Raw genomic sequence first — 72,089 nt, 5'->3', positions numbered from 1 at the left:
TAGTACCCTCACTTCCTCACTACACTGTATTACCCTCACTTCCTCACTACACTGTATTACCCTCACTTCCTCACTACACTGTAGCAACCTCACTTCCTCACTACACTGTAGTAACCTCACTTCCTCACTACACTGTAGTAACCTCACTTCCTCACTACAATGTAGTACCCTCACTTCCTCACTAGAATGTAGTACCCTCACTTCCTCACTACACTGTATTACCCTCACTTCCTCACTACACTGTATTACCCTCACTTCCTCACTACACTGTAGTAACCTCACTTCCTCACTACACTGTAGTAACCTCACTTCCTCACTACAATGTAGTACCCTCACTTCCTCACTACACTGTATTACCCTCACTTCCTCACTACACTGTAGTAACCTCACTTCCTCACTACACTGTATTACCCTCACTTCCTCACTACACTGTATTACCCTCACTTCCTCACTACACTGTATTACCCTCACTTCCTCACTACACTGTAGTACCCTTGCTTCATCATTACACCCTTACTTCCAAAGTTGAATAACATCACCTTACATGCACCCACCTAGAAATACATCTAACACATTGTAATATGTTTATCTGTGCAGTATTGTGTGTTTACATATTCAGCTAACACATTGTAATAATATGTTTATCTGTGCTGTGTTTACATATTTGTCTAACTCATTGTAATAACATGTTTATTTGTGCTGTGTTGTTTACATATTCATCTAACACGTTGTAATAATGTTTATCTGTTCTGTGTTGTATTTATGTATTCATTCTTCCAGTTATTTTATTGAGCTCTCAAAATATCCATAAATTAAACACAGCAGTAAAATGAGAATGAAAATTGAGTAATGAGAAAATCCTGGTACAGTTAAAGCTCATATGTCTTTTCCCAGACGTGCATGTGACCTCTGAGCATTGTCTCTGGTCTCCTTTGTGTGCAGGTTCAAATCACAGCCCCCCCACACCCCCCACCACCCCCAAAACAGAACTCCAGGGGGGCAAATTGGTAGAGGGAAAGAGAGAGGGTGGGGCCGGCTCCCGGAGCTCACTGGGGGTGGGGTCAGATGGAAGCTCCTCCTCTTCGGCATCAGGCAGTGGCAAGCCGCACATTGACTTCGGCAATGTGGACATTGGTGAAATCAGCCACGAGGTGATGGCCAACATGGAGCCGTTCGACGTCAACGAGTTTGACCAGTACCTGCCACCCAACGGGCACCACCCCGGGGCCGTGGCCCAGCAGGGATCAGGGGCAGCGGCCAGCGCAGGCTCCTCCTCCTACTCATATGGGATCTCGTCGGCGCTGGCGGCGGCCAGCGGGCACTCAGCTGCCTGGCTGTCCAAGCAGCAGCTGGGTGCCGACGGCGGGAAAACACAGATCAAGAGCGAGACACACTTCTCTAGTGACGCTGCGGGTGGAAGCGCCGCGGCTGGCTCTCACGTCACCTACACGCCGCTCAGTCTGCCACACTACAGTTCCGCCTTCCCCTCGCTGGCCTCCAGGGCGGCGCCCTTCGCCGACTATGCCGAACATCAGGCGTCAGGGTCATACTACGCCCATTCCAGCCAGGCCTCCGGGCTTTACTCTGCCTTCTCTTACATGGGCCCCGCCCAACGGCCCCTCTACACAGCCATCACTGACCCCACCTCTGGCCCACAGTCACACAGCCCCACCCACTGGGAACAGCCTGTATATACCACTCTATCTCGGCCATGACATTCCGACAGACCGGGCGAATATGATGATGGTGTTGAACAGGATGCTGTCCTGGAGGCGTTTTGGATGAAGACACGCCAGGGGGAGGGGAGAGGGGAGACACATGGAGGTAATGGAACATAATGCCATTAGATGTTCGCTAGTTGGAGTGGTGTGAGCAGATATGTCTCACACTCACCACAATCTGAATATTATAATTAATGGTGGTGAATAATAATCAGATAAGCCAATAAGCAGATTGGATATTTAACAAATTTGCATAAAGTAAATTCTTATCTCTGCAGACACATATTTCCATCTCGGGCTCGCACATGGGTCTTAATTACAGACTATAGACACTTAACATCCTTCAATGCTTTCATGGAAATCTAAACACATTTACAAAAGCAGCAGAGATGTGACTGAACATGAGGAGATGGCCTTCTGTAGCTTTTTACTGAACAATACTGACCAAAGTTTAGAGACCAAACCTATACAGATGAAGAACCCTGACAGTTAGGAAGAGATCACACACACACACACACACACACACACACACACACACACACACACACACACACACACACACACACACACACACACACACACACACACACACACACACACACACACACACACACACACACACTTAGTCTGGTTCTGTTAGCAAGTTGTCATTTCAGGAGCCCCACTGCATAACAATATAATTTTTCCACTCCAGTCTGGCTGGATAGGAAGTGATAGTATTTTCTCCAGCACTGATATAAAAACGAACACTCCCTTTAACATATACTCGCATATGAACTGAAAGACAATATTACCTGTACATTTAAGAGTGGATCTTTTTTATGAATTAATAATTCTTTCTTATTAACCAAAACAAGGCCATTTTGTTTATATTAAAATTCTTTGTTATTATCTTTACCATTGATGATATAATTATTGTCATTTTTGTTGCCATAGCTACACTGAAGCACAGCACCACTGTCTTACCTTTCAGTAATGAAATTAGTTTGAACTTTCATAAATATGTATATACCAGTGTGGCTGAATGATCTGTACATATCATAACAGTTCTGTAACAATTATGTTGTCCTTTTTTTAATGCATCATTATTGAATTACCACAGAGAGAGAGAGAGAGAGAGAGAGAGAGAGAGAGAGAGAGAGAAAGAGAGAGAGAGAGAAAGAGAGAGAGAGAGAGAATATGGAACAGAACTCTCTAGACTTACTTACAAGTCTGTTTGTTCACTACATGTGCTGCAGTAGACTGAAACTCAGTAGAGGCAGAATCTTGAGATTAATATATTGTCCACATTTGTGCCAGATTTTGCATTTTTGGCACAAATGTAGACATACACATATGAAATTATTAGACTATATCTTTTATAATTAATATAGAATTATAGTTGGCAGAATTTATGATGGAATAATTAAACATTTGATCATGGGACATAATCTATATTTTGCTCCGATAATATGACTCAGAACCCACAGGATCTGGGGAAATCCAGGTGACAGGCTGGTCAATTTGACAATGTTGTATCTCTCTAGTGGTTGGTTTGTTTTCACTTCATCTGCTTTTAACTTTAGTGTTTTGTTGGGTTAAACCATCTTTATTTAGTAGTATTATTAAAAAAACTAAACTAAATTTTAGGAACTACATCCTACAGTAGGTGCCGCTTGTTATATATTTCAAAATTATTTATGTTTTTATGTTTTTATTTACTGTTAATGGTTTTTCCTTTGTATTATTTCTGATGTGAATTTTTGTATCCCATGCTTGGTGTGTGTTCTTTTGTACTTGCTGAGCTCCTGCTTAAATGTGACCCAGAGTGAATAACAGTCTGAGGAAGCAGTTATGACTAACCACCCTCCTCTCACACTCAATAAAGCAGCTCAGAGTGCCTGGCTTCTGGACACCTCCTGCTCTGAGCATGTGTTATGATGCACCACACAAAAACATACGTCACTATAAACCTTATTACTACTGTCATCATCATCATCATCAAAACATTGCTGCAACACATTTTAGAAAAAAACTCTAAAAGCAGAGAGAGCGAGAAAGAGAGAGAGAGAGAACGTTGGGCTGTGGCAGAATGAGCTGCAGGGCGGAAGGTGTACACCTACACTGATCTTCCCACTTAACCAAACCTCAGCACCACCGGAGTGCTGGATCAGGATCTGGAGATGGAACAGGAGCAGGAGCTGGAGATGGAGATGGATCTGGAGCTGGATCTGCCCACTTCCTACACCACCCCAGTCCCGGGCTCTTTATAAACGCATTCCTGCAAGTATGTGTGTGTGTGTGTGTGTGTGTGTGTGTGTGTGTGTGTGTGTGTGTTACAGGCTAAGCCTGATTCCTAATTCCCCTCATTTAATCGGCTGTGTGATACTTTACGTTAAACAAAGAGAGTCATTCAGCTTGAGCAGTGAGAGACACAGCACAGAAAGAGCGAGAGAGACAGGCAGAGAGAGAGACGGGCGTGAAGTGAGCTCTAGCCTGCAGCTTTGCTGAAAAACAAAGTGGCATTTACATTTTACATTTACATTTACGGCATTTAGCAGACGCTCTTATCCAGAATGACTTACAAAAGTGCTTTGTCAATTACTCATAGAATACATTCTAGCCATTACAGTAGGTTATTCTAAGATATAGTGAACTAGAATATTGTAGAAATACAGGGATCAATACTGATGCATAGAAGTACAAAATACATACAAGCTCTATTTTAGACAAGTGCAATAATCAATAAATACTGGAGTTTCATAAATGTAGTGGCACTTATGCTATGTCTGACGCAAGCACACACACACAGCCTGTACTGCATAGACTGTAATAAGATCTAAACATTTGGAGAGTAAAAGAAACGGTATCATCTCGTCACACCATTCAACAGGAGTGTGTTGTCTGTTTAAAGATAGACGTGTGAAAGAAGTGTGATAATCACACACTCTTCCAGCCACATCTGGGCCGTGGCAGGCTAGGAACAGAGAGGGAAAGCACAGGAAAGCCAGACTAAGCAGCTCACGTACGGTAAATACACCATTAACATGATGCAGCGCCTGAATCGGGCTACTCACATCTCACATCAGGAGAGAAACACACCCAGACAAAGGCAGAGACTACAAATCACTCGTTTTACATGCCACTGGATACCTAAACATGTAGAAACCCACTTTATTTAAAGATGTTATTGACAAACAAACACCATTACATTTAGGAACTTGTTGCAGTGTACATGTAGTGTCTTCACTACACATTATGATGACAGTGACAATGTCAGAAGGAGGCAGGGTTTTAGATGCTGTCTATGCTCATCTTGACACTGCAGCTGGATGACTCAACAGGCTTCCTAATATAAGACGCAGTGGGTTAACAACTGACAAAGTGCATATGGTAGAAGTGAAGAACAACAAATTAATTGCCTCGATTTCAACAGACTGATCAGCAAATGCACACACAAGCACCTCCACCCATGACCGATAGACAAGTTCCCCTTTAGTGTTATGAAGAAGGCTGGAATTTCAACATGCATCCAAGAACACACACACCATCCAGAATTTTTATAAAAATGTTTATTGCATACATTAATAAAAACAAACTAAAATTCACTTCATACATTGAAAATTATTCCTCAAACAAAAGTCTAAATACAACTAGCTCCCCCTAGTGGATGGAGCTGCACTTGCACCTGCAGTGCAGTGTAAGGAATGGGGCCCCGCACACTTCTTCTCCATCTTTCTTTAATAGTGTGTGTTAACTTGAGTGTGTGTCGGTCTGTATGTGTGCACACACAAGTTATGAGTGTGTGAGAGAGTTGTGTGTATAAATCCAGACTAATCAGAATGAGACAGATCCATCAGTGACGTGTGTGTGATCAGTCAGTGATGATGAGCTCATCACATCCCCAGTCTTCGTAGCTGCCATCGGGCAGGTACCTGCGGATGATGATGGGGATCTTCCTGCTCCTGCAGTGTAAGCACAAACAGCTCATCACTATCACACTACTACTACTACAGCATGGGTTAGTGTAAATACAAACAGCTCATCACTGCACCACACTACTGCTACAGCATGGGTTAGTGTAAACACAAACAGCTCATCACTATCACACTACTACTACTACTACTACTACTACAACTACAACAGGGGTTAGTGTAAACACAAACAGCTTAGCACTGTATCACACTACTGCTACACCATGGGTTAGTATAAACACAAACAGCTCATCACTATCACATTACTACTACAGCATGGGTTAATGTAAACACAAACACCTCTACTATTAACTGTACTACTAACACCTCTACTAACCCTACTACTAACATTACAACTAACTACTACTACTACTACTATGTGTAGTGACCCTTGCTGGCAGCCAGGAACAGGTGAGGCAGAGTCTCCTACTTGAGTTCCTTCATGGCGATCTGCAGAGGGTCTGTTTCTCCCTCCAGCTCCACCATCACTGGTGCGCACATTCTGCCAGACAGGAAGTGATGTCACTTGGCAGTCATTGCCTTAAGACCGCTACATCCACAAATCAGAAACCTCAGGACAGGGCTGTCCAAACCGTTCAAAGGGGGCCAGTTTGGACCACATCAAAATGCAGAAGGGGCAGACACGTAGCCTATAGATATCAATAAACTACTCAAAATATTGAGTAAAGATATTTTTAAAAGCATATAGTTTATTTAATATTTCTTAACTACAGTACTTTTTTATGCAATAACTGAATATTGACTAAATCACATCATAACTAGCTCTGGTAACGTTCTCCTGCCACTCTACTTTTGATACATTTATTGAACTAGTTGTGGAGCAGTTTTATTCATTCTAGATTACAGTGAGTTATACTGTGTCCACAGTCATCTGTGTGACTTTACTCATGAACAGAATTTGAAAATTTGGCCATGCATTTACAAATGTGAAGATTTTAGCTGAAATAGCTTACTCTGTTCCAGTTCTCATGCGGGAAATAGAGACATAAAGCAATGTAGCAGACCAAAAACATGTTGGCTGATTAAGTTTAAGGTTTTAAATGTTCCTTTGTACACCCAGCTGCACAGCTGCAGAGCTTTGTATACCCAGCTGCAGAGAACACCACTGTGTGTGTTGTAGAGAACACTGTAGTCAATTATATAATCCATAATCTATTCTAACTACCTGAGATGTCCAACATCAAACATTCCCCACCTGCCCAAGCTGAGCCCTCAATCATACTCAAGTAATCAGTGAAGAAGTGAAAGTGGCTTCTTTCCAGTGGTTACAATAGCTGTTGAGCCACTAGCAGTGATGCTATTTAAACTGCACAGCACAGCTGTGTGCACATGAAGTGTGTTTCCATACTGCATACGTAATGTGTGTGAACTCACTCAATTTGCAGGGTGTGGATGTGTGTGCATTATGTGCACAATGTTTGTGTGTTTACTTACGTGATTTGCAGAGTGCAGGTAAGTGTGTGTGCACAAGTGTGTACTTACGCGATTTGCAGAGCACGGGTGCCCAGTACTCGTGCTCTCTCATATTTGGTCATGTAAGGGGTTGTGATTCTCTTCTGGTTGGCCTGCTGCCCCTCCCCTGCAGGAAGGATCTGCACATTCTCCTGATCCTCCTACACACACACACACACACACACACACACACCTGAACCATCTTAATTTTTAAATGGTTTTACTCAATGGTTCTATTGTGGACTGACACACTCTCATACAAGTTCTCCTGACTGACACACACAAACATGCTCGAATGTTCTCTAGTCTGACACATACATACGTTCTCTGACAGGAAAAGCACAAATGTTCTCTGGACTGACAGTAGAAGCAATTTTTTCAAGGGGTAGTTGCTATCAGAAGGAAAAAAAATACATGGAAGACACTGCTGCTGTAAAGTATCACAGAGAACCAAAAAAATATATATAAATAAATAAAGAAAACAAAGCCCACAAATTTTAGGAGCGCCAAAGTGTGAATGGCAGAAAGAGAACCAGACAGATTAAGGCGGTTGGGTTAAACCCAGCTGGCTAAATTCAATCAACTTCGCAGTATTCACGATTCATCGATGTTAACAATGAACATCAATCAGGTAATAGAACTCTTACATCTTCCACGTTTTCCAAGTCGTCCAGCCCCTCGTCCTCCTCCACATCATCGAAATCTCCATCATCAAAACTACAGGACAAGACGCTTTTATAACCGCATGGCCCACTTTCATTTACAAAAGCTAGTTGTTAGTTAGCTAGCGCTGTACAGATACATTATAAGGTGACGGCTACCCTCACACCTTCAGATATGTTAGTTATACCGGAACGCTTCTTCTACACCTTCTCCGGGTTCTGTAGCTGGTTAACATGTAAGCAGTAACATTACCTAGTTAACATGTGGCGTTATGTAAGATAACATTAAGCATGTATGTTGAAAACACTCTGTGGTCATAACCGTCACGTGTGCTTTCGAATTCACCAGAACATTCCTTCTAGCTTTAGCAACATTTATGTGCGTGAAAAAAACACTTACTTATCTTCGTTGTCAGACATGTTTGTTAATATCGTAAACGAAAATGAGGAAGGAATGTAACAAATTGGTTCAAGTTGCCCACCACAGTAAACGTAAACCACGAAATGAAACCCGGAAACCGGAAGTCATGTTTCCTTTCGTAGAGAAATAAGCACGTTGGGGCACCGGGGTCCGTAAATTCAATAAACGGTGAGGAATAAAAATAAAAACAATAATTAAACAAAGTTCACAATTCATGTATATTATACGTCTCATACAACACGTTTGTTTGTTGCTCATCAAATCATTTCGTTTCGTGACTGCTAACCTTTTGCTCCATTCACTACCCATGAGATTAATAAAAAATATGTTGCCAACTGTCCAACCAGAACGTTTTGCTACAACATACAAATTAGTAGTAATGTGCAATTATTACAATATTCATTTTTGGTTGATCAAAAATACCAGTTTGCCTTTTTATTTTAGTGTAATCTTGGTGTAGTTTAAATGGAAACTGAATTACGCAACATTAAAGAGAAACTGGTTTCTCACCAGTTCAGTTACGCACTCTATTCCAGCGCCCTCTGCGGGTACTCCACAGGCACACTCCCATCAGCCTGAACCTGACCAGCAAGAGCTCTTACATTTACGGTATTTAGTTGACGCTTTTATCCAAAGCAACTTACAATTATGACTGAACACAACTTGGGTAATTGAGGGTTAAGGGACCTTGCTCAGGGCAGCTCAGTAGTGGTAGGACTTCAACTAGCCGATTACTAGTCAAGTACCTTAACCACTGAGCTACCACTGCCCTTTTACTCCGGTTACTGCACATACATGGTATGGTTAAAGGTATAAACACAGCGTGACCAGGTGATGAGACGGTGTGAAGGGACATCTGTCATACAAGGCCTGTGTCTCCAGTTTGGGGACATGCCCAGTGCGAGGAGTCTGCTGCTGTTGGTTTGCTAAATTAGGAACTCTGGGTAAACTAACCTGCTCAGCTAAACCCGAAATAGCAGGATTACTGCCTGCTTTGTAACGTTAGCCACAGAGCACTCGCTGTGAGCTGTACTGGGTTCAGCTGTGCCAGGAACAGTTGTGCTGGAATCTGCTGTACTGGGATCAGTTGTGATGGAGGATCGTCAGTACTAGTACTGGGAGACGTATGTGATGAGTCAGGCGATCAGGCGTTTCCATAGAGACCATGTCCTCCGCATGTAAGAGGGGTAGAATCCCCAACACACACTCCCGACACCCCAAACGCCTGCCAGCAGTGATCATAATCATAAACACAGCATACTCTTAAAACGCATACACACACTAAATTATTCTTTACACAATCCTAGGTTTAGTGACAACTCTCTAAAGTCTCAACACTGACCACGGTGTAAACGCCGTAATTGCTGTAGGCCTTTTCTTGCTGAACACTAGAGGACGCAGCAAACTAACGCACGCCGTTAGAGGGCAGGCAAATAAGAGGCTGAAGTCCATTAAATACCGTGAAGTATTAGGTTAAACATATTTTGATGCATTTTATTTGGCAATGCTATACATTATGTAATATTTATTAGTCTGTTTTAAATATTTGGTGTATATAATTTTAAGGAAATATTTCTAGTATTTATAAATGAAGTATTTATAAATGCTAAATTTATATTATGATTTTCTAAAATTAATTAATTCATTAATGAATCCCACACAAACTTCAAACCTGGTATGTTTAAAGTTAAACTTAAATAATGAGCATTTAACAAAAACATTCTTCATGCCAGTGGTACACAAAATGCGTATCGGCGGCACTCTGGCCTCCAAAAAAAAAAAAAATCAAAATGAGGTACGCTTACGGAGATCAAATTTATATAACATGGATATATAGTTAGTTATCATATCATTTATCATGTATAAGCAAATATCATTTAAAAGCAAACAACAAGCCCACAGGAGAATCTGGACATTAGTGTGTGTTAGTATGTTAGAGTGGTGAGGAGTTAACGTCTCATTCAGAGTGTGATCAGGAGAGGAAGTGTGACGCGCCATTGAGGAGCGAAGTTACTGGGCTAAAGCATTGGTAAATGTCAGCAAAGCCCAGGAACCGTTGGAACCCTCTGATGTCCTGGGTCTTGACTGCTTGGGTAAAGTGGTGGGATGGAGGAATTTCTACCCGACACCCTCATGGATGTACTCCTCCCGAACTGCACGCTTCTGGACAGAGATCTTGGATGTTGCTCCTGGGATCTGTTGGAGCCATTCTCCCAGGTTGAGGGTCACAGCCTGTAGTGCTCTGATTACCACGGGAACCAGTTGCCTACACCCTCCACATCTTTTCTAGCTCTTCCTTCAGCTTTACTGTTCCTTGTTCCTGATGTTGTTATCACTCGAGATTGCCACATCTATCATTACAGCCCTTTTCTGCTGTTTGTCCACCACTATGATGTCCAGTTGTTTAGATATTACCATCTTTTCTGTCTGTATCTGGATATCCAACAGGATCTTAGCATGCTTATTCTCCACCACCTTCAGGGGTATATCCCACTTAAACCTTGGAACTTGGAACTCAGCACAGATGTTTCTGTATACTATGTGAGCAACTGGGCTGCTGCCTGGTGTGGTAGATCCCAGCCTCTGTTGATCTTCAGTGCTTGATCCTGTGCTGCCATGATTAGTACCTCTTTGCTGTCTTTCAATTCAGTCTTTTCCAGCCATTTCTAGGATTTCTCCAAATCAGGTACTTCCACTATTTGCAAGCCAATACAAACCATACAGTGGTTTATCCTCCAATGATGGTCCCTGTTCCTCATTGGGTTTCTGCTGTCTGAGATGCTCACTAAGCACTTTGTCACTTGGGGCCATCATTCCGGTGTACACCTGGATCATTGATGTTTCATCCTGTATGTTGGCTCTAATGCTCACTAGTCCCCGACCCGCCTCCTTCTGCTTAGTGTACAGTCTCAGAGTGTTGGATGTGGGATGAAACCCTTCATACATTGTGAGGAGTTTCCTTGTCTTGATGTCAGTGGCTACTATCTCCTCCTTAGGCCAGTTTATTATGCCAGCGGGTAGAGCGCTGATAGCTCGGATCTTGTTTCTCCCATTCAGCTGACTTTTCAGGCTTTGTCTCACTCTTTGTAGGTGTTTGCCTGTATCTGCTTTCCTTGTGGCCTCTTCATGATTCCCATTTGCCTGTGGTAGTTCTGGTAGTGTGATTACATCTGTTCTATTTACCTTCCCTCTCCTTGTAATCATCCGACTACACTTATCCAGTCTGAATGATATTCCTATGTGATTGCTGTATATCCTGGTGAGATGGATTAGTGAGTTGATGTCTTATTCACTTCTGGCATACAGCTTGATGTCATCCATGTAGAGGAGGTGGCTGATGGTTAACAGTATTCATAGCCAGTCTTGGTGATGATCTCACTGGGGGGTTCAGGTCAAATCCTGTATATATGAATATATAGAATATTCCAAAAAGCAAATTCTTTAAAAAACACATTATCATAAAACACTATATGCATTCATGCATCTCAAAAATTTGCAATATTTATAGTTGATTTTTGACCCCTGTCTCTCAGACACCCTGTATGTGATGCGATCTAACCATCGTCTCTCAGACACACAGAGACCCAACACTCTCTCACTACACTCTGTCACTCAGCTACATTCTTCTCCATTAACAGCTGGTGTTATTCTTGGTATTTGCTTTGCTCCACCTCCTCTGCCTATGAGATCTAACAAACACAGAACCAGGAATCCCCTTCAGATTAAACTAAACTGATCTCAGAGTGTTGCTCTCTCTTTGTAGGACTGCAGTAAAATGAAAAAAGGCATTATTTCAGTAGATAATGTCCAGTCTGTCTGGATCTACTAACGGATCCAGTTGATACTCCTTGTGGACATAGTTTCTGTATGGTGTGTATTGATGACTGCTGGGATCAGAACGATCAGAGGGGAATCTACAGCTGCCCTCAGTGCAGAGAGACTTTCACTCCAAGACCTGTTCTACGTAGAAACAACATGCTGGCTGAAGTGGTGGAAAAACTGAAGAAGACAGAACTCCAAGCTGCTTCTACTGCTCACTGTTACACTGGACCTGCAGATGTAGAGTGTGATTTCTGCACTGGGAGAAAACTCAAAGCCATCAAGTCCTGTCTGATGTGTCAGGCCTCCTTCTGTGAAACTCATCTCAAACCTCACTATGAAGTTCTTGGCTTGAAAAAGCATAAGTTGGTCAAAGCCTCCTCAGACCTACAAGAGAAGATCTGCTCTCAACATGATGAAATGATCAAGATCTACTGTCGTACTGACCAAAGCTATATCTGCTTTATGTGTACAATGGAGGAACATAGAGGCCATGATACAGTCTCAGCTGCAACAGAAAGAACCCAGAAACAGGTGAGACCAAATCTTTTGCATTCAGTTCATGCTAACTCTATGTCTGATCTGTAATCAGTTACTTTAATCCATAGTAGGTTTTAAACTTTCAGTTCGGTATCTGAATTCATGGGATTTATGTTGGATTATTAAACCTGCAAGTGTTGTGATTAACGAAGTGCTAAATACATTTTCCATATTTAGTTTTGTAATAAACGAGTCAGACCAGTCAGTGAACATTGCCCAATCAACACCAATCCAACAGGATTTTACAGCATTTCTAGAAGTGCACACATGGCTGTGATGACTGAATTGCAATAATTCACAAGGAGATGAATGGAACGTACTTGTACTTGAGTGGTTTAAAGAAGGAGCAGAGGAAACATCAGCAGAGAATCCAGGAGAAAGAGAAGAAGGTCCAGGACCTGACACAGGCTGTGGACAGTCTTAAGGTGAGCACTGTGCAGACAGCTGCTGGAACAGCTCATTCAGACCTCAACAAGGCCTCTCCTACAGTCAGCCAATGAGGAGAACAGTGTTGGGACACTTTGATATCCTACACAACCACAATGTGCACTATCCAGGGTCACAGTGAGGGGATGAATGATAGTTCAGCTTTAAATAGACCTTCATCTTGTCTGTGTGTCTCCTAACAGCGCTCTGCACAGGCAGCAGTTATGGACAGTGAGAGGATCTTTACTGAGCTGATCCGCTCCATTGAGAAAAAGCGCTGTGAGGTGAGAGAGCTGATCAGAGATCAGGAGAAGACTGAACTGAGTCGAGCTGAAGGGCTCCTGGATCAACTGGAGCAGGAGATTGCTGATCTTAAGAGGAGAGACACTGAGCTGGAGCAACTCTCCCACACAGAGGATCACATCCATTTCCTCCAGGTAACAATGTCTGTCTCAGCTACAGAGGAACCTGCTTCTCAACTAGTTTCTATAATGACTCCTAACAAAAACTCATTAAGACCACAATAAATATAACTGTCTAATAACAAATGTGACTTTGGTTTGATTTGGCGTGAGAGCATTCATTCCTCTTGTGCACCTTTATCCTTCTCCTTATGTTTTCTTCTCTTTGTAGAGTTTCCAGTCTCTCTGTGTCTCTTCTGGATCTGAGGACTCTCCCAGCATCCCTGTCCATCAACATCTCTCATTTGATGGAGTGAAGAAATCTCTCTCTGATCTGAAAGAGTGACTAGAGGAATTCTGGAAGGAAGAATTCAACAAAATACCTCCACATAGTGAGAAGAGTTGTCCTGCTGTGAAACATAATGATGGTAATCTCTATTTACTTGTGATCAACACTTGTCAGTTTTGGGTTTTTCTGATATGGCAACCAATCCTGCTTAAACAACACTATAGTTTAAAGGGCTAACAAATCTAACTCCCAAGAACAATTCTAGAATGTCTTTCGTAAGTATTTTTATATTAGCTTAAGTTCACATTCTACCTTTATATTCACATAGTAAAAAAAGAAGTGATCCTCCCCCCAAAAGGGAGCCGAAGACCAGAGAAGCCAAAGATCAGAGGAGCTTTCCTCAAATGTAAGACACATACATACACACACACACACACACACACACACACACACACACACACACACACTCATAGGAGTTTTAATAGGAACATGCCTGTATTACCTTTGTGACTGACACCATGTAATCTTTAAAGTACAAGTAAATTTTAATTTGTAAATAAAAACCTATAACTCTTTATTGTTTCAGATTTCTGTCATCTGACTCTGGATCCCAACAAAGCACATCGTTGCCTTAGTCTTTCTGAGAATAATAGAGTGGTGATATGGAGTGGGGGCTCCAGCCATACTCTGCTCATCCAGAGAGATTTGATGGTTGGGTTCAGGTGTTGTTTAAGGAGAGTGTGTGTGCACACTGTTACTGGGAGGTTGAGTGGAGCAGTAAGGGAGGTATGTACATATCAGTCTCATATAAAGATATCAGCAGGAAAGGACTGGGTTATGACTGTGGGTTTGGACACAACTCTCAGTCCTGGAGTCTGCGGTGTTCTTCCACTCTCTCTTTCTGGCACAACAACATTAAGACTGAGATACCAGGACCACCGTCCTCCAGAATTGGAGTGTATGTGGATCACAGTGCAGGAACTCTGTCCTTCTACAGAGTCTCTGACACAATGACCCTCCTACACACAGTCCACACCACATTCACTCAGCCCCTCTATGCTGGCATCTGTGTTTATGGATCAACTGTGAGGTTGTGTGATCCCAAATTATGTGTTTGTGGTATATTAAGGATAAAGAAATCATGCACATTGTCACATTTTTATCAGTAAAACTGCTAAAATTGATTAGGACATTAAAGTTGTGGCAACAAGTGTCACAAGTTTTATATAGATCACCGATTACCATACAGTGACTAAAAAGTATTTGTGAGTAGTTATTGGAATCATTAAAGAAAACTACTTTTAATTTGATTTCAATCAAACTTAAACTTTTATGAAAAAATGTATTCAGCTTCATCCTTTCATATCACTTCTCCAAAGACTCTAGAAACCATGGCAGACCTTGTAGTTTCTCAACTACTGAATCTGGGATGAACTGGATTTGTCCACTCAAACTCAGGTTTCAGATTTCATTGAAACAGCTTAGTTCTGCCCTCTTTTGGTGATTTAGAGTAATGCGTCAGATGCAGACCCCGTGTATTTGCTGTGTGGTGGACCATAGGGACCACACTTCTCAGGAAAATATAAGGCAACATTTACATCACACATCAGATCTCGATGAATTAAAGATTCAAATTGAAAAACTTTACTGATATAAATTGTGTTTGTTCAGAACAAAATGCTGAAACTGAAAGTAAAAAATATAAACTGCACTTCCCACAACATCTCCTGGGAGCTGGACCAGAAGCCCAACCACCTGTAGCTTCCACTTTAAGGGAAACTTGTATAAGAACACAGCTAGGTATGAAAAGCCTAGCTTGATTCATTCACTGTCCAAATATTATCGTAGTATTTTTCATACAGTGTAGTTCTCTAGTCTTTCTAGGGACTGACCTGCCACAATAATGTTCTACTAACATGATGTTGCTCTGTGTATCTGCACCTTCATTTCTGCTTTTCTAAATGGGGATGTTACATACAGTCTAGGACATTAATGTGCATTTAATAGTATATTATATAGAAGGCAGGAGAAGGTGGATGGTGTCGTGGGGGATCTCCTCCCAGACCTGGATCAGGGCATCAGTGACCTCCCGGACAGTCCGTGGTGCTACTTGACAGAGTCAAATGCACTGATACTTAAAGTCCAAGAGGTTCTCAGTTGAATTCAGGTCTGGGGAATGTGAGGGCCAGTCACCAGAATCACTGCCTTGGTCATCCAGGAACTGCCTTCACACTCTGGCCACATAAGGCTACGCATTGTCCTACACCAGGAGGAACTGAGGGCCCTCTGCACCACTGCACGCTCTGACAATGGATCTGATGTTTTCATACTGCTGCCTAACTGCAGTCAGGGTGCTGCTGGCTATAAAGTGAAGTTTTTGTGACCATCCAAGGATGTGCCTCCCCAGACCATCACTGACCACTACTAAACTGATCATGCTGAATGATATTTCAGGCAGCATAAAGTTCACCACAGCATCTCCAGATACTTTAATGTCTGTTACATGTGCTCAGTGTGAACCTGCTCTCATCTGTGAAGAGAATAGGGCAGTGGTGCTGGACCTGCTGGTCTTGGTGTTCTTTGGGAGAATGCCAGGCAAGCTGCACGGTGCTGGACCGTGAGCACAGGTCTCACTGGAGGACGTGGGGCCCTCATGCCACCCTCATGTAGTCTGTGTCTGACAGTCTGGTCTGAATCATGCACATCAGTAGCCTGTTGGAGGTCATTTTGTAGGGCTCTAGCAGTTCTCCTCCTGTTCTTCCTCACACACTGTCTGGTGTTCAGGAATGCACATTGCTGCTGTAATACTGTCTGGTGTTCAGGAGTGCACATTGCTGCTGTAATACTGTGGTGTACAGGAGTGCACATTGCATAAAATGAACAAAAGAGGGCAACAATAGTAATAGGTCATTCTACACTGCTAAAAAAAACTGAATCACATCTTTTACTAAAATACATTAAGCATATTAACGCATGTCTCTGTGACATTTGTGTTTTGTAATAACGAGTCTGTAAGAATACAATTGAAGTTAATACAAAATCACTGTTACTGTAGGGTGAAAATCATGTTTCTCACAGGCATGGATTGTGTATGTGACTACTTATTCCAGTTCTTGTGGGGTAGTTGCAGCTCAATAGTTACTGTAGTTGGCTAGTAATCAGAAGGTTGCTAGTTCAAGCCCCACCAGTGTGAAGTTTTCACTATTGGACCCTGAGCAAAACCCTTACCCTACATTTGCTTGAATTGCACTCAGTCATAAAGTTGCTTTGGTTAAAACTGTCAGCTAACTGCTGCATGATGTAAATAAAATACAGGAGTCATCACTTTTCCATTGTTTATGTTTTGTTGTAGATGGGAAACTTGCTGAAAACAAACTGAAAATGCTAGTTTACACAAAACAGCATTTCCAGGTAATCCAAATTCATTGAATAAAAACTATACCTGTACAGAGGTATATAATGCACCAATTAGACTTGTATTACAGTCGACAGTGACGGTATGTGTTTATAATAATGTGCCAGTGAAGGAATTAGGCTCATATTGTCACAGTGGGCTGGTCATCCATCAGGAGGGACACACCCACTCCTGCTCAGAACTGTACCACACACCTGCCATGGTCCCCATCACCCACATATTAACTTGAACCACCTGTTCCTTATTTTCCTCTTTCACTATTTAAGCCCACAGGTTCCTGAAATCAGTGCTTCACATTATTGGACCTTGGAACTACGTGCTTCGCCCGAGCTCAACACTGATCCAAGCCAAACGTCTGTTTTTGTTTCCTTTTGTCTGCATTGCAGCTAACCTTCTTTATGGAAAATAAAGAGGACTTTATTTCAGCCTCCCTCTCACTCTCTCTGTGCCGCCACCATGACCGAATGTGCAGCCATCTTCAAGTGAAGCCTGCAGCCCTGAGCACCTGCTTGCTGTTCAGATGGCGGCACTCGAACAGCAGAGGGGGGAACTAGGGAAGAGCCATTCCATGGTGCACGGCCTCAGACAATGCGTGAGGAATCTCGCCGCGAGTCCTGAGAGCGAAGTAACTCCGCCTACTACTACTCCTCTTCCAGAGGGGGTAAGGTCTGATCGCTACCACCAAGGTTTACAGAGGAGAACCTGCTAGCTGCATAGCTGCAAGGGGTTCACAGTGCAGTGTGGACTTTGGCTACCAGCACCTTTTGCCCGACCACACAAAGGTATCCTTCGTGATCTCCCAACTCACTGGGAAAGCTCATGCCTGGGGAGCTGCGCTAGTCACCCCCTGCTGAACAACTATGTTGGTTTCATAATGGAACTTAAGGTGGAACTTAACTATCCCCACCAGGGTAGAATCCGCGGGTAAGCCCGGCTGTGTCTTAGGTAGGGTCTGTGGTCAACTGCAGGTTATGCCATGGAGTTCTGGACGCTGGCAGCTGGAACCTGCTGGAATTAACCAGATCTGATAGACACAGGAGGAGTCTGATAGAAACAGGAGGCAGCCGCCTCTTGCAGGAGCAACATCGCCACTTCCACCAAGGGTCGCTGCACAGAGAGGTTACTTCACCAGCAGAACCAGGCGAAGCTTCCGAGGAACCCATGCATCTGGGCGTAGCCGGGGTACGACGTAAACCAAGGGAGCAGAGGAGAGGGAGTGATTCAGTGAGTTATTCCCCAACTCTCTCCATGTTCGAAATCCGCATATAAGTGTTGCACAAGGGCCGCTCTGCTTTTGCCACAGCGTTGCTGGACTCCGGGCTGACATGGAATTTGATGGATTGGAGCATCAGAAAGAAGCTGGGGATAAAGCTATTTCCCTGCCCTCTCCCACACGTGTGCAAGTCCTTGAGGACCTGTGGTTTTGGGGTTTATCACACGTCATTCCTAGTGTCCTCCTTGAAGTAAATGGGGAACACATGGAGCACGTGTCATTTTATTTGTTTTGTTCTCTCTCTCTCACCCCCACACATTAGGTTTCCCGCGGTTACGTTTGCACAACCCTCACCTGTCATGGACTGAGAATTACATCCTTGAGTGGGCACCCTCTTGAGACAGGTAATGTTTCCTCAACCAGGCTGTGCCTCTCCAGACAACAAGGGTTTCTCCATACCTAGGGAATACTGAGACCTTGCAGAGGTATTCAGCCCTGTTAAGGCCACACAGCTCCCTCCCCATGGTGAATTGGACTGTGCCATTACTCTGAGGGAGGGGGCTGTTCCTCCTGGGTGCAAGATCTATCCACTCTCCCAGGAGGAAGACCGAACAATGAAATAAATATAAATATATATGTGTATATATATATATATATATATATATATATATATATATATATATATATATATATATATATATATATATATATATATATATATATATATGTATGTTTCCTCTCTATACATTTAATACAACAATACTTTATCCTGTATATATAGTAGTAATAAGGGTTTCCTCTGTATATATTTAATACAACAGTACTTTATCCAGTATATATAGTATATATTCTTTAGATACATTTGATACAGCAGCACTTTTAGCATCATCTTTAGTGTTGCCTCAGGAAAAGCTATCGAAGAATTTTGTTCCAGCTCAGTGAAATGAAATATCCACCTTTTATACAATAATCACTTACACTGTAATACACAAGTCGTTCATATTGAATGACCACCCTGTCCTCGGCCCGTTGATATCTTTGTAGAATGTCTCTTCTTGTTGTTGTGTCCCCAGGCTATAGGTTGGTAATCCCATTTTACCTGTCCTGGTTTATTTTATTTGTTGTTCCTACTCTGCACTAAAACACAAGTCCTCTGCCCGGTGTTGCACTAGTAAGCAGCTGATGAGCAGCTACCCAAAGTAACTGTTTACAAGGACATATTTAATGCAGTACTTTATATTTTCCTGTTTTAGGAGACTGTCCTACAACTGTACCAGTTCACTCGGGGAGTATCAGCGCATGCCGCGATTCCCCCTTGACTATATTAGCTAGGATGCTACTAACTAGCTTTCCGAGCTGGTCCAGCCTCCACTGTACCATGCCACTACTCATGTTCCCAGTCAGATGGTACATATTTACATCTTTTAATGCCCTTTTTCGTAGGAAACGTAAATGTAAAATTCTGCCGTGGAGTAGGAATTCGACACAACACCGGGAACCTTATTGGTTTGTGTCTTATTAACTGACAGCATTTTGGACCAATAGGAGTGACCCTTTTGGCAGGCTCACTCAAGTCTTCTTTTGACATGCCCACACCAGCGGGCTCTAGAGACTTGAAGAAACTTGAAGAAAACACGCCCTGCTCTCAGTCTTGACAGGTAAGTTTACATTCAACAAAGCCAAATTATGATCAGTGTTTTTATTCTTTATATGTAGTTTTATATAAGCTGTTTTAACTTCTTGTTCTGTCTGTCTGTCACAACTATAAGTTGTAACGTATCACTAATATATAACGTAATATAATATGTGATACATGTTTACCAGAATGGCAGAGGCGCCTTCATTTTCTCATAAACATGATACTTTTCTTTTTTATACCTCAGAAAGCTTAAATATGCTGGTATGTAGTTTACTCTACCTGCTCCGCTTTAATAATGTGTTGGACTACTCCACAATAACCTGAATCGGTTTTGAGATTCCTACCGCAGTCATTGAGTAGAAATCCGATTTGGTAGAGTACGTGTCTCTACAACTACCATCGTTTATTTAAAACACTCTGAAGGCGTTTGTTTGCTTCCTAACTATTATGAAATGTTTTAAAATCGGCAGAATAATTGCACACGATAACACAGACTAGGGGTCTGTTTCTATGTGTACGTTTTCTAAAGCTCCAGGCCGTTTTCTGTTTTAATTTACACTTACGGCATTTAGCTGACGCTTTTATCCAAAGCGACTTACAATTATGACTGAGTACAACTTGAGCAGTTGAGGGTTAAGGGTCTTGCTCAGGAGGCCAACAGTGGCAACTTGGCGTTGGCGGCCTTCTAATTACAAGCCAAGTACCTTAACCACTGAGCTACCACTGCCCTAATTATTATCTTGCCGCTAATTATTGGCCACGACTGTATGATACAACAATAATAGTTTATTTTGTTCTGTTTCAGGATACAACACACAGCTCCTTTTTCGCCCCGTGTGCACACTGGCATTGCGGTAATGGCGGTGTAGTGGTTACATTAATTAACACAGGACTGTCTTTACCCGTGATGTGCCGTGGCGCAATTACCACGTAAAATGGGTAGACTAGGTACAGATCTCTATACCATTATTTATTTTCCATTACCACTTGCTCATTAGCATATCATAACATTGTCTGTTATTTTAATATTAATTAATAAGTGAAACTGTTAATCTAACATATTTTAACATTCACCCACCCACAGTAACGGCACACTCACAACAGATGGAGACCATTCACTTTAGGGTTTATCAATGATTCTCCATGGCCAAGATTATTTAATTTAAATAATCTTATTGTTAATTTAAAGTTACTGTTGCTCAGAGGAACAGAATTGTGGTTGTAGATGATTCCTCATCTCACTGCACAGGTTTTCAGTGGGGTTCAGACTGGAGACGGGTGACCACTGGAAAACCTCCCCTCTGTGATCAGTGAACCACTTCGTGTGTTTATATGAAGGATTCATATCAGTGTCCGGCTGGGAGATCCAGTGATGATCCAGATTTAACATCCTGAGAGAGGCAGTCTGCTTTTGCTCTGAAATGTCCTATAAACATTCTCCTCTCTCTGCCCACTTGTTCATTAGAGCAACTGGATTTCTGTAAAACTGCTTTGTGTTATTGTGTCTTATAAAAGGCACTACAGAAATAAACCTGAACGAAACTGAGTTAAACCTTTGTCATACAGAGCATTTCATTCTGAAAACTGGGAAATTTATCTAGTGATCAAATTAACAAGATTCTTTAGAACAGGATAAGAGGGAAATACAGCATTAAAACTATAGAGATCTATACAGAATACCTGCTTTAGGTTGTGCATAGGTTTTATAGCCTCTCCATTATAATGCTATACTACAGTACCTGCATATTAACTTATGTTCAGTAGTAGAAATGGCAGTTAGTGAGTTTAAATTAAACACATATAGCATTTAAATAATGTACATTTATTCTGAGGTTCCTGACCGCTATGTCCAATGAAAAACGACTAGTGCTTTGTGTGATAATATAATATAAGATTGTTTGGGCTTAGAAATGTGTTTGTCTCAACTTTTTGTAGGTTTGTGAAGTCCAGCTGGTTCTGTCTGAGAGCTTTGTTCAGAACATCATCCAGACTGAATCATGGCAGCAAAGGACAGTGACCGTGCTGACAGTATAAAAGGAAAACGTGCAAACTTCTCTGCTGAGGAGATGTTAGTAGAACCATTGATTCATACATGAAGTTACTAAAGAAGAGAAAAAAATTATCAAACTTAATTTGAAAATTCAGAAAAGCATCCAATCATTTACAGAACATATTAACAACGCATTAATAACCCTTCACCTAGTCACTACAACACATTAATAACTTCACCTAATCACTACAACACATTAACTCTTCACCTACTCAATATTAACACATTAACCCTTCACCTAGTCACTATAACACATTAATAACTCATCTAGTCACTACTACACATTAATAACCCTTCACCTAGTCACTACTACACATTAATAACTCTTCACTTAGTCACTACTACACATTAATAACCCTTCACCTAGTCACTACTACACATTAATAACTCTTCATCTAGTCACTACTACACATTAATAACTCTTCATCTAGTTATTACAACACATTAATAACTTCATCTAGTCACTACTACACATTAATAACTCTTCATCTAGTCACTACTACACATTAATAACTCTTCATCTAGTTATTACAACACATTAATAACTTCATCTAGTCACTACTACACATTAATAACTCTTCACTTAGTCACTACTACACAAACTGCCAGGTGAGTGATCTCTACATCTACTTAGTTATTCAGTGTAGATCTGAGCTCTAATGGAGTATCAGCACACCCTTTCCTATACAGCATCTCCTGTAGTTTATTCACTGGTTTCTGTCCCTCTGTCACTGATTGACTCAATGTCCTAACATGCCCTTTACCTGCTGTAACACAGTATTGAGTTTGTCTGTGTGTTGTTCAAACAGCTGCTGTTGGACTAAATTGAGGCAGGTGCTATTTGCACCAGACTGTAAATAACAATGTAAATAACCCCTCACTCCATATGTGGATATTACAGTATAGTGACATTCAGTAATAGTGTAAACCCCTCACTTAATATGTGCATATTACAGTATAGTGACATTCAGTAATAGTGTAAACCCCTCACTTAATATGTGCATATTACAGTATAGTGACATTCAGTAATAGTGTAAACCCCTCACTCCATATGTGGATATTACAGTATAGTGACATTCAGTAATAGTGTAAACCCCTCACTCCATATGTGGATATTACAGTATAGTGACATTCAGTAATAGTGTAAACCCCTCACTTAATATGTGCATATTACAGTATAGTGACATTCAGTAATAGTGTAAACCCCTCACTCCATATGGGGGTATTACAGTATAGTGACATTCAGTAATAGTGTAAACCCCTCACTCCATATGTGGATATTACAGTATAGTGACATTCAGTAATAGTGTAAACCCCTCACTCCATATGGGGGTATTACAGTATAGTGACAAACAGTAATAGTGTAAACCCCTCACTTAATATGTGGGTATTACTGTAGAGTGATAGTCTCTCACAGTGTAAACCCCTCACGCCATATGTGGGTAGTACAGTAACGTGATATTCAGACACAGTGTAAAGCTCTCACTCCAAATGTGGGTATTAGAACAGGAGACTCCAGGGCAAAACTAAAGAAAGAAAATTTGGACACTGCACCATATCTTGACTGGCTAAAAAAGTCTTGTAAATGATGGCCAACCTCTGAAATGTCTGCACGCTGTTGGCTTTCAGTAAAAATAGACTCTGTGTCACGTCCGCAGACCTGAGCGTCCCTCATTGTCACAGCAACCAAATCACTTCTGGGTTTTTCATCAGTTTCCATGGTTCCCTGTCTCCTCCCCTTTGTCTCCAGCTGTTCTGAGTTTGTCCCTAATTGTAGTCCTATGTAAACCCCGTTCCTACGTCTCTTGGTTGTTGGTCATTGTTTCAGTCACTACCTTTGTGTTTTGGTAATGTGTGTTTAGTTAGCTCTCAGTTCTCCTCGCTCACGTGTGTTTAGTCAGCTCTCGGTTTTCCTCGCTCATGTTTGTGTCTCTGGTAAGATCCCGTTTGTCCTAGCTCTTCGCTCGCACATGTTAAGTACTGTCCCGTTTTTATCTCGGCCCCCATTTTATGTACTTTCTCCCCACGCTCCCTGTTTAGTTACCCTTGCTGTCTTATTGATTTCCTTGTTTAGTTCCCTGCTGTTCGTGTGTCTATTGTACTTTCACTCTGTGTTTGTGTCTATGCTGCCTTACCCGTTATTGCTATCTGTTCTTGGTTCTGTTCTGATTGTTTTGTTTACTATTAAATAATTATTTATTTATTGTCAATTCCGTTATGACATCTCTTATTAGATCTGTTACATAACATCCCGCGCGTCAGCCCTTCGCGAATGTGTTCACCCGTCACCCCAACGTCGTTACACTCAGACACCCCACAAATATAAACCACACATCAAAATAAAAGCCCCATGGATATGGCCAACACCCCACAAATATAAACTACACATCAAAGTAAAAGCCCTGACAGCACAAATTGTGAGGAGAAATCCATGTCAATGACCTATTAATGCATATGCAAACACGAAAAGAGCAAAATTGCTTGTAAACCAGCTTATGCCACAGAATTAAAAAATACAAACAACACCATTAACCACAAAACAGATTTAAATATTCACTTATGTTAAAACAAACCACCCTGATGACCATAGAATGGATTTAACATTCACTTACACTTAAAACATTACACTTAAAGCACTAGACATCTCCATAGCACTCACTGCAGAGAAGTTTCACTGCCTCAGACAGTTCAAGCTGTTCAAAGGATTACAATCTGAAGATTGAATTGAAGGGACTCACAACCCAACCATACAGCTCAAACTCTCATCTCCAAATGAGGTCAAAGTCAAGTTAAATGCACCTACATAATTTTCAGCCTTATGTAGCAGTAATCTTAAAGCAGAAAGACTGTTTTAAAGGGGGGAACCTCTGTAACTTAGACGGGTCTCACCCATTACATCTGGGTAAAAAGATTTTTTCAGTTTAACTTATGTTATTTAACTGATATTGAATGATGAGATAGTGTACTTGATAATGGTATGTTAGTGTTTGAAGATTTGTGTAATGATTTCTCCTCATGTTCAGTCACTAGTCAAGTATATTAGTAATATTAGTTTCCAGAAGTTATTATATTTTTGTTCATGATGATGTCAGGAACAAGAACCATTAAGAGTCAAGTATATTAGTCAAAAACATGCTTCATCAATCACCAAACAGTAAAAAGTAAACAGTAAATTGTAAACAGAAATACCAGGTGAGAGTCATAAACAGAAATCCAAAACAAAGGTTCAAAACTGGGATAATCAAACACAAATAAAAACTCTTAGAATTGCTGGACATGATCAAATGTCACAAACAAACAAACAAACAAACAAACAGAATGACAAACAAAACTTAAATAAACAACCAAAGCAGTTAACCTATAAAGATGTCAACGTTTTATTTATTGTTCCATAACAGAGTGGTAACACATTTAGTTTACAAACACACTCTGTGTGTGTGTGTGTGTGTGTGTGTGTGTGTGTGTGATGGCTGAACCAGAGTGTGAAGTACATCGATGGTGAATGTGGTAGTGGAGATTGAGTGTGTGTTGAATGTGAGGGTGTGTGACTGGTCAAAATACTCAGTGGGCTCAGAGAGAGAGAGAGAATCTTCCTGATGATATTTACTGATCTTCCCCAAAGTCCATAATTAACAGAAAGACTAGAGAATGTTTTCTTCATAAACACATAATCCACATATAATCCCACATTTATTCTGATCATTTTCTGTCTTTCTGGATGGATCATTTGGGTCTCATTCATTCATTCTGTTGGATCATTTTGATTCTGTTCCTCCACAGCTGCAGCAGTTCAGAGTTTACCTTCAGAGCCAAAGACCAGAGAAGATTTCCTGAAATGTAACTAACACACACACACACACTTACACACACACACAAACACACACACACACAGAGAGAGAGACACAAAAGCACACTTACACATTAACTTACACTTGTACTGGTTTTAATATGAACGTGTCATTGTTACCATGACGACCACTAAATATTCATTATTGAAATGTATGAGGAGAGAGACAAACACAAATGAGTATATTTTAATTGACATTAGTAGAACTTGTAAATTAAAAGCTCAAATGCTCTTTTTTCAGATTTCTGTCAGCTGACTCTGGATCCAAACACAGCATATCCTATCCTCTGTCTGTCTGAGAGTAACAGAGTGGTGTCAGAGAGTGAGGGAGTCCAGCCATACTCTGATCATCCAGAGAGATTTGACTGGTGGCCTCAGGTGTTGTGTACGGAGAGTGTGTGTGGACACTGTAACTGGGAGGTTGAGTGGAGCAGTGTGGGAGGGGTGATCATATCAGTCTCATATAAAGATATCAGCAGGAAAGGACGGGGTAATGAGTGTCTGTTTGGACGCAACTCTCAGTCCTGGAGTCTGCGGTGTTCTCCCACTCTCTCTTTCTGCCACAATAACATTGAGACTGAGATCCCAGGACCACCATCCTCCAGAATAGGAGTGTATGTGGATCACAGTGCAGGAACTCTGTCCTTCTACAGAGTCTCTGACACATTGACCCTCATGCACACAGTCCATACTACATTCACTCAGCCCCTCTATGGTGGGTTCTGGGTTGGTTTAGGTTCAACTGTGAGGTTGTGTGATGCCAACTAATGTGTTTGTGGTATATTTTGTGGTATGTTGTGGTAAATAATGGAGGGAAGAAAATTAACTCAGTACTCCTAAAAGAAAACTACTAACTTTTGTTTTGCTGGCTTTAAATTACAATAGCTGATTTCTGTAAAATGTAGACACTGTGTTAAATTTTCATTATGTGTATAAAGATCTACATGTCTTGAATTTTCAATTGTGGATTTAGTGTTAGATAAATATCACATGTAGAATGAGAACAGTATGTTTGTATTTTCCTGGAATAAACTCCATCTGATTCTGCTTCATCTACACATCACCTCTCCAAAGACTCATTACCCCCTACAACCTAGAAACCAGACACAGACCCTGTAGTTTCTCATCTACTGTATCTGGGATGAACTGGATTTGGCTACTGAAACTTTGTTCAGATTTTATCCTGAAAAATTCAGCTTTCATTGACAGTGTTGTGCTGCCCTCTGGTGCTGATGTATAGTAATGCATTATTACTGTACTTTCAAGTTTCAAGTTTGGTTTATTTGTCACATACATAGTCATACACAGTATAACTCGCAGTGAAATGGTTGAGAGTGCTCTGTCCAAACTGAGGAAAAAGAAAACAGGGGTGCATAGAGAAATATATATTCTATATATGTACAAAAATATATTAAAATGTATGTACAATATATGTATATTACTCTAAAATCTCTGGGACTTCAGTACATGGAGTTTCTTTCCCTCTCTCACTCACTCACTCAATCACTCACTCATCAGCTATTGAGGCATCGCATGACCACACACTAAGGAAATAATCTATGCGTGTGTTATAAAATATGTAATGATTCAAATCATGATAAATGTATCATGTATGTATGTGTGATGGGTTAATCATGGGGTTGAATACATTTTCCTAAAATACTGAATATGTACTGTGTTAAAGATGCTGGTTAACTTTTTGAGTTAATGAACACTATTTAATCACTGTTTTCTGTTTTTAGTTCTTATGGTGTTTTTCAGGCTACCTGGAGCCTCACACCTTCAGGGATCTTCTTACAGCATCACCTGATTAAATCAGTGAATAGCGTCAAAGCTCGGAAAAATGAGTATAATACTTTAAAATGCCTCATGACTAAACCAAGTTTGTACAGAACATGATAGTTTAATCTGAAGCTGCTGTTCATTATGTAGGAGGGAGACTTTCCCTGTGCAGAATAACCTCCCTCACAATCATTTCCCTCCCAGCACTTGGTAGTTATTGTGGATTCTTCACAGGTTTTCATATATTGATATTAATGCATTTATATGTACCTTCACAAAGTGTCCTGGCTGGATGTTTAGATGTGTATAGATATGGATGGATGTGTTTAGATGTGTTTGGATAGTGGGCCTCTCTCAGCTCAGCAGTAACTCAGGCATATTTAACAGTGAATCACTGCTGTTACTTGACACTCATACCAGCACACAGTACCATACAACTTCCACTGTAGATTCCTGTGTTCAGAGACTCACTAGTGGTAAATGGTGTGGAGGTGAGTAATCAACTGTGGTAACTGACTGATTATGGCATTTTTTCTCTGGGCAGTGTGGTACAGCTCGGTACAGTTTCAAATCAGTGTTCACATTTTGTTGCTTTTTCCACTGATAGAGACCTGTACCATACTGGAGAAGCCAAACCGAATTTAAATACCCGTAGTGCTGGGGTACTAAGGGTGATGAGCTGGAACATATAAGCGGAGTTAGTAGCAGTTCCGATCACTGATTGGTTAAACACAATCATCACAGAATTGTCACTGAAGTCACCCAAACAACTACCATTTTTAAAAACCCATTGCCTACAATATCTTTTTAACAAGTGCGTAACTGGAAGATACAAGCTTGAGTAGATAACTAGTATAACAGGTGGCTTGCAGTGCCAGCCTTCCACCACCAGAGGGGGGCCATTTGCTGCAGACGAATCTGTGTTCATTAGTCTGATCTCATGTGGTCACACCCCTATATAACATCTTCACTCTTAGTAAAGCCTTGGTGTGTGTGTGTGTGTGTGTGTGTTATACATCTGCTAAGCTTGCTGGTAAACAGAATGTTTACCTGTAGGACGTTCTCTACTGGACTCCTCTTTCTCACCTGTGATGTGAGGGACAGTCTTCTCTTGTGTCTTCGTGTTTCCATCTTTCAGTTGTTTCTTTTGTTCTTTTCCTGCCATATTTTGGGAGAAAGACGAGGCACCCTTGTAGAGATCATCAGGAAACAAGAGAGTATTGATTCTAAGTTTGGACTCAACACTCAGTCCTGGAGCCTGCATTGTTCTCCAACTCTCTATTTCTGGCACAACAACATTGAGAACCCAGACCCCCCATTCTCTATAATAGGAGTGTATGTGGATCACAGTGCAGGAACTCTGTCCTTCTACAGAGTCTCTGACACAATGACCCTCATGCACACAGTCCACACCACATTCACTCAGCCCCTCTATGGTGGGTTCAGAGTTGGTGTGAATTCAATTGTGAGGTTATGTGATGTAAAATAATGTGTTTGTGGTATACTGTGTTTAGTAATGGAGAGATTTAAAAATTAATGCACAGTACTCATTTGCTCAGCTTCTCAGCTCCTCAGAGAGTTGATACTGTTCATTAATGCATATCACCCCTTCTGGTCTTAGTTTAGACTAAGTCTAGAATCATCAGCTACTCTGCTGTACAACATACACATAAACAGGTTTTTTTGTGTTAAAATAGCTGTGTAAAAATAAAATTAGATTAGGATGCAGTTGAGTTGGCAAATATCAAATGGTTACTCAAGCTCTGATTCGCCCTCTTGTGGTGATTTAAAGTAATGCATAATCACTGTGCCTTTAAATCATGGACTCATCTCAGCATGTCTGGTACTTCAGGAGTGGATGAACAGTTTATTCAGAATTAAGGTTTTTCTCTCATTTTATGCATTGATTCTTTCACTTTTAAGCTATTGCTGTTGTGTTTGTGCTGTTCTTCCCAGGCCTGATTTCTCCTTTTGCCCTTTAGAGACTTCGCTTTGCTCCTTGCTCATCTCGATCAGCAGATCAGCTGACCAGCTGACCAGTCCCCCAATCATTTGTTGTGTTAGTGCTCTGCTGGGTTTTTACTGGACAGGAGTCACAGCAGTGCATGAACAGCTCTGCATCCTACCCACAAGCAGACCAGTTAAATAGTCACCATGGTAACTGTGAATTTCATTAGTCTATACAGGTCCAGCAATGATAAGTTTTAAAAGAGGGTTGTCCCCATGGTTGTCCCCATGGTTCTTTTTAACTGTGGGATCCATCCTCAAATCAAACCCTAATATAGTCTGGATTTCAAAATATCACTAAAACGTGCACTGTAACAAGCTGATGTCATATTACTAAAACATGCACTGTAACAAGCTGATGTCATTTTCCAGGTAAATTCCAACAGTAAACTGTTTTATTTAGATAAAGAACATTACTGCAGACTGCTAAGCCTTATGGGCATTTTCACTGTAATTAGAGTGCCCCATTGTGAGCTTTTCATAATTACAGTATCTAACTGGAGAGAAGCATGGGTAACACGAAGGGGTTTTTTTTTTTTTGCATCTTGTTATGTCTTTGCTTAAAAAATGGTTCATTGTTTATTCACGAATGTAGTTTTGTTTTGAAAGGTATATTAATCAGTTAATAGTTTTATTAGATTTAACAAAGTGACCTAGTTGGTGCTGCCTCATGAAGCTGAAAATGGAGCAGACACTTTACATCCACTCTGAGCAGAGCATTTACATCTTGCTTTCACTGTGCTTTTAAGTATGTGCTAGTGAAAATGTTCAACTGCTAACATTGTGGCCATGGTTTCCTACAAAATCTCTGAACGTTAGACACATGAAAATACATGACAGCATTCCAAATGCTTCCTTCCAATGTGCCTTTCTCGACTGCACCCGATCGATCAAAAAAGTAATAGCACTGAAAAGTCATATACTGAGAAGAAGAGAATCCCAGAAGACAGGGGTTGAAACGGTTTCTCCATTGACCTGCCATGCTGTTCTTTGCAGTGTTAATTGTGATCATTTTTCTGGTTTAATTTCTCATTTGAAATCTTATAAAGAGGGAAAGTCAGTGATGTGTACATTTCAACACTTAAAAAATTGTTAGTCATATATTATTTTCTTCTCATTTGTAAAGAGCACACAACTCTTGCTCAGTTGTAAATCTCCTGAACTGCTCCTCTTTGGGAAAACCAAGCACACCAGTGTTCAGTACAAACGAACAGAAACAAAATAGTTGTGTCTGATGAAGACTTGACTGAGGACATAACTGTTAACACAGACCACACCGATGTTTTACCAGAAGATGCAGATAAGTCCCTTTTCTTTAAAAAATGTAGCTCTATATTATTTAAAATTGCAGGTAGTGGTTTTAAATGGTTTTATTGTCAGCATTTCTGACAAGAAAGAACATTGTTGATATCAGATCAGAAGATGTTTCGAGCATGCAACACTGGTTATTTGAAATCAGATCAGAGACATAAAATATTGTTTCAAAATCAGTTTAGGTATGTTGAACTGGTCCCACTCCATCTCAAAGAAGTGTGTTGCTCAGTAAATTACAATCAAGGAGACCCTAAAATCTATTTCAGTGCAATTCAGTCAGACAGTACGTTCCTTGCCATAAGCAACAGATATTATCTTTATCCAGGTCTACAGATATCTAGGAAGACATTTGGACTGGTAGCAATGTGGCTGCAAATTAACTTTTTCAAAAATATGAAGCGTCATTAGATTTAGTACATTACCAGGACACATTCAAAGTTGTGAATCCACAGGGCTCTGGCAAAAAAAAAAAAGAAAGTTCTCACAGTCCACTTTACTCTTCCACTGAGGAGCAAATGCAGCGTGTTTCCTATACAGAGAGCTGGATTACAAATACTGTGGTCTAGATGCAGTATTCACTTCCCTAATCTCTAATCTAAAAGACCTTGAGGAAAGCTGACTACATCCTGGTTCAGCCGAAAGATCTGCCTGAAACCTCTGATGGCTTTTGGATAAAGTTAAGCAGATGTTTTTAAAGTTTTTCAAAGGCCTGGCACACCTTTTGAAATAGCTGTGTTTACTTTCAAAACACATTGTCCACAACCTAATCTAGGGGCCATATTTCAAGATTAGTGCTGGATAGTGCCGCAAAAATGGTGTTTTGATGTTAGTGGACTCTCAGGAAAAAAACACTGTCTTGATTCCAAATATTCTTGAATTATAATGTCAAGATAGGCCACCTGTGTAACAATGTGGTCTGAGTGCCAAAGGGCGTGGAAAAGGATGCACAGACTCTCTCGACATGGACGAACATTTATTTACATAAAACGGCACTCACATATAACACGAGCAATAAACGTGAACACTTAACGGTTAACACTGAACAAAATGATGAACACAACTACATTTAACAATGACGAAAAGTACAAGTTTACAATGACGACACTAACATTTACATCAACACGCTACATCAACATTGACCAACAACACTCCACACAATGACAAGGGTTTATATACGTAAAGACTAACACAGTGCAGGTGTGTGCAGGTGTGGTAACAAACAAAACCCTCACACTGCACGTGGCGGGCCAAACCACGTGGTTTGTGAGAGGCGAGCGTTCCGTGACAACCTGTGACAAATAAATCTTCTGTACACAAATCATATCAACAATATCTTTAATCTGGAGAGTTATCTTCCACACATCATCTGGATTTTGCACTTTGTCACCAATTAATAAAGGCAGCAACTTTAAGAAGTTCCAATTCTGGATAGCTTGATCTGAAAGCTTGGACACCCCAGAGTTCACAGAACATGGCTTTGTAAGACCATCAGATCCTTTGTACTTGAACTGCTTGATGCGCTGGTTCAATAATGAATATATAATTTTTTTTTCACAGTACCTGCACAAGTACTGAGAAAGACTAAAGTTTTCAGTAAACCTACCAGTGCTGTGTGAACACAAATCATCAACTGCAATACAATACAGATCCCCTTTGATCGTTTCACCACCTAGAGCAATTACATTTACCTCCAAATCTTTTAATCTCTGAGAAAACCTCAGCACTTCCATTTTTTAAGTCATTTTAACCACCCAGTAAGACAAAGGACATGTGATCAGTATTGGACCATAAATAAACAGGTAAATTTGCCACAGAAAGATAGAATGCAAGAACTTTGTGTTTTTTCTTAGCAGAGCTGAGGGGATTTACAATTTAAAAAACATCCTGGTACAGAATTAACTTCAGGCAGTTTCAGACAGAGTCAGTTTCACCAAGGCTGTTGAGACACTGAATTCATCAATAATTCTGATTCTAATAAACTACTTAATGTTTGTAACACATATGTAATAAGCAAACATTTGTGTCATATTTTCATCATTTCCTAATGATACTTTTTAGGTTCTGTGTATTTGAACATCTTTTTGAATACTTGAGCTCTTGAATATGTTGTTCTTAGTGGTCCCTGATGACAGACATAGAACAGATGTCAATCCTTCACAAAATCACAGATTTTAGCAACAGAATCATCTGTTAGACACGTCATTCACTTAAACATGAATATAGTTTACCCAAAGTATCATCCTGTCCCAACACAGGATCTCTTTGTCAACAGTTCGTATTGTTGAAGCTGGAAGAAGGAGCTGCCCTTGTAATTTTAGGTAAAATAAACATAGATCCCTAAGAAATGTCTCCTTGAAATTCTGAGGCAGTTGAATACTTTCATTTGTTGTTGCTTCATTTGAGCTCTGAGAAGCATCCTCAAGCGCAATGAGAGCAGAAGACTGAGAAATTGTTTCCTTATAGATGTCACCTTTGCTATCAGTCGAACATTCTTGATGTTTCCTAGACATATTAGCAGTAAATGATGATTTGACAGTGAACATATTTTTACAACCAGTTACTGGACATGACACAGGTTGCCCCTCCATTATATGTTCTTTATATATATATATATATATATATATATATATATATATATATGTTCTTTTAAATGGGTCAGAAGTTATTTCACTGTGTGAAATCGGCCCTCACAGCAATATTGGACATTTAAAATCTGTACCAACAGGGTGCCAACATTGTGAACACGGTAGAAATGAGCTTTAAAAGCTGCATATGTACAAAATGTCTGTTTGCAGTTGATGTTAACACATTTGAAAAAATAATTGGGTTCATTTCTCTGAACTTTACAGTGCATTTACCCAAAGTGACTTACAATTATGACTGAGTATAACTTGAGGGTTAAGGGCTTGGTTCAGGGGCCCAACAGTGGTAACGTGGCACTGATGGGGCTTAAACCAGCAACCTTCTGATGATAAGCCAAGTACCTTAACCACTGAGCTACCACTACCCTGAGCAGTAGTAGCTCATATCCCTTCAAAGTATCAAGTGCTTTGCTACAAAAACAGCAGGTAATCATTTTTTAGCAAATAAACCAACAAAACTACCCGTTAAGGTTTGAGCCTCCTCGACTGATCCTGCAAAACCACCGCACTGCAACAGCAGGAAAAAACGACTTAAAAAGCTTTAGCACGAAACTCACCATTCACCATTATAACTATGACTGAAAAATATACCCTCCATCAAAAAAGGCTAGTATATTTCTGCCAACAAACAGTAGTGTTACCATATTTCAAGTTTGAAGAAACTGAATTGCTATCTTACCAACACTAACATGTGGTGACTCTCCACATCTTCATGCTCGAGCAGATTCGGCGCACACTCAGCATCTTTGCCAAAGCGGTTGCTCTCATGATAATTAAGTCATCTAATAAAATAACAGAAACAAACTCTACTGCTCTGTGATTTGATGATTCAGAGTGCATATATTTAAAAACTACAGTTCTTTATTTTTGCAGGAACGGAAAACTTAACTGAAAATCATTGCTGTTAAATTTAAAATGGTCTTAAGGCACTAAATATGACCAAATTATATTATTTTGTAATGAAAACACAGAAACTTTTTATCACTAGAAACTGATTAACAATTAATATGATGCAAAAATAAAGAACTAATGAAGAGCAATGGAACGATAATGATTTTCTTTCAATTTATATGCTGTGATGGGCATATAAAATAACATGTTCTAATGTCCTAATATTTATGGACCTAATAATAAATCTGTCTTTCATCTGTCGACATCTGTCTTTCATCTGTTAACATTTCAACTCAACCCTCCAATGTTTTAAATCACAGAGGCTGTAAAAATAGTGCATGTAATGCCTTGTTAGTGACCTATTACTATGGTGTTACTATTATCCTACTGATATGTTGTTAAATATAAGTCCAGTCAATTCAACCAGACATATCACCTGATTTAACTTTTCATATGAACACAATTTTACTGGGTTTCTACATATTCTTATCTGTAATATATGACATGAATTTGTAAACTTAACATTATCATAATGTACATTTAACTGTATTGTACTGCAGTTAAGATTACATCATTACAATTACAACTGTATTGCAGAGCAACACCACTGTGGTAGAACATCACTGTAATAGAACATCACTGTGGTAGATCATCACTGTGATGGTAGCAACGACACAGAGGAAGCGGGAGGCAAGGTGGAGCTAAAGAGCTCTTTATTCTCCATGGTCAAATGAAAATGGACCAACCAATGACTGACCAACCGTGACAGAGCCCCCCCCGAAGACCCCACCAGCCTCCCAGAGCGTGGCCTACCCAGCTGCCACGGGGCCGGTCTTTGCGGGTGTTCCCTTGTTGAAGGAGGCGGTGAGGTCGGGGTCTAATACCTGGGAGGCCGGTGTCCAACAGCATTCCTCCAGACCATACCCCTCCCAGTCCACAAGGTATTGCAACTGCCCCTCCTTCGAGAGTCGAGCAGGGATCGCACCGGACCACCCTCAATCTCCCTCCTCCGCGAGGATACCCGCTACTACAGGCTTCAGGACAGAAATGCCTGGGATGCCCGACTGCTTCCCGGAAGACGACCTTGTACGTGACGTCGTTAACTTTTCTTGTGATGGCATAAGGACCTTCGTATGTCATAGCCAGCTTTCCACCATAGCCTGCCCGGCTGTCCTTTGTGGCTACCCACACCTTTTGTCCTATCACATACTGGGGAGTCTCTCCACGTCTTCTATCGGCTTTCCACGTGTATGTGGCAACCACCTTGTGCAGGTGCTGGTGTGTCTCTTCCCACACTTGTCCCACACTCACTTTGTTATGGCGTTCCATGTGCGCCCTGCCTACTAGCATCTTGCGTCTCACTGTTATCTGCTGGATTGTCTCAGGAGCGTCTGCATCTGGGGTCCTGCCTGGTGTGGTAGACCCCAGTCTCTGTTGATCTTGTGTTCGGTGCTTGTTCCTGTGCTGCCATGATTAGTGCTTCTGTGCTGTCTTTCAATCGGGCTTTTCACAACTATAGGCAGTACTTAACCAAATTTTGACGGAAGGTGTATACTATTCTCTCTCTAGTAGGGGGATTGGTGTGCTGTTTGGGGAGGCGGGGCAGGCCAATCTTTATCCTCCTCATCCTTGTTGGACTGGTGTTCCTTCCTTTCTTTATCTCTGCTGTGTGTACGTTGAGCAATGGGGCTTGACAGATGTTCTTTATATGGTGGGGGTCGGTCCTCCTGTCTTGGGTCAGATGGTTCTGGCGGGTCTGGGTTGAATGGAGCTGACGGTTCAGGGGTCCAACAAGGACATCCATCCAGGTCTTAGTACACTGCAGACTAGGATTACAGTCTTTTTCACATTTAAGTTGTGAAAGTGTCTCTCATACCTTTGCCTCCGTGACCCACATATCATATGCCTTCCAGATCCCTTAACCTACATTTCAGTATTTCTAATTGCCTCAAAGAAAAAAACTTTTTCAAGGAAGCCACACCTATTTACCCACAAGCCAAATTGGTCAAGTGACTCATGGCCATAGTTTTTGAACCTAAACATTACATTTGGATGATTATATTGTTCTAAGTGCCATGATCAGTCCCTTCCAGCTTCCATGTTCCGTGTTTTCCCTGTCTTGTGCTTTTTAGTTCCGTTCCATAGTTTCGTTTTCTCCTCCCCTTGTTTGATTTTTAACACCTGTCCCTGGTTTACTTGATGTATTTAAACCCTGCCTTGTGGCCTTGGTTTTGGATGTTTGTTGTGGTTGTTTATTGACTCTGTGTGCGCATAGATATTTGAATCATTGTGTTTGTTAAGTTTGTACTCCATGTCTTTGTGTTTCTTAGCCCTGAGTTTTTCCTAGTGTCTTGTTATAGCCTGATTCCCCTGTTTGCCTTTGTGTGTTTGTTTTCTTATCATGTATCCACTTACTCTCCGTATTGGTAGTTTGACTCTGGACCTTTATACCAGCTCTGATTCTGGATTTGCCCTTAATAAATCTTGCTCTTCTCCGCACATGCATCTGCCTCCTTATCGCTCACCATTACATTACTTTTGCTGTTATTCCATTCATAGGTCACTTGAAATCCCATATATTCCATCGGACCTATTGTCCTTTACTCTGGAGTTTTAAAAGGCACTTATAGAAATAAAACTGAACTGAACTGAACTTGTAAATGATAAATGATATAACAATGTCATTTCAGTCTGTGTCACACAAAGCACTGAATTATGGGACCCAAAGTTTTTATATTGTGATTACATTAACAAGATCCAGTAGAACAGGAAAAATGATGAAATACAGCTTTAAAACTTTACAGTGAACTCTAAAGTATGCTTCTGTTCTATTTTGTGCATTGTTTTTAACCCTGTTCCTTATAAAGCTATAATACAGAGCCTCCATATTAACTTGGACACTGACAAATGTTACGGCTACTACCATTTTGTGTTTTTGTGCCTCTTTGCTTTCAGTTTTGTGTTGCAGGTCCTACAGGAGATGATACTGTGACAAGAGCAATAACAAGTGGCTGGCTCTTCATGTGACCGGTCAAACATTAGATCGAGAGTTGACTGGTGGACGGTCTCATTAGCAGGTGGTTAAATACACCTGTTGACAATATCATGTTGTCCCATGGTGTCTTGAGTGGTAAATGCAGGTCTAGAAAATGGGTTCTTTAATAATCGAGCCAGGGTCACACTTAGGGTTGTAACACAAGTAAGAATGGCTAAGTATTTCTGACAGAGTAGAAGCTGCTTTTGACTACAGTACAGTACCTTTTGAGCTATAATAAAGAGCCTCCATATTAACTTATGTTCAGTAGTAGAAATGGCAGTTAGTGAGTTTAAATTAAACACATAAACCTTTAAACATTGTACGTTTATTCTGAGGTTCCTGATCATTATGTCCAGTGAAAGAGGCCACCAGTCCTTTGTGTAATAATATAATGTGCGATTGTTTCTGATTTTAACTGATAAATCTGCTGTAGAAGTTGATCACGAATTATGACAGTTACAGTAAAGCTACTTTATAGTAATATATATTGTAAGAAGCACTACACAAACAGACTTCTGAAGAAGTTACCATTGTGCTAAAACCTGTCTGAGGTGTTTGTTGAGCTTGGCTACATTCCCAGAAATACCTGCAATCACAATATCAGCAGTTGCTATAGTGACCATCAGTGAAACATGAATCTCTGGGCTCATGGTTGCATGAAAAGCTGAAAGAAGTAACAATTATATGGTAGCAGCTCATATATTGCTTTAAAAAATACAATGAAACCTTAGACTGAGTTCTTAATTACTTCCCTTACTTCCCTGAAACCTTAATTAATGAGTTCTTAAAGTAGGGATGCAAGAATTGGTGTAGTATGATCGTAAATGTTTATAGCAGGAAGTTAGAATAGTCCTAGGTGTGAAGAATTCATGACACTTTTTCCAGGACATTGACAAACAACAATGGCTATATATTTCTTACATAGTAGAAGCTGCTTTTGACTATGGTGGAAATATACTTATGAAACACAAGATCTGAATCAGTCACTCCTTTGTGTTTTACCTGAGGTTTTACCTGAGGTTTGACATAAGCTGTCATGTGACCCAGTATTCCAAGTCATGCAATGGTCATATGAGGGAAACCAAGCAGAATCTCTCATTTACTCTCATTAAGTTGAAGAAAGTTATTAGCCATCCAGTTTTTTATATCATTCAGTCTCTTTTAATGCCAAGCCATCTTCAATGAAGTGTTATGTTTCCCAACAATATGACCTAAAAGCAGTATATACTTTATACATGGGCTTAAGATGGACCCCTGAGGAACCCCAGAAGTGACCGGAGTAGTGGGGAAGAATAGGATGCACAATAAGGAAACCCAAAGAATCTGGAGAATTCCTGGTGAAACAAAACCAGCAAATGCTGAGACACCAGCAAGAATACCACAACACTTGCACCTGATGGAATTAAAACAAATTAGCATTTGAGATGCTAAATGATATTTTAGCTAACCTACAGTTTGTAAAATTTATAAACTTAATGTTACCTTGCTAATGTATTCAGCTTCAGTTGGTATTGGCTGGTTTTGTGAACAATTTTCAAGTCCTCCTTAACCTAATATCAAAACAGAACTTGTTCCAAATTATGTGAAGATAGAGACAATTAATTTATGATCTTATGCACTACAACACCACTGAGATCCTTCTGCAAAGTGGGATGAGTGACCCAGTCGATGCAGACTAACCTGAGCACCATAAGGAAGCCCTATAATACCTAGATGCTCCTCTCTAGAGATGATAAGTCCCAGACCAATAGAAATACAAATATAATAATATATTAAATATATTAATATTAGGGTAAGAAAAGACTCAAAATTGATGCAATTGTTTTTGAAGAACATTTTTCCAAAATTAAATGTGTTCTGTTCAAATGATGGATTTAGAGGAATCATCTTTATTTACATTGAAGAAAGGGTATTGAAAGTAAAGAGTAGTATATTTGATATTACCCCAAAGATCTTTTATAACCTGTTCATGCTACCCATTCTGTATTTATGTTCTTGTATGGGTTGGCACCAGGCTGAGGCTCCCTCCAACCACCAGAGGGAGGCCTTGAGTCAGGCACACTACTAATTAGGCTTGATGACCAACAGCTGGGCTAGATCTATATTATCCAGGTGACAAAGTCACTCAGTGCTGGGTCTTTGCTAAAGTTTTGAGCTATGTGCCTAGTTGGTAACTCTGGGTATTGAGGTATGTGAGCCCTTATGCCACACTTCTCTTCTACTCTGCAAGGGTGTCTGTGTTTCTACATGTCCCCTCCCTTCTCCAGTTTTCCCTCTCAAGTCTGTCTTTCTCCCAAGGCTCCCCTTATCTGTTAAAGTTCCTCCCTGTTTTCTGGTTTTGTTTGGGAAGTTTTAGTTTGGTTTTCCCCAGTGCGTGGGGCTGCCATTCTTCCTGTGGTGTCCTTTCTCCCTTTTTCCATGCTTGGTGTGGTGTTTAGTTTTTCCTCTCGTTTTGTCATCCTCCGTTCCTTTTAAGTGTGATATACACGGAGGGCATTTCGATTACTGCCGCTGTCTAGCTGGAGTTCATTTGTCTCACAGCAAAGCGGCTGGGGTTCAACTCCCCACCTTTTTTTTTTTTTAAACTTCTTTGGTTTTACCTGTTCTTAAATCTAACTCTTTTGCACACTGGCCCACCATCAATAAAATGTGCTAGCTCCCCCACTAGGATGTCAATGCCTTCACTTATCTGACCTGGGTTCAAGCCCCTTTCTTATCAGTGGAAAGTTTTGATAAGAACACATTACATCTGATCTCAGTAGTGTTACCTGACCAGTCAGTGAACATCTGCTCACCCAACAGCCTTGTATAGATGAGGAAAGTGATCGCATGAAAGTGTCAAAGGTCAGGAGGACAAGAGGAAATTTACTATCTTTGGTTGCCATTAATGTGAAATCTGGCAAAGAGTCAAGATACTGAACTGATTCTAAGATTCTCAGTGTTTATTTGTGTGAGAAACAAACTCTGGATCAATATTTTTTCTGAGCCAGGAAAGGAGTGTTAGTCTAACCTCAGTCCAACCTCACTAGTGGTGAAACTGGAGTTAAGAGGGAGGAGGATGGAGAAGGAGAGAGACTGGAGGAGGGTTATGACTCAGAGGCCTAAGAGAATGTTTTCAATTCCTGACCTTTCACAGAGACATTAAGAAAATAAGAATGAAAGTATTTAAACCATCAGAGCAAAGCTGTCAAACGGAATCAGAAACAATTACACATCAAACAACCACATAAAGGAGAGGTATATGAATTCCTTCACCAGCCAACACCCATCTAACAAATGAGGAAAGAGCACACAAGACAGTGTCAAGGCTCAGGAGGACAAGAGTGAATTTGTACTCTTTAGATGCCATTGATGTTCCATATCTTGGCAATAATTTACAAGTAGATGAATATAATGTATTTGTCCACAGAGTGGTTTAAAGGAGGTGCAGGGGAAATTGCAGCAGAGAATCCAGGAGAAAGAGAAGACGGTCCAGGAGCTGAAGCAGGCTGTGGACACTCTTAAGGTGAGTACTGAGCAGAGAGCTGTTGGAGCAGCTATTTCAGAGCTCAGTCAGGCCTCTCCTCCAGACAGCCAGTGAGGAGACCAGAGTTGACACACTTTGGGATCCTACACAACCACATTGTGCACTATAAGTCATCCAGGGTCACAGTGAGGGAGTAGATGATACTTCAGCTTTAGATGGACCTCCATCTTGTCTGTGTCTCCTAACAGCGTTCTGCACAGGCAGCAGTGGAGGACAGTGAGAGGATCTTTACTGAGCTGATCTGCTCCATTGAGAAAAAGCGCTGTGAGGTGAGAGAGCTGATCAGAGATCAGGAGAAGGCTCAACTGAGTCAAGCTGAAGGACTTCTGGATCAATTGGAGCAGGAGATTGCTGATCTTAAGAGGAGAGACTCTGAGCTGCAGCAGCTCTCCCACACAGAGGATCACGTCCAATTCCTTCAGGTAACAAACTCTCTCAGCTACAGAGGAACCTGCTCCTCATCAAGTTTCTATAATGACTCTTCACAAAAGTTAATTAAGACCACAATAAACAACTGTATGTCTAATAAATGTGTGTTTGGTCTAATTTGGTGTGACATCATTCATTACTCTTGTACACCTTTATCTTTCTCCATTATGTTTTCTTCTCTTTATAGAGTTTCCAGTCTCTCCATGTCTCTTCTGGATCAGAGGGCTCTCCCATCATCTATGTCCATCAACAACTCTCATTTGATGAAGTGAACAAATCTCTCTCTGATCTGAAAGAGCAACTAGAGGAACTCTGGAGGGTGGAATTCAACAAAATCTCTCCACAAGGTAAGAGGAGCCGTCCTGCTCTGAAACATAATGATGGCATTCTCAGTCAGTGAAGCTAACCAGCAAAAACGGCTTCAATTTGCTAGGTAGCATAAAGCTTGGACTCTGGAGCAATCTGAATGTCATGTAGTCTGATGACTCCAGTTTAAGAAGAGAGGCAGCTGAAGTGATGCACCCATCATGCCTAGTGCCTACTGTACAAGCCTGTGGGGGCAGTGCTATGATCTGGGGTTGCTGCAGTTGGTCAGGTCTAGGTTCAGCAACGTTATGTGCCCAAAGAATGAGGTCAGCTGACTACCTGTATATACTGAATGACCAGGTTATTCCATCAATGGATTTTTTCTTCCCTGATGGCATGGAACTATTCCAAGATGACAATGCCAGGATTCATCGGGCTCAAATTGTGAAAGAGTGGTTCAGGGAGCATGAGACATCATTTTCACACATGGATTGGCCAGCACAGAGTCCAGACCTGAACCCCATTGAGAATCTTTGGGATGTGCTGGAGAAGACTTTGCGCAGTGGTCCAAATTTTACATCATCAATACAAGATCTTGGGGAAAAATTCATTCAACTCTGGACAGAATTAAATGTTGTGAAATTGCAAAAGCTTGTGGAAACAATGCCACAGTGAATGCGTGCCATAATCAAAGCTAAAGGCAGTCCAAAGAAATATTAGAGTGTGTGACCACTGAGTGACATTGTCATGTGAGAACGAAAGTGAAAGAAGAGCTTTTCCTGAAAAGAAAATGCAGACGTGCTCTCTGCTTTTGTGTAGGTATGTTTAGATTTGACCACTTTTCCTATCACTTGAACGTGAAAATACATCTAAATAAGATAATTTTTTGTTTTGTTTTATAAAATTGCATTTGTTCTATAAGTGTGTATGCATTTTAAATCAAGTTTGATCTTGAATTCAGTGTTAACAAAATGGTGAAGGTGCCTTCATTTGTGTTTTTACTCCCCTGCTAACAAAAACAGAGTCTGTGTGGCTCTCAGCCCTGGCTCAGATGTGTTTTACTGGACTCGGTTCATCAGTTGTACTTCATAAGCTGCTATACATGTACACATACCATCAACAGTAAAGTGTAATCCACTACTACTGTACTCTGAAGTCAGCTGACTGGAGCCCTGAGGCCTGTGTACGTCATGTAGTGCTTTAATAGCCTCATTCGTGGGGGACTGGATTTGACCAAACAGCAGATGTTTTTATATACACTTACACATTTTATATGCATTTATATATTTTATATACATTTATATATTAGGGTAGCATGTATAGCATGTTTGCCTCTAAGCACTAGGGTGGAGTTTCCATGTTCTCTGTGTCTGGGTGTGTCTCCTCTGGGGTCATTGGTTTCCTCCCACAGTCTGAAAACATGGAGGTGGAAGTTCAGTGGTTAAGGGTTAGGGGACTATTAATCAGAAGGTTGCCAGTTGAAGTCCCACCACTGCCAGGTTCCCACTGTTGGGCTCCTGAGCTCCAGACTCTTAACCCTCAATTGCTTAAGTTGTGTTCAGTCAAAACTGTAAGTTGCTTTGGAGAAAATGCTGTAAATGTGTGTCAGCAATGATCTCTCCTCTTCCTGTGGCTGGTTGAGAGTACCTTGTCCATAGTTGTCTTTTGTTTCTGTGTTGACTGGATATAAAATCTGGGTGTCCTTGGGTTCTGAGAAGAATGCAATATAAGTGTAACTTCATTCATACTGTAAATGTACTTGTAAATACTGTTTATGACTTATCAATGGAGCATAGCGATGCATTTATATAAACAAAATGATGCTCGTTCTGAACATCATCCATCCAGACTGAATCATGGCTGAAAAAGGGGAAATGAAACCTTAAATGAAATGAAGTATTCAAAAAAAGATGTACAAAGTGTGGTCATACCCAACCTTAATGAGTACTTTAAACAGAGAGAAAACTACAACTGAATCATAATAATATTAAAACTGAGCAGATGGAACTGCAGTAAGGTAGAAGATCATCTGCAGGACTAATAGAATACATCGCCTGCCTCAGTACAAACCCTCTCAGATTTTACACTGCATTTGTAATATAATTGTGAATAATTCACCTTAATCACTAATTAGCTTAATGGGCCTTGATTGTTGCCCCCTAAACCCTTCTGTGTTTGTTGTGAAGTTGCTCCTTCATGTTTAGAGCAGCTTTGTGAGGAGTTACAGTATATGGCATCAGTGTTGAGCAATGCCATTTCAAACATTTTGTGTATATTTGATATTTTTAATCCATTTTGACCATTTACCCGTTTTCTGTATTGTTATTCTTTATTTGTAAGGTCTCACTTTATATATATAAACAGCATTTAGATCAGTTTGTAATGACCAGATTATTACAAAAGAAACGTCTTAATAAAGTAAATATAGAACTTATTTGGTTTAATGCAGAAAAACACACTAAACTGTCTACCACCTCTGCCAGGAGAGGGCGCCAAATACCTGAAATAAACAGCTCTGATCCCGTTTAAACCATGTGTGGGACTCTTATTACAACTGGTGAATTATTAACATTGAAAGTTCTGTATCTTTGGTGTGTGTGTTTGACGTTGAAATCAGAGTCTCAGACAGACAGAGGAACAAATCCAGTTTACTCAGTTGTAAGGGTCTGATCTCCCTACCATAGTCCCTACTGGAAGGCAGGAGATGCAGCAGGTCCTAAAGGCATCAGTGTTAAAGATCATTAGAAAGGCAGGCTCAGTCCTGAGAGCCAAACTGGACACAGTGGAGAGGAGGATGCTGGGAAACTGGACACAGTGGAGACAGAGATGGAGAGGAGGATGCTGGGAAACTGGACATAGTGGAGACAGAGGTGGAGAGGAGGATGCTGGGAAACTGGACATAGTGGAGACAGAGGTGGAGAGGAGGATGCTGGGAAACTGGACACAGTGGAGACAGAGGTGGAGAGGAGGATGCTGGGAAACGACATAGTGGAGACAGAGGTGGAGAGGAGGATGCTGGGAAACTGGACATAGTGGAGACAGAGGTGGAGAGGAGGATGCTGGGAAACTGGACACAGTGGAGACAGAGGTGGAGAGGAGGATGCTGGGAAACTGGACACAGTGGAGACAGAGGTGGAGAGGAGGATGCTGGGAAACTGGACACAGTGGAGACAGAGGTGGAGAGGAGGATGCTGGGAAACTGGACATAGTGGAGACAGAGGTGGAGAGGAGGATGCTGGGAAACTGGACACAGTGGAGATGGAGGTGGAGTGGAGGATGCTGGGAAACTGGACACAGTGGAGACGGAGGTGGAGAGGAGGATGCTGGGAAACTGGACACAGTGGAGACAGAGGTGTAGAGGAGGATGCTGGGAAACTGGACACAGTGGAGACAAAGGTGGAGAGGAGGATGCTGGGAAACTGGACACAGTGGAGACAGAGGTGGAGAGGAGGATGCTGGGAAACTGGACATAGTGGAGACAGAGGTGGAGAGGAGGATGCTGGGAAACTGGACACAGTGGAGACAGAGGTGGAGAGGAGGATGCTGGGAAACTGGACACAGTGGAGACAGAGGTGGAGAGGAGGATGCTGGGAAACTGGACATAGTGGAGACAGAGGTGGAGAGGAGGATGCTGGGAAACTGGACACAGTGGAGATGGAGGTGGAGTGGAGGACGCTGGCAAAGGTATTGGTAATTAGACCTGCATGATATGAAGAAAATCTGTGATGTGCTATAACGCTGTTTAATGTTTCTATGACGATATGACTTACAATAAATAAATACTGATCAATGCATATTAGCTAAACAGTTCCTTTCTGCTTTAATAGGTAAACTGCTAACATAGATACATAACATTGATTAGCCTATGCTCACTGAAACTCTGAATCACAGCTTTTATTAAATACATTAACCATATTAACGCATGTCTCTGTGACATTTGTGTGTTTTGTAATAACGAGTCTGTAAGAATACAATTGATGTTAATATAAAATCTCTGTTAGTGTAGGGTGAAAATCATGTTTGTCACAGGCATGGATTGTCAATGTGCATGTCCATGTTTATTTCTGTGGAGTAGTGGTAGTTCAAAAGTACTTGCCTAGTAATCAGAAGGTTGTTAGTTCAACCCCCACTACTGCCAAGTTTCCACTGTTGGGCCCCTGAGCAAAACCCTTAACCTACATTTGCTTGAATTGCATGCAGTCATAATTGCAAGTTGCTTTGGTTAAAACTGTCAGCTAAATGCTGCATGATGGAGTCACAGGTCAGTCGTGCACCACTTTTCCATCGTTTGTTTTGTTGTAGATGGGAAACTTGCTGAAAACAGACTGAAAATGCCAGTGTAGACAAAACGGCATTTCCAGGTAATCCAAGTTAATTGAATACAGACTGTACATAGGTATATAATGCACCAATTAGACAGTTCTATTACAGTAGAAGGTGACCGTAAGTGTTTATAATAAGGTGCCAGTGAATGAATTAGGATCATAATGTCATGGTGGGCTGGTCATCCAGGAGGAGGGACACACCTCAGAACCATAGTCCCCATCACCCACATTTTAAACTGAATGACCTGTTCCTTATTTTCATCGCACGTCACCCGAGCTCAACACTGATCCAAGCCAAACGTTTGTTTTTGTTTCTGTTTGTCTGCATTACAGCTAACCTTCTTTATGGAAAATAAAGAAGACTTTATTTCAGCCTCCCTCTGTGCAGTCATGTGGGAGTGATGCGAGCAGCCCTGAGCAGCTTGCTGTTCAGATGGCAGCACTCGAACAACAAAGGCAGGAGATCCATTTCATGGTGCAGGGCCACCATGAGTCCTGTTCTGGAGGGGGTAAGGTGTCTGATTGCTACCCATTTGCCTGCCCTCCCCCACGTGTGCACTTGCTTGAGGACCTGTGGTTTTGGGGTTTATTACACCTCACTCCTAGTGTCCTCCTTTAAGTAAATGGGGAACACATGGAGCACATGTCATTTTATTTGCTTTCCTCTCTCTCTCTTCCCCACACATTAGGTCTCCCCTGGTTACGTTTGCACAACTCTCATCTGTCATGGACTGAGAATCGCATCCTTGAGTGGGCGCCCTCCTGAGACCGGTAATGTTTCCTCAACCGGGCTGTGCCTTTCCAGTCGATGTCAACAGGGAGTCCCGATGCCGACAAGGACTTCTTCATAACTAGGGAATACCAAGACCTTAAACCAGAGGTATTCAGCCTCATTAAGGCCACTCAGATTCCTCCCTATCATGAATTGGACTGTGCCATTACTCTGAGGGAACAATAATGGAACACTACATCAGTAAGGCGTTGGTTCAAGGTTATATTCGTCCCTCCACCTCTCCTGCCTCGGCCAGCATGTTCTTCATAAAGAAGAAGGATGGGGGCATTAGGCCATGCGTGGATTATCGAAGGTTGAATGAACTGTTAGTGAAATATCCCTATCCTCTCCCCATAGTCCCAGCTGTGCTTGAGCAGCTGAGGGGAGCTCAGTATTTTACGAAATGTAAACCTATGCAGTGCATATATCCTTATATGGGTTAGAGAGGGCGACAAATGGAAAACAGCCTTCAGCAGGTCCTCAGGGCATTATGAGCACTTGGTTCTGACGTATGGTCTAGACACGACCCCCTCCATATTCCAAGCCTACATTAATGAGGTCTTAAGGGAGTATTTGGGTACATCCGTCATCACTTATATTGATGATATCCTAATCTACTCCTCCTTTGACCAACATGTATGTACAGTTCTCCGTACCTTTTTACGTAATAACCTCTACTGCAAGTTGGACAAATGCAAATTCCACCGCAGAGAGGTAAGTTTTCTGGGGTACATTATTTGTGAGGACAGCGTGCGCATGTAACCCTGCAAGTTAGAGGTGGTGACAAACAGGCCGAGACCGGAGACACGCTGGGAGCTACAAAGATTCTTGGGGAATGGCATTTATCAGATCCTTCAGCACCCTGGCCAGGCCTCTCACGGACCTGCTTCGGGGACAGACTACACAGGTGAAATGGAGTTCTGGAGCAGAAAGGGCTTTTAAGGACATAAGAACTGCCTTCTCTACCGCTCCGGTGTTGCAGCAATTCAACCCAGAGAAGCCCTTTGTGGTTGCGGTAGATGCCTCAGAAATGGGAATCAGAGCAGTGCTGTCACAACACAAAGAGAATGAGGTAAATGTAAGGCCCATTGCCTACTTCTCTTGGAAACTAAGCCCATCCAAACAAAATTATGGGGTTGCAGCTCGAGAGCTCCTGGCAATGAAACTTGCAGTCGAGGAGTGCAGGCACTGGCTGGAAGGAGTGCGACACTCCTTTACCATGATAATAAACCATAAGAACCTGGAGTACCTCCAAACTATCAAGAGGCTGAACTCCAGACAGGCTCTGTGGTCGCTATTCTTCTCCAGGTTTGATTTTCACATCAACTACAGGCCGGAAAGAACACGCGGGTGGATGCGCTCTCTAGGCAATACAATGCCGAAGCGCAGTCAACAAACCAGGAGCCAGTTCTCTCACCCATGCTTCTTGGCTGCAGTAAAATGGGAGTTTGACCGCAGCATCGAGGCAGCCAACCCTCATCCTCACTGCCCACCAAATCAGCACTACGTTCTGCCCAGACACCGTGGAGCCCTTACATCTTGGGCACATACCTCGTGGGAACGGGACATCTGGGATCAATGTGTACAGTTCAACTATTGAGCACACGTTACTAGTGGCCAGGCATGCATAAGGACGTGATTAAGTACATGGCCACCTGTGCAGAATGTGCGTGCAGCAAGATGCCACGTACTCCACCTGTGGGTAAGCTGCTCCCCTTACCCACTCCTCTATGCCCATGGTCCAACATATTAGTCAATTTTGTTACAGACCTGCGTGTCTCTGTGGGGAACACAGTCATCCTAGTGACAGTAGACTGCTTTTCGAAGATGGTCAAATTTGTACCCTTGAAGGCTCTACCCACCAGATATTGGAGACTGCGGACCTGCTCTTCCACCACATATTTGAGCAGTTTGGGCTTCCTGAGGACATTATGTTGGACAGAGGGGTTCAGTTTACATCACGGCTGTGCCGGGAGCTATTAGGCAAGCTAAACATCACAGTTAGCCTGACTGTCACACCCGCAGACCCGAGTGTTCCCCGTTTCCCTAGCAACTGAGTCATTTCTGGGTTTTTGTCAGTCTCCATGGTTCCATGTCTCCTCCCCTTTGTCTCCAGCTGTTCTGAGTTTGTCCCTAATTGTAGTTCTATTTAAACCTTGTTTCTGCAACTCTTGTTTGTGGGTCATTGTATTTCTGGTAAGATCCCATTTGTCCTAGCGCTTCACTTGTATGTGTTTAGTATATTCCCATTTGATCTCACCCCTCATTTCTATGTACTTTCTCCCCATGCTCCCTGTTTAGTTACCATCGCTGTCTGTCATGGAAATTTACTTTGCTTTATTTTACTTTGCTTTATGTTTCTATAGTCACAGCATAACAGTCTGCAGATAAGCGTGTGAGTCAGGGACACCAGCTGCTCACATACTGTTCTAACCATAGAGATAGAAGAAGCCTTCAGCACTCAGGCTAACCAAAACATGAATTAGCATGGTTTTTTTTTTCTCTTTCTTCTGTTCTGTGTATAAAGGGAGGGGGACCGTACTGCGGGTCAGTTCTCTTACTCTGTTATGCAGGAAACAGAACTCAATAAACTTTTACTTTTTACTACTCAATGCACAAAGCTGTCTGTGTTTTGATGTGCTCTCATTTTTCCACCACAATTTGGTGTTGTTGGCAGGATGAGCAGCTCCACCACTGAAGGGGGAAAATCAATACTTCACTGAGGACGCTCCTTGGCAAGGCTGAGCTGGGAGGGAACACCCATTCGGGGAAAAGTACCACCAGAGTGAAGGTATTTTCCCTCATCTTGCGGTGCCTGCCTCATCTTCAAAAAGAACCGTGAGTGGGAGAGAGCAACTAATTGTGTAAGTACACAGACATTTATTTCCCTCTGTGCGGCCGTTCGGGAGTTCTCCTCTAGCAAAAGAATATTTCAGAAGTACTTGAAATAGCTTTGTTACGACGGTGCAAAGTAAAGTGAATCAGTAGCCTGCTGATAGTGAGGCCCCTATTGCTCAGACGTGAGATTAGGGACATCTAGGAGATGTAATGGGTCCGGACCTGGGAGGAGAATCAGTCCACGAGCAAACGGAGCATAAGATACATTAACGGGACTAAATTACAGCAGCGCATGCATTGAGAGAGTAATAAAATGGGATCCCAAAATACTAGATTAATGCAATAACACCCGTCCGAGTGGAACCAGCCCTTACCTAATGACATGCGAAGGGACTATAGGGAGAGTGCCCTAAAGTGGTTGCCCATATGGGTAGATTGTTATGGGTTCCCTCAGAATGGGAGATTGAGTGTGAAGCTGCTTAATAATATACTTAGATGTATGGAAAACCGACCAGGGGATTCTTACGATTCAACGTAAGGTATGGAATAGACACCAGGGGAATATTATAGCAAGTCTTAAAATGTGGATAACAGGATGTGGATAACAAACTAAGGGGACTGAGAGGGGGGATGAACCTAACTCCACTTCTCAGTATGTGTCCTCCAGAGCCGATCCCGATCTCGACTCCGCTCCACCGCAACGGAAACCAGCAGCCGTGGTGCCTGATCCAGTGGCAGCAGAACGTCCACCCGCCTATGGACTGCCTCAAGCAGGACCACACACTGGTCTCTTAGATGAAGCCCACGCCATAGAACGAAGGCATCACCCTCAGAGCGGTTAACCAGGAAATGGATGCTGACACCTCGTTCGGACTCAGCAGACTGGCTGAAGACTATGCCAGACATCATGAAGCTCAAATTCAAAGAACAGAGCAGACAACATGGATCAAGCCATGCTCACCATGTTGCAACAAGTGGCTCCCAGGGGGAGAGGACGAGGAAGGGAGCAAGATGCTCCAGGAGGGAAAGACATGTCATGGAGAAATTGATGGTACAACTGTGGAAAAGAAGGACATTTTTTCAGAGACTGTCCAGACCCAGAAGGCCAAGCCGCAAGAAACGATCTGGAAGAGGTGGACTGACGGGCGGAGGGGAGGTGGGATGGCTGTGAGGGACCACCAACCCCATCAGAAAAGGCAAGTGCCAGATTTTTATTCTATGTATTCTCAGCAATTAAGTAAGGGACCCCTAGCATTACCACAAGTCATTTTAACTGTTAATGACAAACAATTGAAGTTTATAGTAAATAGCGGTGCAACGCACTCAGTAATTCAAGCCAAGGGAATTAATGTGCCAATTACTAATAGGATGGTGACTATAATGGGTGCGAGTGGAAAGGTGGTGTATGGAAGAATGTCTGTGCCTCTCCAATGTCACGTGGGGGAACGAAAATTTCGACATGGGTTCCTTATTTCCTCTGGGTGCCCAGTCAACCTGCTGGCTCGAGATTTGATGTGCAAATTGAGTTGTACTTTATTAAGCTCCCCAAAGGGACTCAGTGCCTCATGCCTTCCATGGTTTTCTTCATCTCAGGGAGTTCTGGATCATCAAGGTTACAACTGGCTTCAGCTCACTAGCTGGAAGCTCCAGTGACTGAGAATCATATACCTTTGTTCAATAACAATGTAAGAGCGTTTGAGAAGAACTGAGACACTGTCACAAAAGTAGCTTTATAAACATCCAGCTCTCTTGTGTCACTGGTGCAGAACTTCCCAAACTCCTTAAACACTTCACACAATGCTCATCTGCTCCTGTATATTCAGTATATACGATATATAACAATAGCCATCACCTGTATATTAAATATATACAATGTATGACAATAACCCATCACCTGCATATTAAATATATATAATATATAACTCTAACCTATCACTTATATATTAAATGTATAATATATATGTAACGCGTGTGGCCCGAGTGCCGAAGGGCGTGGAGCAGGACGCACAGACTTCCTCGACAGGGACGAACATTTAATGGAAACATATAAACACAACGGCACTCACACGTATTACAGACACGGAACATGAAACGGTTAACAATAAACAGACACGATAATCGGGAATACATGTAATAACGACGACGCTACCATTTAACATTAATACGCTACATTAACACGTCACATCGACACTGACCAACGACGCTGCATTCTCTGACGTGGGTTTACATACACACAGACAAACGAGGCGCAGGTGTGTGCAGGCGTGGCCACAAACTAAGGTCCTCCCACTGCACGTGGCCGGCCAACCCACGTGCCTCGGGGGAGGCGAGCGTTCCGTGACAATATAATAATAACCCCTCACCTGTATATTAAATATATATAGTATATAATAATAACCCCTCACCTGTATATTAAATATATATATAATATATAATAATAACCCCTCACCTGTATATTAAATATGTATAATAATAATCCCTCACCTGCATATTAAATATATATAATATATAATAATAACCCCTCACCTGTATATTAAATATATATATAATATATAATAACAACCCATCATCTGTATATTAAATATATATAATATATAATAATAACAACCCATCATCTGTATATTAAATATTTATAATATATAATAATAACCCATCATCTGTATATTAAATATATATAATATATAATAATAATCCTGTGCATCTCCTATCGTTCACTGCTAATCTCACACATTTGGTCTACTGTGGCATCAGCGCCTGTGTGCGCTCCTGTCACATGTACATGTGTTTCAGAGTCTTGTGTTGTGTTTCTGCTGGTGTGTCTGAGCTGTTCTCATTTGCCCTTGTTGTTAATTCATGTAGATGACCTTCTGCTTCTTTCTTTGGTTGTTGCCTCACCCTGACTGGATCAGTTTGTCCTGTCTGTCTCTAACATACTGCCTGGTGTACTAATCTGTCTCTGGATCAGTTTGTCCTGTCTGTCTCTAACATACTGCCTGGTGTACTAATCTGTCTCTGGATCAGTTTGTCATGGCTGTCTCTGACATAATGCCTGGTGTACTAATCTGTCTCTGGGTCAGTTTGTCATGTCTGTCTCTAACATACTGCCTGGTGTACTAATCTGTCTCTGGATCAGTTTGTCATGGCTGTCTCTGACATACTGCCTGGTTTACTAATCTGTCTCTGGGTCTCAGATTGTTTGTTTTTTTGTTTACTCAAAGCTTTACTCATTGAACCTGATTTCCACATCATTTCTGCTACTTACTGCATACAGTGATGACAGCACGAGGACAGTGACGGCAGTATGAGGACAGTAGTGACATGTAGAGAGGACGGTGATGACAGTATGAGGACAGTAATGACATGTAGAGAGGACAGTGATGGCAGTATGAGGACAGTAATGACATGTAGAGAGGACAGTGATGACAGCATGAGGACAGTAATGACATGTAGAGAGGACAGTAATGACATGTAGAGAGGACAGTAATGACATGTAGAGAGGACAGTAATGACATGTAGAGAGGACAGTAATGACATGTAGAGAGGACAGTGATGACGGGTGAGGACAGTGATGACGGGTGAGGACAGTGATGACGGGTGAGGACAGTAATGACAGCATGAGGACAGTAATGACAGCATGAGGACAGTAATGACAGCATGAGGACAGTAATGACAGCATGAGGACAGTGATGACAGCATGAGGACAGTGATGACAGGATGAGGACAGTAATGACAGCATGAGGACAGTGATGACAGGTAGAAAGGACAGTGAGGACAGCCTGTGGGGAAGCCGTCCAGACTTCTGTAATAATGACAGGTTTGTGTAACTATTGAGTTATCTGCTGAATTTAAAGTTGAGCTGTAAATGGTGGTTGTCCATACATGCATGTCTGTGTTTTATCATAGAAACCTTTGGCAACTCATAAGGAACAGCAAAATGCTTTTGGTAAAACTTTACCTAAAACACAAAGCTGAACTCCAACAAATCGGGAAAAAATGGTTCTTTTCCTTATAGCAGTAGCTGCAGCTGGTGGAATTATGAAACAATTCCAAGGAAAGTGAAGAGAAGAGAAACCCTGGGATAAGGTTGATTAAGCTCTGGAGACAGTGAGCAAAATATCAGATCAAGTCACCAACCAAATATCAGTAACCATGCGGAGACGATTCCTTAGTGTTAAATTATATACTGTTCTTGGCTAAGATGTGTGGCAATAAATCTCTGCAGCAGCATGTTTTGTCAGAGCATAATGGACAATTAAAAGTGATGCAGACACTGTTGGCAACTTTGAAATGGCCAGAAAACAAAAACTGACTTGCTTCTCATGACAGAGGACTTTGATAACCTGCGAAAAGAATCCACAATGTTTGTGGCTGAGCTGAGATCAAATACTGGAAATTCATCTGGAATTTGAGAAACTCAACTGATTACAGAAAACTATGAAGGAAATGTAGAACTCAGCATTACAGCTATAGAGCGTTCAAATTCAACCTCAATTCATACTTCAGCTAGTACAGAGAATAATGCAAATGTTTAAACATTTATATTTATTTTATTAATAGTGTTAGTTGGAATCATTTTTTTGCAGAACAAACTGATTGTAGTTGATACCCAGTAAGGACTCAAAGGCTTAGCTCATTGCAGTCAATGGCATCATTTTCATAATAAAAGTCCAAACCAGTGTGTCTCTTCCGAACTGGGGACACTGTGGCTTATACCCATTTATTATTTTTCTATACTTTATTAACTTTTATATTTGTTTGTTATATTTGTATGGTTATATTTGTAGCTTGTTATAAATATAAATGTATATGCTGGTTGATATGAGGCTCTAATAAGCAGTTAAACTTTAAATTATTTCATCAAAATAATGTAGGATATTACATTTCATTACATTTGATCTGGTGCCAAATCAAACATGTTGTAAACATTTTTTTTCACGAAATATTAAAATGAATAACAATGGAATTCCTTATGTGAGACACAGCTGCAAACAGTGATCACTTTCAGGACGTTCATTTTGTCAGTGAATAAAATAAAAACAAACATAAAATCACCTTCTTCATCTTATTAAAGAAGCAGCCGTTGGTCTTTTTTATGGACTGTTACAGTACGCCCTCTTGTGGCGAAAATAAAAAGTGGCGCTGCAGTGTATTGTGGTGCATGCTGAAGCAAAAGTGCATACTTGCAGTGTAACAAACTTCACCATCACCTTGTCTAACAGTCACCTACTGCGCTGGCGCTGGCTGCTACGTCACTATAGGTGGGCGGGGCAGAATGAGAGCAGACCGAGTCGTGGGCGTGTGCGTCAGATACACAATGAGTCTTTGGCAATGTAGCAGCTGGGTGGAAATGCTGTGTAGATCTGCGCAAATACAATCGGCAGTAGGACGCTCGCCAGCATTTCTGCTACTGAGCACTTGGCGAGCTGAAATGTTAATGTCTTACGGCCCAGCACGTTTGCTGTGGAAAAAATGAAATAGACGGGTAAGTTTCCTTTGTTATTTTTAAACATACTTCTACTTTCCAAATGGTCTCATCATTATGACGTCATGTATAGGACATTTCTAAATAACCTGCAGGATTAGTGTCATACACGAAGATAATGAGGAATAACATGTACCTTTATTCAAGGATATATTAATATACAATACAGAGAAGTAAATATTTGAGAGGTTGTACTTAAGGAAAAAATATAAGACCTTTCCTGTAAACTTTGTCTTCCAGAATGACTTTTTTGTAGCTCCTGGATTCCTGGTATATCCAGGAGTCCATATTCTCTGTCAGAAAAATGTATGCAAATCACTTAGAAAGGGTGTATTTTATAAAGTCCTTTACATACAAGCTCTTTATGCAACATCTTCCTTAAATATTACCAATCAGAGTTTCAGCATGCTTGGTAAGGCAGGCACTACTGCAATAGCCCACACATCTCAGAACTATAATCACAATCATCAGTAAAATCTTACTTTAATCGTATTTTAGTAGATCACATTAACCACTTCTCATATCACCCAGTAATGCCATATACATTATCATAATAGGCTTAAAATCTTTAGGGTATCTGAATTAGGGCATCAAATTTAATTTATTAGTTGCTTTTACTTTTTGTTTATTATTGCTTTATAATAAACCGCGAGATCAGTCATATCTTTCACTAAGACACGTTTAACTTCTACCGAGTGCAATAATCCGTGTAGTGATCAGAGCTAAACAGATAACCGAGCGAATGGTAATGTTTACCTGAGCTCGGATTGTTTCTGTCTTTGCTAACTGTAGGAACTGAGAAACTGCTACAGAAACACACTTTAGCTCATTCTTTATGCTTCCAGGTCGGGATTAATACATTAATAAAGAACCACTACTAAACCACAAGAGTGTAAAGTAGGATGGCATGTTGGTGTGCCAATTACTATTTTTAGAACGACTTTGTAAGCACGTTAACTTGTGTAACATTAGATAATACGAAATGCAATTAGATCCAAAATATCCTAACGAATAATATCTACATCTCTGACAACACGGAAACATTTCGGTCGCCACAACGAATCCTGCACCTGACGCATCAAATAAATAAAACCACCCAAGAAATAAGAACATATTCGATTAGTTTCTTGTGGAGCAGAAAACAAGCCGCTTCTGCACCGCTCTGTTGTCCTTTTTCCTTTATTAGGAAAACACTTCCTCCACCCGGAAAACTTCACGACAGTAGTGACAATGTTGACCCTTCTCCTTTAACAGATGATATTATTCTTGGTATTGTCTGTCTGGATCTACTGAAGGATCCAGTGGCTACTCCCTGTGGACACAGTTCTGTGTTGTGCATTAAGCTGATTTGCTACAGGGTTATGAGCTGGGCAAAACTCTCAGATCATTAGGAACTAGTCAGTCCTGCTTCAGGTAAAAGCTGTCAGGGAGAGGCAGTGTTTAGCTATTATGCTAGAAGAACCAGACTAGATGTTTTTAAACCAAAACTAAGAACTTGCTTATTTGGCCAGGCCTTCAGCTCACTGTTCCCTCAAATCTTGTAGCACTTCACGTTTAAACTTTAAGCACTACTGTGCATTTATTTCTTTTAATTCTTAATTTATTCTTTATATGTTTAATTTGATTTTTTATGCACTTTTTATTTTTATTACTATTGTTATTTTATTTTAATTCAGGTTTTATCTCTTTAATATTTCGTTTTATTTATTTATATTAAATTTGTTTGGTTTTTTTGTAATAAATTGTATTTGTAAAATGTTATGTTTATTATTTGGCAAAGACCTTTCTAAGCTGCTAGCTCTAAGATCTGGTAGCATGGTAGCTAACATGTTTCCTTCTCAGTACCAGGGGCTTGGGTTTGAGTCTGTATCTGGGTGGAGTTTCCATGTTCACCAAATGTCTGCATGGGTTTCCTCCCATAATCTACAAACATGGAGGTTAGGTTGATTGGATACTCTAAATTGTCCTGTTCGAATGTTACCTGGGTGTAAATATGTGTGAATGTATGTCTAGTGATGGTTGATTCTCTGTCCAGGTCTTAACCTCCTCCCCTGTGGTTTCTGATAAAGGGTACACTGGCCAAACTGGCTGCTGTTTCTCATTGGTGTGTGAGTGACTGTAAAAAGCTGATATCTGTCTGTAAAGTGTCTTTGAATCTGAGAAAGGTGCTATGTAAATAATAATAATAATCTCAGCTCTATCACCTAGGGGAGGTCCTTGCCAGAATGTGTAAAGCAATAAGCTTTATTATTGTGATAATAAAACTTTAATAACATGTAATAAATGTTATTAATCTTGTATAGCGTATGTGAAGCACTTTGGATTGCCATTGTGTATGAAAAGTGCTACATAAATAAACTTGTCTTGCTTTGTCTATTAATGACTGCTGGGATCAGAATGATCAGAGGAGAATCTACAGCTGCCCTCAGTGCAGAGAGACTTTCACTCCAAGACCTGTTCTACGCAGAAACAACATGCTGGCTGAAGTGGTGGAGAAACTGAAGAAGACAGAACTCCAAGCTGCTTCTCCTGCTCACTGTTACACTGGACCTGGAGATGTGGAGTGTGATTTCTGCACTGGGAGAAAACTCAAAGCCATCAAGTCCTGTCTGATGTGTCAGGCCTCCTTCTGTGAAACTCATCTCAAACGTCACTATGAAGTTCCTGGCTTGAAAAAGCACAAATTGGTCAACGCTTACTCACACCTACAAGAGAAGATCTGCTCTCAGCATGACAAAGCAATCGAGATCTACTGTCATACTGACCAAAGCTACATCTGTTATATGTGTAAGATGCATGAACATAGAGGCCACGATACAGTTGCTGCTGTAGCAGAAAGAAGTGAGAAACAGGTGAGAAAGAGAAATCTTTTACATTCAGTTCATGCTGTGTGTCTGATCTGTAATCACTTACATTAGTTATTAGTTTTTTAAGTACTTCATAAGACATATGGCATATAAAATGAAAAGATTTTTTGGAAAGTGCTAAATATGTTTGTCCTCAGTCGGTGTTGATAATAAAAAAAGTCAGACCAGTCAGTGAACTTCTGCCCAGTCAACACCCATCTATCAGCCTTTTACATATGAGGAAAGTGCTCACATGACACTATATATATAAAAATTCCCCACTCGCACTCTGGGTGGTCTTTTTCTTTTTTTTGGTGGTCCTCTATCACAGGCCTGTGAGCTTGAGAATCCTGCGTAGTATATTTGCTGTTCCCAGGACTGTACTCTTCTGGACCGAGATCTCAGATGTTGTTCCTGGGATCTGTTGGAGCTGTTCTCCCAGTTTGAGGGTTTACAGCCCCTAGTGATCCAATTACCACAGGAACTATAATTGCCTACAGCCTCCACATCTTTTCTAGCTCTTCCTTCAGCTTCTTGTGTTCCTTTTTCCTGATGTTGTTATCTTAGCATGGTTATTCTTCAACACCTTTGGGGGTATATTCCATTTAGACCTTAGAATTCCAGCTCATACTCAGATGTTTCTGTACACTATGCCAATCACTTTGTTATGGCGTTCCATGTGCGCCCTGTCTACTAGCATCTTGCGTCTCACTGTTATGTGCTGGATTGTCTCAGGGGCGTCTTTACACAGCCTGCATCTGGGATCCTGCCTGGCGTGGTAGACCCCAGTCTCTGTTGATCTTGTGTTCAGTGCTTGTTCCTGTGCCGCCATGATTAGTGCCTCTGTGCTGTCTTTCAATCAGGCTTTTTACAACCATAGGCAGTACTTAACCACTTCCACTATCTGCATACCATGCAGGGGTTTTTCCTCCCATGATGGCCCCTGTTCCTCCTCATTTCTGCCGTATGAGATACTCACTCACTTTGTCACTTAGGGCCATTATCATGATGTACTCCTGATATGTTACTTTCTGGTAGTGTGAGCTGTTCTAGCCACCTTCCCTCTGCTTGTAACCATACAACCATGCTTACCGATGTGATTGCTGTATATCCTGGTGAGATGGATTAGTGAGTCGATGTACATACAGCTTGATGTCATCCATGTACAGGAGGTGGCTGATGGTTGCTCCATTCAGTAGCTGGCATCTGTAGCCACTCTTGTTGATGATCTCACTGAGGGTATTCAAGCCGATTCAGAACAGCAGTGGGGACAAAGCGTCTCCTTAAATCCCGCACTTGATGGTGACTCATGTTCTTGGCTTGAAGTCTGCCTCTAGGGTTGTCTTCCACAGCCCATTGAGTTCTTGTTAAAGGCTCTAAGAGTCCTGTTGATGTTATAGAGCCTCAAGTATTCCAGGATTCATGTGTGGGACATTGAATCAGAGGTTTTCTTGTAGTCAATCCAGGTCATGCACAGGTTGGTCTGTCTGGTCTTATAGTCTCAGGTGACTGTTCTTTCCACCAGTACCTGGTCCTTGGCTCCTCTGGTGTTCTTGCCAATGCCTTTCTGGGCCCCACTCATGTATAGAGCCATGTGCCTACTTATCTTAGCCGCAATGATGCAGGTTATCAGCTGGTAGTTGGATCGGATTGCCCCTTTCTCTGGGTCCTTCAGAATCAGAACTGTCCAGCCTTCAGTTAACCATTCAGGGTGGTTTCCATCCATTAGCAGCTGGTTCATTTGTGCTGCCAGGTTCTCATGGAGAGCAGTCAGCTTCTTCAGCCAGTAGATGTGGACCATGTCAGGCCTGGAGTTTTCCAGTTATTTCTGCTTATGACCCTTTCTTGGATGTCTGCTACTGTGATGGTTACTGGATCCTGTTCAGAGAGGTTGCTGTGGTCAGCTCTCAGGTTCTCTAACCACTGGGCGTTGTGTGATGTCTCCTTTTCCAGTATTGTTCAGTCTCCAGCTTTGGCAGGTCTGTCCTCGTGCTATTTACCCTGTCACTGAGAGTACACTTTGCACAGCTCATGAAAGAACAAACTTTATTCTCCTGGCTTCTGCTTCATATGTGTATCTCTTCAGGTGAGCAGCCAGAACTCTCAATTTTCCTTGTCAGTCTCCATGGCCTTGGGTATCTTATTGAACTTCTCAGGTACCTTCAGATGGGTTCCTTTCTGTATTTCCGCTAGCTGGCTGACTTCTCTCCATGTGATCTTAATCTTGGTCTCTAACCTCCTTCTCCATGAAGGATTCTGCTCCTTGATGATGTTCATCCTGCAGCCAATCATTTCAAGTATCACCGTTGCTGTGATATATATCTGCTTGTTGGTTTCAGTAATGGTCTTTTTTCTATTTTGTCCTTAGAGCTTTGAGAAAATTAAGCAGTTTTATAAAATATGTCTAAGATTTTGTGGAAATTATATGGAATATTTAGATTTTTTTGCAAGTTATAAAGCTTATATCACATAAAAAGATGAATATAATGTATTTGCCCACAGAGTGGTCTGAAGGAGGAGCAGAGGAAATGGCAGCAGGAAATCCAGGAGAAAGAGAAGAAGGTCCAGGAGCTGAAGCAGGCTGTGGACACTCTTAAGGTGAATACTGAGCAGAGAGCTATTGGAGCAGCTATTTCAGAGCTCAGTCAAGCCTCTCCTCCAGTCAGCCAGTGAGGAGACCAGTGTTGATACACTTTGGGATCCTACACAACCACGATGAGCACTATAAGTCATCCAGGGTCACAGTGAGAGAGTAGATGATACTTCAGCTTTAAATGGACCTCCATCTTGTCTGTGTGTCTCCTAACAGCACTCTGCACAGGCAGCAGTGGAGGACAGTGAGAGGATCTTTAATGAGCTGAACTGCTCCATTGAGAAAAAGCGCTGTGAGGTGAGAGATCTGATCAGAGATCAGGAGAAGGCTGAACTGAGTCGAGCTGAAGGACTCTTGGATCAACTGAAGAAGGAGATTGCTGATCTTAAGAGGAGAGACACTGAGCTGGAGCAGCTCTCCCACACAGAGGATCACATCCAGTTCCTCCAGGTAACAAACTCTGTCTCAGCTACAGAGGAACCTACTCCTCCTCAAGTTTCTATAATGACTCTTCACAAAAGCTCATGAGGACCACAATAAATGTAACTGTCTGTCTAATAACAAATGTGTGTTTGGTCTAATTTAGTGAGAAATCATTCATTACTCTTGTACACCTTTATCCTTCTCCATTATGTTTTCTTCTCTTTGTAGAGTTTCCAGTCTCTCCATGTCTCTTCTGAATCTGAACACTCACACAGCATCTATGTCTATCAACAACTCTCATTTGATGAAGTGAACAAATCTCTCTCTGATCTGAAAGAGCGACTAGAGGAATTCTGGAGGGTGGAATTCAACAAAATCCCTCCACAAGGTAAGAGGAGCCATCCTGCTGTGAAACATAATGATGGAAATCTCTACTTACTCAGTGACAGGGTAAAGAAAGCTATAAGATTACCTAAACTACATAGAAGGGATTTAATGTACCTTTGGGATTGAACCATTACTGCTGCCCTCTACTGGTAAATGTCATTCATGCAGTTTTGTGTTTGGACTTTCATGTATTGGTGTTTAGAAACCTTTAAATATCTTCAAATATTTCTTGTCAAGCAAACACAACACACACACACACACACACACACAGAGTGAGAGAGAGAGAGAGAGAATGGCAGATTGAGTTAGATTTGAGAAAGATGAGATAGATAATTAAAGACTGAAAGACAAAAACAGACAGACATTCAGTTATGAGAGTTGTTGGGGGAGAAAGAGGCTCTTTGGTGCTCAATCTTTTTTCAGTATTCAGGCTAAAGACAAGATCAGTATATCAGGTAGAGGCCTCAACACACTTTACAATACGGTTCCGTAGTATCTTAGCAACTATGGAAGGACATGAATGAATGAGTAAAGTGCCTTATGGACACTAATATTTCACTATGATTCACTAGTGATCAAACATGAGAAAGAAATACTTGGAACAATTGATTCTAATAGCCAGTAGGGGCTGTCAAAGTGCTAGTTCATTTGATGATTTGCACAGTGATTCTTAATATGGTAGTGCGTTCCGGACTGCTACTATATAAAATTGTTACATCTCTACTAAAGCAACAAATAATGACTATTGAAGCATATTAGTAATGTGCAGCTGTAACTGCGTTGTGTAGAATGGAGAGATCACATTCTGTTTGCCCATTCATGGTTTATTACAAGGTGGAAATCTCCAAGCCAGAAACTGCCCCAACACTGCCCCCAGATGATTAGCGCACACAAGAGCTAATCACATTCCATGTCCTAAAGTCAGTAATATCTGAACAGGGCATCTGATTGGCAAGTGGAATTGGCAACTGCCCCAACCATTGCCCCATTACACAATATCAGTATCCAGTAGTTATTGTATTTGTTTATGTTGTTATTTTATTCACTCATGGTTTGTCCTTGCATAGTTACTATGGTTACTAGGGAACTGTATTTGAAAGTGTTACCTTTTATATTTATCAGGATGCTACATTTGAGAGCCAATATAGAAGAAAATATATTCTTGCATTTTCTTGGAATTATGTGTAAATGAAATCTTATTTTCTTTTGTGTATATTTTTAACATTTTATTTGTTTGTACCAAAACCCAGAGGTGACACACATTTAGTTTACAAACATACACAGCTTGTATGCAAGAGACTGAACAACAAAAAAGTGTAAGAAAAGTGAGTGAGAGAGAGAGAGAGAGAGAGAGAGAGAGAGACAGAGTGAGTGAGAGAGAGAGAGAGAGAGAGAATGAGAATCTTCCTGATGATATTTACTGATCTTCCCCAAAGTCCATAATTAACAGAAAGATTAGAGAATGTTTTCTTCATTAAACACATAATCCACATATAATCCCACATTTATTCTGATCATTTTCTGTATTTCTGGATGGATCATTTGGGTCTCATTCATTCATTCTGTTGGATCATTTTGATTCTGTTTCCTCCACAGCTGCAGCAGTTCAGATTTTATCTTCAGTGCAAAGACCAGAGAAGATTTCCTGAAATGTAAGACACACAACACACACACATATCTCTTGTTTTTGCTTCACTGTATTTCTTTACACACACACACACACACACCTAAAATTATGTTGACTCATATAAATAACAGTAACACCATATTTTTACACACACTCACAAACACACACATTCCCAAACACAGACACAAATACTCACACCACTGTTTCTCACTGTCCCACACAACACTGTGTCAATGTCCTAAGCCTACATTTACATTTCTTGTCACTATGATACGTTTGTGTAGTCTGCCGTACATGTGTATAGTCTGTGTTACGTTTGTGTCATTAGAATTTCATCAGTACTCATTGCTTTCTGGAACTCTTCAGTGCTGTTTTGGGCCCATCTGTATGGTCTCCTGATATTAAACATCTTACTGGGCTGTGTGATGCAGTACTGTTATCTCTTTTCTGTAATGAACACAGTGATTTGGCTGTGATCAGACAGAGGGGTAGTGGCTTTACAGTGAATGCACTGAGAGAAAAAGGAGATAAATCTGTTATTGCATAATCTACTGACCCCTCACGTTCCCCAGACCTGAACTCCAACTGAGAACCTGTGGATGTTATGTATCAGTACATTTGGCTTCCGCCAAGTAGCACCACAGACTGTCCAGGAGGGTGACTGATGCTCTGATCCAGGGGTGGGAGGAGCTGCCCCAGGACACCACCCATCTGCTCATCAGGAGCATGTTCAGATGCTGTCAGGGGTGCATACAGGCACGTGGGGGCTACACACAATCAACCTGAGATTTCAGTCTTTTACTTTGATTTAGAATCCAGCCCTCAGTAGGTTGATGTTAGTTTCTACTGTCATTTTGTTACATTATTTTGTTATGAACAACGTATTTTATATCAGTAAAGCTTTGCAACTTGAACGTTTCATTCATCAATATGTTGTGTGATTTAAGTGTTCCCTTAATTTGTTTGTGCAGTGTAATTTAACTGTAGCTGTGGGCTGTAATTCCAGCTTGTTGATCTTCTATAGAGACAGTATTAAATGTTGCACCTCTGTCACGCCTTCCAGCCATATTCCTTACAAAGCACACTACACTACCCACAAGTCCCTAGTTCATTCCAGATAACCTAAATATTAATCTCACTTGTGTCTAGTTACTCCTCTGGTGTTTCCCTATATAATCATATTCAGTCTATCATTGTGAATTCTTGTCTGCTTGTCTTACTTTACTGATTGTTTGTATTAATCTTGGTTGCTATTCTGGTTCTTGGGACTCTTCTGCCTAAATTTTGGATTTGCTCTTCCCAACACCCTGTTGGATCTGTTTGCTCTTAATCTGTTACCAGGATTACACCCTTGGCCTGTGTTTGAGCACTATCTTTGGATTGCCCCTCTTCATTATCAAACTTCAAGTACCAGCATTTGTCTTATTCCTGAGTTAATCTCATGCCCTCTCTCTGATGAGTTAATCTGATCCCCCCTTCCATATTTAATATAACTATAATATAATGTGCTCTTTGTTTCAGATTTCTGTCAGCTGACTCTGGATCCCAACACAGCTCATCATTCCCTCAGTCTGTCTGAGATGAACCAATTGGTGACATGGAGTAGGGAAGTCCAGCCATACTCTGATCATCCAGAGAGATTTGACTACTGGGCTCAGGTGTTGAGTAAGGAGAGTGTGTGTGGATGCTGTTACTGGGAGGTTGAGCGGATCAGTGGGGAATGGGTGTTCATATCAGTCTCATATAAAGATATCAGCAGGAAAGGACAGGGTAATGATTGTGGGTTTGGATTCAACTCTCAGTCCTGGAGTCTCGTGTGTTCTTCCACCCTCTCTTTCTGCCACAATAATTTTCAGATTAAGATCCGAGACCCACCACCCACCAGAATAGGAGTGTATGTGGATCACAGTGCAGGAATCCTGTCCTTCTACAGAGTCTCTGACACAGTGACCCTCCTACACACAGTCCACACCACATTCACTCAGCCCCTCTATGCTGGCTTCTGGCTTGCTTCAGGTTCAACTGTGAGGTTATGTGATCCCAAATAATGTTTGTATTACTAATGTGGTATATTGTGGTTAATAATGGGGAGATGAACAATTAATACACAATCCCACATTGTTGTTGTGATCATTCTTTGATGTTTCTCAGATCCTAAAATGGTTCATATTGTTCAATAGCCCTTCTGGTCTGGGTTTAGACAAGACTGTAGTCACAGTACATATTAGGGGAACACGCCCCCCTGCCCCCCACCCCCAATACTGAGAGATGCTCAAATTGCCCCCCGCAATATACTGAGGTAAAATACATTTATTGCACTCACTAGCTTTGCCCAACGTCAGGAGCTGTCAATGTTCCCATCTCTTGTTGATGGGATTATTATTGTCACACTGTCTCACCGTATCAGCTCACCTGACTAGCTAGCAGGAAAAGGTAAAGGTAACGTTAACGTCAATACTATAATTGTAGAAATAAATGTTTTACTAAAACACATCAGTAATTGTATGAAGTGGAAATACATTTTTGGTGAAAATGGGCCAGTTTTATAATGCTAAATCAACAACCATCACTACTTCCCTTAGCTAGCATAGCTAAGTTACCTGTTACGTTAATTAGGCACATTCATACAGCACCCAACAGTCATGAGCACATTCACCTAACATTAATGTTTTTAGATTTCGTGATGTGTTAGAAATCCCATGTGAAGTCTCAGTAATGTGTCAGACTTTGTAGGGATGTATGTAAACATGTAGAGTGTAGCAGCTTTATTGAATATTCGTATAATATCCTGTGTGTTCTATTTGCCTATGATAAATTGCATTAGTGTTTGATTAAGTAAAAGCAGATTTTTATTAGTCAGCTTTTGTCGGCTTTCATTCAGTTATGAGTAAGAGGAAGATTGTCAGTGACATTCAGTGTTTGGACAACCTCAGAAAAAAAAGAAAAGTAAGAGAAAACGAGTACTAGTCAGGTGATATAAGTATATAAAAGAGTTGCACAAGAACTGAGTCAGTCTTTCCTGACACTTTCAGTCATAACATACTGAATGTGTTGACAATAAGAAATTATCAGTAATCTATTCCTGAACATCATGGCAAGAAATACCAGTTGTTTTATCAATATTTATTTCCTGTCCAATCTGGTTTATTAAAGTTTACTTTTTCAATTTTGTGTTCCTACTTTTAAACAAATTGGCTACTTATGTGTATAAAGATCTAATGTCTTGAATTTTCCATTGTGGATTTCTTTATCACATGTAGAATGAGAACAGTATGTTTGTATTTTCCTGAAATAAACTCCATCTGATTCTGCTTCATCTACACATCACCTCTCCAAAGACTCATTACCTCCTACAACCTAGAAACCAGACACAGACCCTGTAGTTTCTCATCTGTATCTGGGATGAACTGCAGTTGGCTACTCAAACTCTTCTGATTTTATCCTGAAGAATTCAGCTTTCACTGACAGGGTTGTGCTGTCCTCTGGTCATGATGTACAGTAATGTGTTATTACTGTGCTGTCAAATAATGGACTCTTCTCAACAGGTCTGGGACTTACTGAATGAACAGTTTATTAAGAATTCATTTTGCATTCATTCTTCCACTTTGATATTTCTGCTACTGAAGGTAGAAGCCAGTCTGTAGTGGGTTGTGTTAGTGCTCTGTTGGGTTATTACGGACAGGAGTCACAGCAGTGGTTTGAACAGCTCTACCTTCTGCCCACAGTCAGAGTAGTTAAATAGTCACCATGGTAACTAGCATTCATTACTCTATTAGAATAAAATGAATAATCAAGTAGTCTCCATGGTAACTGACAGTTGCAAGGAAAAACTCCATAAAAGCATGAGGAAGAAACCTTGAGAGGAACCAAGACTCAAGGGATAGGGGGCATCCTCCTCAAGAAGAGACACTATAATAGCACCAATGTAAACAATAAATGTGGAAGTGTATTCCAGGTTTCTAGAATCCTAGTCTGGGTTTGCTGAATGCAGGCGTGTCCGAACCCCATCTGGCATGAAAACGTCTGCCAGAGTGACAGAAGGGGGGGGGGGGGGCACAGCATGGGGCATTAAAAAGGTGGTGGGAGGAGTCACAGCAGCTGAGATTGGTTGAAGCTAAGTATCATGACAGGTGTACCTCGGCAGAAATAGAGAATAGATTATTATTATTATTATTAGGCATGTTCAGGTATGAGGGTGTGTGAATTAGGGAACTATAATGTGCAATGATACCCAGATCTGCTGAAGTCTATAGCAGCACAGCTAAAAGGAAATAGCCAGAGGACCACAGGCATGAGGGCACACTGGAACATCAGCACTCCATCGCTCTCAGTCAACAAACCTGAGTGACGAGAGGTCAAGTGACATCATAACTTTCCAGTTTACCATAGCTCTCAATGTCCATGGACACCCTAGTCTACACCTTTACCTAAGATGGGAAATGGTTAATAAAATGTCTGACTGTACAGAGGTTTACAGCCATAAATATTGAGACTGAGTCTGGAACATTTACAAGAAGGTTATTCCATAGTGTGGGAGCTTTATAGGAAAAGGCTGCACCCCCTACGGTAGATTTTCTTATTCTTGGTACTAGTAAAGAGCGGCATCTTTTGAGCTAAACAGACATGGTGGATTGTAATGCACTAGAAGTTCTCTAAAGGTACTGTAGGGCAAGACCATTCAGTGCTTTGAAGGTCATTAGACATTTTATAATCAATACAAAATTTCACAGGCAGTCGGTACAAAGTAGCCAAGATAGGAGTTCTGTGATCAAATTTTAGTTCTAGTAAGAACTGGCTGCTGCATTTTGAATTAGCTGGAGCTTATTTAGGCACTTGGTGCAATACCTTACTAAGATCATTAACTGTTAGACAAGGTGTGATTGGTGTTTACAAACAGAAGCGCATCTCAACTGAAGTTCCACCTCCTCCTAATTCCACCCAGCTCCTCCCTCTGGTTCCACCTGCCCCCATCTCCACTCCTAGCCCCACCACAAGCTCCACACACCAGCACTGGAGTAAAAGGCACAACTGCTCTCTCCCATTTACTCCAGCAGTTTAGATTAGGTACACTTATTTTTGATGATTGGAGGCAGACAAACTCTTCTACAGTTATGAATGCACATCTGAGGTTCCTACCTGTCGAACATCATTACAGGTCAGACATGGTTGTGGTAAAATCAGGTCCCACCTAAAACCTCAGCAGCTGTAACTACTCCAGCCAAGATGAGAAATGCAAACGAAGGACTGAGCTGATCTGGTATATACACCATCATAAGACCCCATAAGAGAGAGTCCCCCTTATTCTACTACAGTCTTTACGTTACTGCTCCAGTGCTGATGGGGGACTGGTAAATCACATTACAGGTGTTCAATCACACACAGGCTGCTCACCTGAGACTGCAGACCTTGGATCAGCCTTAGTAGTGTCATTCACAGCTAATCAAACACACACATCCCATGTAATAAATGCCAAATATTACACATTACCTCGCTGGTCTAATGGACAGGACCAGTGCTCAGCCAGGTCCTTGCTGGTCTAATGGACAGGCTGGAGTTTCTACCTGCTGCAGGCGTTAAACACACACACAGAGGGCAGGGGCTCTGGCCTGGGACATACCTCTGTATTCAGCCCAGTACTGATACTGGAAAAGAAGACTCAAGAAGAGACCTCAACAAAAGCTACTGATTTACATTGTATATGCTCTAACAAATCACTGTAGCTCAGAATGCCAGTTTTATTTATTAACTTTGTTCTTTTCAAGTTGCATTAAAATGCATTTCTAATGCATTTCTGTACTTGATTTTGTCTTGTAGAAGGTGTGCATACACCTACTCCAGACCCATGACAGTTGATGTTAAACTGAAGCGAAGCCATACAGTATGCAGGGATAAGGTTTGGTGATGTCACAGCAAGAGCTGGATACAGCAGCTTCTCAGGGGTAGAAGGAGAAGCCAAGACAATCCAGTCCTGCACCACACCCTTACAGAAGAGACACCCAGTCACTCAGTGCCTTCAATGTCTTCCACTAGCATGTACAGCAGACCACATGCAGACATACAGGCACTGGTCCTACCTGTCCATTCTCTGTGTGCATTTACCAGGCTGTTTCACAGTCCTTGTTCCTTAGGTGCTTGTGCACTGCAGAGGACACTTGATATGTGAACCATTCAGAAAAACAGATCTCAACATCACTGAGTGCTGTAGTACTTCATGGGATTCAGAAATAATTCCACAATGGAGGATACTTGATCCTGACTGAACTTTTTGTAACAAAAGTCAGTCAAGCTCAAAGAGGCTGTCATTTCAGCTATATACAAGTACACAACAAAAATGAGTGTTCTTCCAGGACCATGGTGCAACAAAACGACAGTGCAAACAATCCAATATAGTGTAAAATGTCAAACATTAAATAAACAATAATAAATACAGGACAGGACAAATACAAAGTGAGTAGACAGTGCAATTATTTAGTCCAGTACACAGTACTGGGAATATGTAAAGTGAGTTGTGCATAGGAGTTGGTGACATGCTATACTGAACATAGTCAGCGATAGCAGCCAGAACAGTTCAGAGTACAGTGCTTGTTTAGTACAGTACTCTAGCAGCAAGTAGAACATGCAAGACTGCAACAGGAGTGCATAGTTTGTGTGAGGTTTGACTTCAGTACTAGTCCGATACAAAACAATGTGCGAGTGAGTGAGTGTGTATAGAGTGCCCATTTTTGCAATCTGAATTGGGATTGGAGTTAGAGTTCATGAGTCTAATGGCTTCTGGGAAGAAGCTGCTGCACAGTCTGGAGGTGAGGGACTGCTGCGGTACCTTCTTCCAGATGGCAAAAGGGTGAACAGTTCGTGTGAGGGGTGTGTAGGGTCTTTCACAATGTTGGTGGCTTTCCGAATGCAGCGTGCTGTGTAGATGTTTGTGATGGAGGGAAGAGAGACCCCAATGATCTCAACTGTTCTCACTATTCTCTGGAGGGTCTTGCGGTCAAAGGCGGTGCAGTTCCCAAACCAGGTAATGATGCAGCTGCTCAGGATGCTCTCTACAGTACCCCTGTAGAAGGTAGTGAGGATGGGTGATGGGAGATGGGCTTTCCTCAGCTTCTGAAGGAAGTAAAGACAATGCTGGGCTCTCTTGGTGATGGAACTAGTGTTCAGGGTCCAGGTGAGGTTCTCTGCTAAGTGAACACCAAGGAACTTGATGTTCTTGATGATCTCCACTGAGGAGCCATTGATGGCAAGCAGGGACTGATCTCACCTTGCTCTCCTGAAGTCAACCACCATCGCTTTTGTTTTGTCAACATTCAGATACAGGTTGTTGACCTTACACCAGCTCACCAGTTCTTGCACCTCCTCTCTATGCTGACTCGTTGTCTTTGTTGAGACCCACCATAGTCGTGTCACTTGATGTGATTCAACCTGTGCATTGCTGCACAGTCATGAGTCAGCAGTGTGAACAGCAGAAGACTGAGTATGCTGCCCTGGGGAGCACCAGTACTCAGTGTGGTGGTGCTGGAAGTGCTGCTCCAGATCCAGACTGACAGATCTACCAATCAAGAAATCCAGAATCCAGTTGCAGAGGGAGGTGTTCAAGCCCAGTTAGCTCAACTTGCAAGGAACAATGGTGTTGAATGCTGAACTGAAGTCTATGAACAGCATTCTTATGTAGGTGCCCTTTTTATCCAGATGTGTGAGTGCCAGATGAAGTGTGGTAGAGAGCATCATCTGTAGAGCAGTTGGAGCAGCACATGAACTGCAGGGGGTCCAGAGAAGCAGGAAGCTGGGTCTCTGCCCTGTGATCTAATTGAGCAACTTACATGAGCAAGCTCGACTGGTAGAGGAGCCGCAACACAGATCCAGACTGAACATTAGCTGCATCATTGTCTGCTATTACACATGGGATTAACCATAACCACAGTTAAGAGTTGTAAGAGGAGAGGGCAGATAGAAAGCGTGTCAGAACTAAACAAGAGAGACAACTAAACAGGAGAATGGCAGGGGCAAACAGAGTTACTTAACTAACGACGGAAAGAACAAGTACAACGAAACCAGAAACAAGCCAGGCAGAGTCAGAAAATAGTGTAGACGTGAACGTAGACAGACAGTAATGTAACATGGAGTGTAATGGAAAAGAGCATAGGAATGCAATGAGAGAACAGGATAAACAGAAAAATGACCAACAACCAGAAGCCAAAGAGACTGGGTTTAAGTAGACACTAATGAAGGATAAACAAGGATCAGCTGGAGCAAAAGGGGAGGAGACAGGAAATAGAACCATACGAGTGGGAAAACAAGGAAGTACTTAGGTTGCCAGGGAAATGGTGAACGCTCCTGTCTGTGAGTGACAGTACCTCCCCCCCCTTTAACACGAGAGCAGGGACAGGACCCAGATGAGAAAGGAACAAGAGACTCAAGAGCAGACAAACAGGGGCAACAGGAGCAGACAGAGAAGTTGGTCTGAGAGCAAGTCCAAGACAAAGGACCAGGTCACTGACAGGGACTAAAGCATGACAGGGAAAAGGAGTGGAATTGGAAACATGGTTGGGACAGGAGACTGGCACAGAGACGAGAGGAAAGATGGAGTAGCACTGGACTCTGGCATAGATGCAGGAAAGGGGACAGGAAAAGATGCAGAGACAGGACATTCTTAATGACAAGTGATACAGGCACAGGAACAATATAAAACAGGCATGGTTACAGGGACAGGCAGGGTAACAGGTTGTATGGAGTTCACAGATACAGGTGCAGAAACCTGGACAGGTAAAGGACAAAAGCAGGAAAAGGAGCAGGCAAAACAGGAGCTGAGGACACTGATGGACATTGGGGCAGAACTGGGGGCTGGCACAGCAGTCTCTCGTGACTCCTCTGCTCCCAGACAGAGAGGTCATAGGAGTCACTGGCCAACTGCAAGGTGTGACCAAAGGAGTCCCAAGTGTCTCAGGGAACACACCTGTAGCAGCCTTCTTGGGCACAGGAGAGTCTTAAGGAATAAC

General features: G+C 41.5%; 3 protein-coding genes, 1 long non-coding RNA gene and 1 pseudogene across 4 annotated transcripts in view; 4 read left to right on the top strand and 1 right to left on the bottom strand.

Annotated features, from left to right (window-relative positions):
• The window catches only part of sox10 (SRY-box transcription factor 10), a 9,353-nt gene extending 5,738 nt beyond the window's left edge, over positions 1-3,615 (top strand). The window contains exon 4 of the mRNA XM_027026867.2: positions 943-3,615. Coding sequence (XP_026882668.2) covers positions 943-1,715 — 773 coding nt within the window. The 3' untranslated portion in view covers positions 1,716-3,615. The remainder of the gene's footprint in view (positions 1-942) is intronic.
• A 1,640-nt stretch (positions 3,616-5,255) lies between these two features.
• polr2f (RNA polymerase II, I and III subunit F) lies at positions 5,256-8,341 on the bottom strand. The gene is made up of 5 exons (XM_027026840.2): positions 8,210-8,341; positions 7,795-7,864; positions 7,178-7,308; positions 6,105-6,176; positions 5,256-5,665 (listed from the first exon to the last, which is right to left on the bottom strand). Exons 1-5 carry the CDS (start codon positions 8,227-8,229, stop codon positions 5,575-5,577), a joined length of 384 nt encoding a protein of 127 aa, XP_026882641.1. The 5' UTR covers positions 8,230-8,341; the 3' UTR covers positions 5,256-5,574.
• A 3,741-nt stretch (positions 8,342-12,082) lies between these two features.
• Positions 12,083-26,925, top strand: LOC113587899 (annotated as a pseudogene).
• On the top strand, positions 19,931-21,524 carry LOC113587901. Its single transcript, XR_003411799.2, has 3 exons — positions 19,931-19,991; positions 20,778-20,920; positions 21,222-21,524. It is a non-coding gene; the product is annotated as an uncharacterized LOC113587901 (long non-coding RNA).
• A 30,697-nt stretch (positions 26,926-57,622) lies between the features above and the next one.
• On the top strand, positions 57,623-66,418 carry LOC113590659 (tripartite motif-containing protein 16-like). Its single transcript, XM_035525656.1, is given in 7 exon segments — positions 57,623-58,072; positions 60,569-60,664; positions 60,876-61,109; positions 61,311-61,470; positions 63,066-63,082; positions 63,085-63,121; positions 64,618-66,418. Coding segments are annotated over 7 exon segments (1,449 nt in total). The 5' UTR covers positions 57,623-57,694; the 3' UTR covers positions 65,145-66,418.
• The last annotated feature ends 5,671 nt before the right edge of the window (positions 66,419-72,089 follow it).

The sequence above is a fragment of the Electrophorus electricus genome, chromosome 4, assembly GCF_013358815.1.
Source record: "Electrophorus electricus isolate fEleEle1 chromosome 4, fEleEle1.pri, whole genome shotgun sequence".
In the NCBI taxonomy this organism is placed as follows: Eukaryota; Metazoa; Chordata; class Actinopteri; order Gymnotiformes; family Gymnotidae; genus Electrophorus; species Electrophorus electricus.
This window is presented reverse-complemented; position numbering and strand designations above follow the sequence as displayed.

What these genes read in the sequence shown, in the direction of transcription:
- polr2f (XM_027026840.2), bottom strand. Translation starts at nt 8,229, where the DNA reads ATGTCTGACAACGAAGATAA. An exon ending in ATGTCTGACAACGAAGATAA is followed by an intron (nt 7,865 to 8,209) that starts GTAAGTGTTTTT and finishes CTTGTCCTGTAG; the next exon opens with TTTTGATGATGGAGATTTCG. An exon ending in ATCGCCATGAAGGAACTCAA is followed by an intron (nt 5,666 to 6,104) that starts GTAGGAGACTCT and finishes CTTACACTGCAG; the next exon opens with GAGCAGGAAGATCCCCATCA.